The sequence below is a fragment of the Myxine glutinosa genome, unplaced genomic scaffold (assembly GCF_964187855.1).
Source record: "Myxine glutinosa unplaced genomic scaffold, kmMyxGlut1.1 SCAFFOLD_2778, whole genome shotgun sequence".
In the NCBI taxonomy this organism is placed as follows: Eukaryota; Metazoa; Chordata; class Myxini; order Myxiniformes; family Myxinidae; genus Myxine; species Myxine glutinosa.
This window is the reverse complement of record NW_027618872.1, coordinates 1-58989: the sequence shown is the minus strand read 5'-3', so window position 1 is coordinate 58989 and position 58989 is coordinate 1. Positions and strand designations below refer to the sequence as shown.

Below are 58989 nucleotides of genomic sequence, written 5' to 3'. Positions count from 1 at the left end.
ATAGATGACAAACAAAACCCAACAAATCACAGATATCACAGATGACCCTCTTGTATTTGATTTCTCTTCATCAGTAATGAAAAGGCATTATCCATTACAATGAGAAAGAAAATTGTCCAATAAAAAAAACGAAAAACGATGCTTACCTAAAATGAGGGGGAGTGAACATAAAAGTGCTATTGTTTACAATGGTAACAAAGAAATAAAAGCCAGACCATCTGTATTCTTAGCCTCATATTCATATTTTATCTCAACTCCAATTTCTGAGAGTATTTAGCAATAATAACAAATTTGACTTCACTGTTCCAATACTTATGGAGGGCACTGTTATTCAAAGAAAGATGTACGGATAGTTTCACGTGATCATTTTTTTGTGATCATCCGTAGCCTTGTTTTCATACTTCTGGAGTAACTTCACTACATCCTTTTGCATTAAAAAAATGTTTGTCTTACTCGTTTCATTACTTTTTTATTATTTTTTATAAATAGAAAAATATATATATATTATATATTATATCATATATATATATATATATATATAAATATATATATATATATTATATATATATATATATAGTATAAGTATAGTACAGTGAACCCTCGTTTATCGCGGGGGTTACGTTCAGAACCCCCGCGATAAACGAAAATCCGCGAACGTAGCGACCATATTTTGTTTTTCTTTTATATATATATATGATTTTAAAGCATTTATGAACTCCCACACTCTTAATTAACTCTGTTCCCATACTCTTATAAACACTTCCTATACTCTTAAACACTTTTTACATCTCTTAAACATACGTAATTTTAACAACATATAAAATTCTAATGGGTACTCACCATTGAAGATACTGTAGCTACCCATGGGTTCCCCAAGCAAGACCAGCATCAGAATCTCCTTGCTCCAGCCGGTGACGGTCACGGCGGGGATTCCCGGCGCGAGAGTGGCTGTCACGTGACCGCTAAAGCGTGCCGCGCTTTGCGGGTATAATCAGCTACACCTGTTGATCACGTGACCACCGATTCACCGAAGCACGCCACGCTTGAGGCGTGGCTTTCGGTTTCTGGTTGTGCTTTATAATGCAGCCCGATAAATGGGCTTTTCGCAGTGTTCCCGAGTTGGTTTTGAGAATAAATATCTTCTCGGACGAGTTTGTGTCTTGCCCGTCATTTCGTCCGTATCAAGCAAGAGCCGCCGGCTCTTCAATACTACAACTTGCGTGATGAAGATGATGATGAATTAGCTGTGCAAGTACTGATGACGATGAAGGTGATGACGATGATGAATGTACTGGCGTTTTCCATACGCACGACTCTTTGTCTACCCTTCTACTGTACACTATGTACAGTATTTTATTTCTTGTAATATGTTTTAAATACTGTATTTTTTCTTATTTCTTTACGTTTTTTAATTTTTTAGGCTAGAAAATGCTTATTTTACCACAAAAATATTTAAAATAATAGTATATAAAAATACATTTATACCGCAAAATCCCGCGATATAGCGAAAAATCCGCGATATAATTTTACATATACTAGCGAGAAAAAACCGCGATGTACCGAATCCGCGAAAAGTGAACCGCGATATAGCGAGGGATGGACTGTATGATATATATAATATATATATTATATGTATATGTATATATATATATATATATATTCTACAACTGATTTACAAATGTTGTAGTACAAACTCTATAGACGTGCTCACATTGTAATGATCCTCTAATACTTTATTGATGATCTAAAATTATAAATAGTACATACAAATGTGTCTCGTGGCCCACCCCAATCAGGCTTATTGACAGTTGTAGCCCCGCCCACCCATTTGTTCTCTTACTATTCCTTTACACAGTAATGCAGTTTAGGGCAATTTTCAGGAAACCCTTTCAAGCTTTTAAAATTACGACAGTAAAGGATGCTGCACCAAGTAAAATTCTGTCGCAGGTCCCCGAGTCATTGGCATTGAGAGCGGCAGCTCGGCAATACGCTGTCTGAAGATGATGATTATTATAATGATGAAGAAGAAGAAGATTATACTTTTTGACCGATTTTGGTTTTTTGCTTTTGACATGATCTGGAGTACTGAAAAGTGATGCCTGCCTCAGCAATCAGCTGAACAGACCAGGTAGGCTCTCATATGTAGCCCTCAGTGACTTTTTGGAGAAGATACTCCAACTTTTGTTTTGTATGTAGCGGATGGGACCGACATTTTTTTCCCGTGCCATCCCTACCTAGAGAGTACTAGTGCACTGTCTGATATAGATTTGAGATACTGACATAAATTTGACATGAATACATGCATTAGACTTGTAAGTTTTAGTTTATTGTGAATATTGATTTTTGTTTTCTTTCTGTTTCAGGAGAAACTCCATTTTCTGATATAATGACAAGTTCTAAAAAGAAAGCAAAAATTGTAAGATTTATACATGAAGGTGGTTCAATCAATCAAGTCAAAAGGCGTTTTCAGCATGAAATTAACAAACCAGCGCCTGAAAGACGCTCCATACGAAGATGGGTGTATCAGTTTGAGGCTACAGGATCTGCCCTGAAGGGGAAATCTGCTGGGAGGCCAAGAAAGTCAAATGAAAGGGCGAATGCTGTTATGAAAGCGAATGCTGTTTTTACCAACAGAACTAAAAAGTAAATTAGAAGAGCATCACTTGAGTTAAACATTTAGAAAAGCTCTGTTCATGATATCCTTCATTAAGAATTGAGGTTTAAATGTAATAAAATGCAAACAGTTGATAAACTTTTTGAAGAAGATTATAAAACAAGAGTAAATGTTTGTCAGTAATTAATTGAATGGATAGAATCAGACAAACATTTTTTTTTTGAAATCAAACCTCATTTGTATTGACGACACTACATTTTACATATCAGGCAAAGTTAATCGTCACAATTGTAGGATATGGGGAGAATACAATCCACATGAATTGTATGAGCACGAAAGGGATTCACCTAAAGTACGAGTATATGTCTGGTGTGCCACGTCACGTTCTCACATCTATGGACCCTATTTCTTTGATGGACGCAGAGACTGTCACCAGCATTTCGTACCTCAACATGCTACGAGAGTTCTTTATTCCGCAACTTCAAGAAAATCCCGACTTGTTACAAAGAGCTATTTTTCAACAGGATAGATCACCATCTCACTTTGCTCGAATTGTTGTACACCGCTCCTTTCCTATGCCATCTCCAGGCATTGCAAATCGTCATTGCCGGGCACCAAAGGGGGCTCGGCAGTGACGCACGCTGAAAGAGAGTACTCAGTTTTCACTCTGGTTTATTGTTGTACACCGCTCCTTTCCTATGCCATCTCCAGGCATTGCAAATCGTCATTGCTGGGCACCGAAGGGGGCTCAGCAGTGACGCACGCTGAAAGAGAGTACTCAGTTTTCACTCTGGTTTCTTGTTTGTTGTACACCGCTCCTTTCCTATGCCATCTCCAGGCATTGCAAATCGTCATTGCTGGGCACCGAAGGGGGCTCGGCAGTGACGCACGCTGAAAGAGAGTACTCAGTTTTCACTCTGGTTTCTTGTTTGTTTGTTTTCTTGGTTGTTTGTTTGTTTGTTTTCTTTCTTGGTTGTCCGGACGATATCTCAGCCATCCTTTGAGCTAGGAAGCTGAAATTTCGGCACAGTAGTGAGCAAGTCCTTTGTCAAATACGGTATTTTTTGTTTTTTGAATAATCAATTAATTGAGGAGTTATTTAATTATTAGCGTTTAATTAAGTACTTATTTAATTAATTAAATTTCATTTCTCTTCTGACCATTATTAACTCAGGCACCTTTTGAGTTAGGAAGCTGATATTTGGACATGCCAATGACCAGGTGATTTGGCTGCAAAGGATATTTTTGATTTATTAATTAATCAATTAATCGATTAATTATTTAATTATTCGATTAATGACAAAAAAATTTTTTTTTTTTAAGTTACAGATTCTGATGAAATAGTGGTAGTTTATGTGTTCTCTGACCAAATTGATTAATAATTTAATTTTTTTATGATTATTATTTATTTATTTTCATTATTAATCATTTATTTATTTTCTTTCTCATTTGGCCAATATCTCAGGCACCTTTTGAGCTGGGAAGCTAATATTTGGACATGAGTGACCAAGTGATGTGGCTATCAAGGATATTTTTGATTTATTGATTAATCATTTCATCTATTAAGTATTTATTGATTAATCGATTAATTATTTATTGAGTAATCAATTAATTATTTAATTTTTTATAAATGACTTATTTAATTAAATTTCTAAAAGATACATCTTCGGATGAAGCACTACTGGTTTAGTTATGCGATTAGCCAATTGATTATGAAAATATTTTGTGATAATCTTTTATTGATTTTAATTATACAATTAATCAATCAATTAGTGTACACCTCTCCCTCCCAATGCAGCCTCAATGAGCTGCACTGCGGTATTGCCGGGCGCCGGAGGCGCCCCGGCAATGCCGCGCTGCAGCATATTTAATTATTTGGCATGGGGCGGTGTACTTTGAATGTATGTGTACTTGTTTGTTTGTTTGTTTTCTTTCTTGGTTGTCCGGGCGATATCTCAGCCATCCTTTGAGCTAGGAAGCTGAAATTTCGGCACAGTAGTGAGCAAGTCCTTTGTCAAATACGGTATTTTTTGTTTTTTGAATAATCAATTAATTGAGGAGTTATTTAATTATTAGCGTTTAATTAAGTACTTATTTAATTAATTAAATTTCATTTCTCTTCTGACCATTATTAACTCAGGCACCTTTTGAGTTAGGAAGCTGATATTTGGACATGCCAATGACCAGGTGATTTGGCTGCAAAGGATATTTTTGATTTATTAATTAATCAATTAATCGATAAATTATTTAATTATTCGATTAATGACAAAAAAAATTTTTTTTTTAAAGTTACAGATTCTGATGAAATAGTGGTAGTTTATGTGTTCTCTGACCAAATTGATTAATAATTTAATTTTTTTATGATTATTATTTATTTATTTTCATTATTAATCATTTATTTATTTTCTTTCTCATTTGGCCAATATCTCAGGCACCTTTTGAGCTGGGAAGCTAATATTTGGACATGAGTGACCAAGTGATGTGGCTATCAAGGATATTTTTGATTTATTGATTAATCATTTCATCTATTAAGTATTTATTGATTAATCGATTAATTATTTATTGAGTAATCAATGAATTATTTAATTTTTTATAAATGACTTATTTAATTAAATTTCTAAAAGATACATCTTCAGGTGAAGCACTAGTGGTTTAGTTATGCGATTAGCCAATTGATTATGAAAATATTTTGTGATAATCTTTTATTGATTTTAATTATACAATTAATCAATCAATTAGTGTACACCTCTCCCTCCCAATGCAGCCTCAATGAGCTGCACTGCGGTATTGCCGGGCGCCAGAGGCGCCCCGGCAATGCCGCGCTGCAGCATATTTAATTATTTGGCATGGGGCGGTGTACTTTGAATGTATGTGTACTTGTTTGTTTTCTTGTTTGTTTTCTTTCTTGTTTCCTTGGTTGTCCGGACGATATCTCAGCCATCCTTTGAGCTAGGAAGCTGAAATTTCGGCACAATCGTGAGCAAGTCCTTTGTCAAAAACGGTATTTTTTTTTTTTGATTAATCAATAAATTGAGGAGTTATTTAATTATTAGCGATTAATTAAGTACTTATTTAATTAATCAAATTTCCTTTCTCTTCTGACCATTAACTCAGGCACCTTTTGAGTTAGGAAGCTGACATTTGGACATGCCAATGACCAGGTGATTTGGCTGCAAAGGATATTTTTGATTTATTAATTAATCAATTAATCGATTAATTATTTAATTATTCGATTAATGACAAAGAAATTTTTTTTTTTAAAGTTACAGATTCTGATGAAATAGTGGTAGTTTATGTGTTCTCTGACCAAATTGATTAATAATTTAATTTTTTTATGATTATTATTTATTTATTTTCATTATTAATCATTTATTTATTTTCTTTCTCATTTGGCCAATATCTCAGGCACCTTTTGAGCTGGGAAGCTAATATTTGGACATGAGTGACCAAGTGATGTGGCTATCAAGGATATTGTACACCGCTCCTTTCCTATGCCATCTCCAGGCATTGCAAATCGTCATTGCCGGGCACCAAAGGGGGCTCGGCAGTGACGCACGCTGAAAGAGAGTACTCAGTTTTCACTCTGGTTTCTTGTTTTCTTTCTTGTTTGTTGTACACCGCTCCTTTCCTATGCCATCTCCAGGCATTGCAAATCGTCATTGCCGGGCACCAAAGGGGGCTCGGCAGTGACGCACGCTGAAAGAGAGTACTCAGTTTTCACTCTGGTTTCTTGTTTTCTTTCTTGGTTGTCCGGACGATATCTCAGCCATCCTTTGAGCTAGGAAGCTGAAATTTCGGCACAGTAGTGAGCAAGTCCTTTGTCAAATACGGTATTTTTTGTTTTTTGAATAATCAATTAATTGAGGAGTTATTTAATTATTAGCGTTTAATTAAGTACTTATTTAATTAATTAAATTTCATTTATCTTCTGACCATTATTAACTCAGGCACCTTTTGAGTTAGGAAGCTGATATTGGGACATGCCAATGACCAGGTGATTTGGCTGCAAAGGATATTTTTGATTTATTAATTAATCAATTAATCGATTAATTATTTAATTATTCGATTAATGACAAAAAAAATTTTTTTTTTTAAGTTACAGATTCTGATGAAATAGTGGTAGTTTATGTGTTCTCTGACCAAATTGATTAATAATTTAATTTTTTTATGATTATTATTTATTTATTTTCATTATTAATCATTTATTTATTTTCTTTCTCATTTGGCCAATATCTCAGGCACCTTTTGAGCTGGGAAGCTAATATTTGGACATGAGTGACCAAGTGATGTGGCTATCAAGGATATTTTTGATTTATTGATTAATCATTTCATCTATTAAGTATTTATTGATTAATCGATTAATTATTTATTGAGTAATCAATTAATTATTTAATTTTTTATAAATGACTTATTTAATTAAATTTCTAAAAGATACATCTTCGGATGAAGCACTACTGGTTTAGTTATGCGATTAGCCAATTGATTATGAAAATATTTTGTGATAATCTTTTATTGATTTTAATTATACAATTAATCAATCAATTAGTGTACACCTCTCCCTCCCAATGCAGCCTCAATGAGCTGCACTGCGGTATTGCCGGGCGCCGGAGGCGCCCCGGCAATGCCGCGCTGCAGCATATTTAATTATTTGGCATGGGGCGGTGTACTTTGAATGTATGTGTACTTGTTTTCTTTCTTTCTTGTTTGTTTGTTTGTTTGTTTTCTTTCTTGGTTGTCCGGACGATATCTCAGCCATCCTTTGAGCTAGGAAGCTGAAATTTCGGCACAGTAGTGAGCAAGTCCTTTGTCAAATACGGTATTTTTTGTTTTTTGAATAATCAATTAATTGAGGAGTTATTTAATTATTAGCGTTTAATTAAGTACTTATTTAATTAATTAAATTTCATTTATCTTCTGACCATTATTAACTCAGGCACCTTTTGAGTTAGGAAGCTGATATTTGGACATGCCAATGACCAGGTGATTTGGCTGCAAAGGATATTTTTGATTTATTAATTAATCAATTAATCGATTAATTATTTAATTATTCGATTAATGACAAAAAAAATTTTTTTTTTTAAGTTACAGATTCTGATGAAATAGTGGTAGTTTATGTGTTCTCTGACCAAATTGATTAATAATTTAATTTTTTTATGATTATTATTTATTTATTTTCATTATTAATCATTTATTTATTTTCTTTCTCATTTGGCCAATATCTCAGGCACCTTTTGAGCTGGGAAGCTAATATTTGGACATGAGTGACCAAGTGATGTGGCTATCAAGGATATTTTTGATTTATTGATTAATCATTTCATCTATTAAGTATTTATTGATTAATCGATTAATTATTTATTGAGTAATCAATTAATTATTTAATTTTTTATAAATGACTTATTTAATTAAATTTCTAAAAGATACATCTTCGGATGAAGCACTACTGGTTTAGTTATGCGATTAGCCAATTGATTATGAAAATATTTTGTGATAATCTTTTATTGATTTTAATTATACAATTAATCAATCAATTAGTGTACACCTCTCCCTCCCAATGCAGCCTCAATGAGCTGCACTGCGGTATTGCCGGGCGCCGGAGGCGCCCCGGCAATGCCGCGCTGCAGCATATTTAATTATTTGGCATGGGGCGGTGTACTTTGAATGTATGTGTACTTGTTTGTTTGTTTGTTTTCTTTCTTGGTTGTCCGGGCGATATCTCAGCCATCCTTTGAGCTAGGAAGCTGAAATTTCGGCACAGTAGTGAGCAAGTCCTTTGTCAAATACGGTATTTTTTGTTTTTTGAATAATCAATTAATTGAGGAGTTATTTAATTATTAGCGTTTAATTAAGTACTTATTTAATTAATTAAATTTCATTTCTCTTCTGACCATTATTAACTCAGGCACCTTTTGAGTTAGGAAGCTGATATTTGGACATGCCAATGACCAGGTGATTTGGCTGCAAAGGATATTTTTGATTTATTAATTAATCAATTAATCGATAAATTATTTAATTATTCGATTAATGACAAAAAATTTTTTTTTTTTAAAGTTACAGATTCTGATGAAATAGTGGTAGTTTATGTGTTCTCTGACCAAATTGATTAATAATTTAATTTTTTTATGATTATTATTTATTTATTTTCATTATTAATCATTTATTTATTTTCTTTCTCATTTGGCCAATATCTCAGGCACCTTTTGAGCTGGGAAGCTAATATTTGGACATGAGTGACCAAGTGATGTGGCTATCAAGGATATTTTTGATTTATTGATTAATCATTTCATCTATTAAGTATTTATTGATTAATCGATTAATTATTTATTGAGTAATCAATGAATTATTTAATTTTTTATAAATGACTTATTTAATTAAATTTCTAAAAGATACATCTTCAGGTGAAGCACTAGTGGTTTAGTTATGCGATTAGCCAATTGATTATGAAAATATTTTGTGATAATCTTTTATTGATTTTAATTATACAATTAATCAATCAATTAGTGTACACCTCTCCCTCCCAATGCAGCCTCAATGAGCTGCACTGCGGTATTGCCGGGCGCCAGAGGCGCCCCGGCAATGCCGCGCTGCAGCATATTTAATTATTTGGCATGGGGCGGTGTACTTTGAATGTATGTGTACTTGTTTGTTTTCTTGTTTGTTTTCTTTCTTGTTTCCTTGGTTGTCCGGACGATATCTCAGCCATCCTTTGAGCTAGGAAGCTGAAATTTCGGCACAATCGTGAGCAAGTCCTTTGTCAAAAACGGTATTTTTTTTTTTTGATTAATCAATAAATTGAGGAGTTATTTAATTATTAGCGATTAATTAAGTACTTATTTAATTAATCAAATTTCCTTTCTCTTCTGACCATTAACTCAGGCACCTTTTGAGTTAGGAAGCTGACATTTGGACATGCCAATGACCAGGTGATTTGGCTGCAAAGGATATTTTTGATTTATTAATTAATCAATTAATCGATTAATTATTTAATTATTCGATTAATGACAAAAAAATTTTTTTTTTTTAAGTTACAGATTCTGATGAAATAGTGGTAGTTTATGTGTTCTCTGACCAAATTGATTAATAATTTAATTTTTTTATGATTATTATTTATTTATTTTCATTATTAATCATTTATTTATTTTCTTTCTCATTTGGCCAATATCTCAGGCACCTTTTGAGCTGGGAAGCTAATATTTGGACATGAGTGACCAAGTGATGTGGCTATCAAGGATATTGTACACCGCTCCTTTCCTATGCCATCTCCAGGCATTGCAAATCGTCATTGCCGGGCACCAAAGGGGGCTCGGCAGTGACGCACGCTGAAAGAGAGTACTCAGTTTTCACTCTGGTTTCTTGTTTTCTTTCTTGTTTGTTGTACACCGCTCCTTTCCTATGCCATCTCCAGGCATTGCAAATCGTCATTGCCGGGCACCAAAGGGGGCTCGGCAGTGACGCACGCTGAAAGAGAGTACTCAGTTTTCACTCTGGTTTCTTGTTTTCTTTCTTGGTTGTCCGGACGATATCTCAGCCATCCTTTGAGCTAGGAAGCTGAAATTTCGGCACAGTAGTGAGCAAGTCCTTTGTCAAATACGGTATTTTTTGTTTTTTGAATAATCAATTAATTGAGGAGTTATTTAATTATTAGCGTTTAATTAAGTACTTATTTAATTAATTAAATTTCATTTATCTTCTGACCATTATTAACTCAGGCACCTTTTGAGTTAGGAAGCTGATATTGGGACATGCCAATGACCAGGTGATTTGGCTGCAAAGGATATTTTTGATTTATTAATTAATCAATTAATCGATTAATTATTTAATTATTCGATTAATGACAAAAAAATTTTTTTTTTTTAAGTTACAGATTCTGATGAAATAGTGGTAGTTTATGTGTTCTCTGACCAAATTGATTAATAATTTAATTTTTTTATGATTATTATTTATTTATTTTCATTATTAATCATTTATTTATTTTCTTTCTCATTTGGCCAATATCTCAGGCACCTTTTGAGCTGGGAAGCTAATATTTGGACATGAGTGACCAAGTGATGTGGCTATCAAGGATATTTTTGATTTATTGATTAATCATTTCATCTATTAAGTATTTATTGATTAATCGATTAATTATTTATTGAGTAATCAATTAATTATTTAATTTTTTATAAATGACTTATTTAATTAAATTTCTAAAAGATACATCTTCGGATGAAGCACTACTGGTTTAGTTATGCGATTAGCCAATTGATTATGAAAATATTTTGTGATAATCTTTTATTGATTTTAATTATACAATTAATCAATCAATTAGTGTACACCTCTCCCTCCCAATGCAGCCTCAATGAGCTGCACTGCGGTATTGCCGGGCGCCGGAGGCGCCCCGGCAATGCCGCGCTGCAGCATATTTAATTATTTGGCATGGGGCGGTGTACTTTGAATGTATGTGTACTTGTTTTCTTTCTTTCTTGTTTGTTGTACACCGCTCCTTTCCTATGCCACCTCCAGGCATTGCAAATCGTCATTGCCGGGCACCGAAGGGGGCTCGGCAGTGACGCACGCTGAAAGAGAGTACTCAGTTTTCACTCTGGTTTCTTGTTTGTTTTCTTGGTTGTCCGGACGATATCTCAGCCATCCTTTGAGCTAGGAAGCTGAAATTTCGGCACAGTAGTGAGCAAGTCCTTTGTCAAATACGGTATTTTTTGTTTTTTGAATAATCAATTAATTGAGGAGTTATTTAATTATTAGCGTTTAATTAAGTACTTATTTAATTAATTAAATTTCATTTCTCTTCTGACCATTATTAACTCAGGCACCTTTTGAGTTAGGAAGCTGATATTTGGACATGCCAATGACCAGGTGATTTGGCTGCAAAGGATATTTTTGATTTATTAATTAATCAATTAATCGATTAATTATTTAATTATTCGATTAATGACAAAAAAATTTTTTTTTTTAAAGTTACAGATTCTGATGAAATAGTGGTAGTTTATGTGTTCTCTGACCAAATTGATTAATAATTTAATTTTTTTATGATTATTATTTATTTATTTTCATTATTAATCATTTATTTATTTTCTTTCTCATTTGGCCAATATCTCAGGCACCTTTTGAGCTGGGAAGCTAATATTTGGACATGAGTGACCAAGTGATGTGGCTATCAAGGATATTTTTGATTTATTGATTAATCATTTCATCTATTAAGTATTTATTGATTAATCGATTAATTATTTATTGAGTAATCAATTAATTATTTAATTTTTTATAAATGACTTATTTAATTAAATTTCTAAAAGATACATCTTCGGATGAAGCACTAGTGCTTTAGGTATGCTATTAGCCAATTGATTAAGAAAATATTTTGTGATAATCTTTTATTGATTTTAATTATACAATTAATCAATCAATTAGTGTACACCTCTCCCTCCCAATGCAGCCTCAATGAGCTGCACTGCGGTATTGACGGGCGCCGGAGGCGCCCCGGCAATGCCGCTCTGTAGGATATTTAATTATTTGGCATGGGGGCGGTGTACTTTGAATGTATGTGTACTTGTTGTACACCGCTCCTTTCCTATGCCATCTCCAGGCATTGCAAATCGTCATTGCCGGGCACCAAAGGGGGCTCGGCAGTGACGCACGCTGAAAGAGAGTACTCAGTTTTCACTCTGGTTGTTTGTTTGTTTGTTTTCTTTCTTGGTTGTCCGGGCGATATCTCAGCCATCCTTTGAGCTAGGAAGCTGAAATTTCGGCACAGTAGTGAGCAAGTCCTTTGTCAAATACGGTATTTTTTGTTTTTTGAATAATCAATTAATTGAGGAGTTATTTAATTATTAGCGTTTAATTAAGTACTTATTTAATTAATTAAATTTCATTTCTCTTCTGACCATTATTAACTCAGGCACCTTTTGAGTTAGGAAGCTGATATTTGGACATGCCAATGACCAGGTGATTTGGCTGCAAAGGATATTTTTGATTTATTAATTAATCAATTAATCGATTAATTATTTAATTATTCGATTAATGACAAAAAAAATTTTTTTTTTAAAGTTACAGATTCTGATGAAATAGTGGTAGTTTATGTGTTCTCTGACCAAATTGATTAATAATTTAATTTTTTTATGATTATTATTTATTTATTTTCATTATTAATCATTTATTTATTTTCTTTCTCATTTGGCCAATATCTCAGGCACCTTTTGAGCTGGGAAGCTAATATTTGGACATGAGTGACCAAGTGATGTGGCTATCAAGGATATTTTTGATTTATTGATTAATCATTTCATCTATTAAGTATTTATTGATTAATCGATTAATTATTTATTGAGTAATCAATTAATTATTTAATTTTTTATAAATGACTTATTTAATTAAATTTCTAAAAGATACATCTTCGGATGAAGCACTAGTGCTTTAGGTATGCTATTAGCCAATTGATTAAGAAAATATTTTGTGATAATCTTTTATTGATTTTAATTATACAATTAATCAATCAATTAGTGTACACCTCTCCCTCCCAATGCAGCCTCAATGAGCTGCAATGCGGTATTGCCGGGCGCCGGAGGCGCCCCGGCAATGCCGCGCTGCAGCATATTTAATTATTTGGCATGGGGCGGTGTACTTTGAATGTATGTGTACTTGTTGTACACCGCTCCTTTCCTATGCCATCTCCAGGCATTGCAAATCGTCATTGCCGGGCACCAAAGGGGGCTCGGCAGTGACGCACGCTGAAAGAGAGTACTCAGTTTTCACTCTGGTTGTTTTCTTACTTTCTTGGTTGTCCGGGCGATATCTCAGCCATCCTTTGAGCTAGGAAGCTGAAATTTCGGCACAGTAGTGAGCAAGTCCTTTGTCAAATACGGTATTTTTTGTTTTTTGAATAATCAATTAATTGAGGAGTTATTTAATTATTAGCGTTTAATTAAGTACTTATTTAATTAATTAAATTTCATTTCTCTTCTGACCATTATTAACTCAAGCACCTTTTGAGTTAGGAAGCTGATATTTGGACATGCCAATGACCAGGTGATTTGGCTGCAAAGGATATTTTTGATTTATTAATTAATCAATTAATCGATTAATTATTTAATTATTCGATTAATGACAAAAAAAATTTTTTTTTTAAAGTTACAGATTCTGATGAAATAGTGGTAGTTTATGTGTTCTCTGACCAAATTGATTAATAATTTAATTTTTTTATGATTATTATTTATTTATTTTCATTATTAATCATTTATTTATTTTCTTTCTCATTTGGCCAATATCTCAGGCACCTTTTGAGCTGGGAAGCTAATATTTGGACATGAGTGACCAAGTGATGTGGCTATCAAGGATATTTTTGATTTATTGATTAATCATTTCATCTATTAAGTATTTATTGATTAATCGATTAATTATTTATTGAGTAATCAATTAATTATTTAATTTTTTATAAATGACTTATTTAATTAAATTTCTAAAAGATACATCTTCGGATGAAGCACTACTGGTTTAGTTATGCGATTAGCCAATTGATTATGAAAATATTTTGTGATAATCTTTTATTGATTTTAATTATACAATTAATCAATCAATTAGTGTACACCTCTCCCTCCCAATGCAGCCTCAATGAGCTGCACTGCGGTATTGCCGGGCGCCGGAGGCGCCCCGGCAATGCCGCGCTGCAGCATATTTAATTATTTGGCATGGGGCGGTGTACTTTGAATGTATGTGTACTTGTTTGTTTTCTTGTTTGTTTGTTTGTTTGTTTTCTTTCTTGGTTGTCCGGACGATATCTCAGCCATCCTTTGAGCTAGGAAGCTGAAATTTCGGCACAGTAGTGAGCAAGTCCTTTGTCAAATACGGTATTTTTTGTTTTTTGAATAATCAATTAATTGAGGAGTTATTTAATTATTAGCGTTTAATTAAGTACTTATTTAATTAATTAAATTTCATTTATCTTCTGACCATTATTAACTCAGGCACCTTTTGAGTTAGGAAGCTGATATTTGGACATGCCAATGACCAGGTGATTTGGCTGCAAAGGATATTTTTGATTTATTAATTAATCAATTAATCGATTAATTATTTAATTATTCGATTAATGACAAAAAAAATTTTTTTTTTTAAGTTACAGATTCTGATGAAATAGTGGTAGTTTATGTGTTCTCTGACCAAATTGATTAATAATTTAATTTTTTTATGATTATTATTTATTTATTTTCATTATTAATCATTTATTTATTTTCTTTCTCATTTGGCCAATATCTCAGGCACCTTTTGAGCTGGGAAGCTAATATTTGGACATGAGTGACCAAGTGATGTGGCTATCAAGGATATTTTTGATTTATTGATTAATCATTTCATCTATTAAGTATTTATTGATTAATCGATTAATTATTTATTGAGTAATCAATTAATTATTTAATTTTTTATAAATGACTTATTTAATTAAATTTCTAAAAGATACATCTTCGGATGAAGCACTACTGGTTTAGTTATGCGATTAGCCAATTGATTATGAAAATATTTTGTGATAATCTTTTATTGATTTTAATTATACAATTAATCAATCAATTAGTGTACACCTCTCCCTCCCAATGCAGCCTCAATGAGCTGCACTGCGGTATTGCCGGGCGCCGGAGGCGCCCCGGCAATGCCGCGCTGCAGCATATTTAATTATTTGGCATGGGGCGGTGTACTTTGAATGTATGTGTACTTGTTTGTTTGTTTGTTTTCTTTCTTGGTTGTCCGGGCGATATCTCAGCCATCCTTTGAGCTAGGAAGCTGAAATTTCGGCACAGTAGTGAGCAAGTCCTTTGTCAAATACGGTATTTTTTGTTTTTTGAATAATCAATTAATTGAGGAGTTATTTAATTATTAGCGTTTAATTAAGTACTTATTTAATTAATTAAATTTCATTTCTCTTCTGACCATTATTAACTCAGGCACCTTTTGAGTTAGGAAGCTGATATTTGGACATGCCAATGACCAGGTGATTTGGCTGCAAAGGATATTTTTGATTTATTAATTAATCAATTAATCGATAAATTATTTAATTATTCGATTAATGACAAAAAAATTTTTTTTTTTAAAGTTACAGATTCTGATGAAATAGTGGTAGTTTATGTGTTCTCTGACCAAATTGATTAATAATTTAATTTTTTTATGATTATTATTTATTTATTTTCATTATTAATCATTTATTTATTTTCTTTCTCATTTGGCCAATATCTCAGGCACCTTTTGAGCTGGGAAGCTAATATTTGGACATGAGTGACCAAGTGATGTGGCTATCAAGGATATTTTTGATTTATTGATTAATCATTTCATCTATTAAGTATTTATTGATTAATCGATTAATTATTTATTGAGTAATCAATGAATTATTTAATTTTTTATAAATGACTTATTTAATTAAATTTCTAAAAGATACATCTTCAGGTGAAGCACTAGTGGTTTAGTTATGCGATTAGCCAATTGATTATGAAAATATTTTGTGATAATCTTTTATTGATTTTAATTATACAATTAATCAATCAATTAGTGTACACCTCTCCCTCCCAATGCAGCCTCAATGAGCTGCACTGCGGTATTGCCGGGCGCCAGAGGCGCCCCGGCAATGCCGCGCTGCAGCATATTTAATTATTTGGCATGGGGCGGTGTACTTTGAATGTATGTGTACTTTTTTTTTTTTTTTGTTTGTTTTCTTTCTTGTTTCCTTGGTTGTCCGGACGATATCTCAGCCATCCTTTGAGCTAGGAAGCTGAAATTTCGGCACAATCGTGAGCAAGTCCTTTGTCAAAAACGGTATTTTTTTTTTTTGATTAATCAATAAATTGAGGAGTTATTTAATTATTAGCGATTAATTAAGTACTTATTTAATTAATCAAATTTCCTTTCTCTTCTGACCATTAACTCAGGCACCTTTTGAGTTAGGAAGCTGACATTTGGACATGCCAATGACCAGGTGATTTGGCTGCAAAGGATATTTTTGATTTATTAATTAATCAATTAATCGATTAATTATTTAATTATTCGATTAATGACAAAGAAATTTTTTTTTTTAAAGTTACAGATTCTGATGAAATAGTGGTAGTTTATGTGTTCTCTGACCAAATTGATTAATAATTTAATTTTTTTATGATTATTATTTATTTATTTTCATTATTAATCATTTATTTATTTTCTTTCTCATTTGGCCAATATCTCAGGCACCTTTTGAGCTGGGAAGCTAATATTTGGACATGAGTGACCAAGTGATGTGGCTATCAAGGATATTGTACACCGCTCCTTTCCTATGCCATCTCCAGGCATTGCAAATCGTCATTGCCGGGCACCAAAGGGGGCTCGGCAGTGACGCACGCTGAAAGAGAGTACTCAGTTTTCACTCTGGTTTCTTGTTTTCTTTCTTGTTTGTTGTACACCGCTCCTTTCCTATGCCATCTCCAGGCATTGCAAATCGTCATTGCCGGGCACCAAAGGGGGCTCGGCAGTGACGCACGCTGAAAGAGAGTACTCAGTTTTCACTCTGGTTTCTTGTTTTCTTTCTTGGTTGTCCGGACGATATCTCAGCCATCCTTTGAGCTAGGAAGCTGAAATTTCGGCACAGTAGTGAGCAAGTCCTTTGTCAAATACGGTATTTTTTGTTTTTTGAATAATCAATTAATTGAGGAGTTATTTAATTATTAGCGTTTAATTAAGTACTTATTTAATTAATTAAATTTCATTTATCTTCTGACCATTATTAACTCAGGCACCTTTTGAGTTAGGAAGCTGATATTGGGACATGCCAATGACCAGGTGATTTGGCTGCAAAGGATATTTTTGATTTATTAATTAATCAATTAATCGATTAATTATTTAATTATTCGATTAATGACAAAAAAAATTTTTTTTTTTAAGTTACAGATTCTGATGAAATAGTGGTAGTTTATGTGTTCTCTGACCAAATTGATTAATAATTTAATTTTTTTATGATTATTATTTATTTATTTTCATTATTAATCATTTATTTATTTTCTTTCTCATTTGGCCAATATCTCAGGCACCTTTTGAGCTGGGAAGCTAATATTTGGACATGAGTGACCAAGTGATGTGGCTATCAAGGATATTTTTGATTTATTGATTAATCATTTCATCTATTAAGTATTTATTGATTAATCGATTAATTATTTATTGAGTAATCAATTAATTATTTAATTTTTTATAAATGACTTATTTAATTAAATTTCTAAAAGATACATCTTCGGATGAAGCACTACTGGTTTAGTTATGCGATTAGCCAATTGATTATGAAAATATTTTGTGATAATCTTTTATTGATTTTAATTATACAATTAATCAATCAATTAGTGTACACCTCTCCCTCCCAATGCAGCCTCAATGAGCTGCACTGCGGTATTGCCGGGCGCCGGAGGCGCCCCGGCAATGCCGCGCTGCAGCATATTTAATTATTTGGCATGGGGCGGTGTACTTTGAATGTATGTGTACTTGTTTTCTTTCTTTCTTGTTTGTTTGTTTGTTTGTTTTCTTTCTTGGTTGTCCGGACGATATCTCAGCCATCCTTTGAGCTAGGAAGCTGAAATTTCGGCACAGTAGTGAGCAAGTCCTTTGTCAAATACGGTATTTTTTGTTTTTTGAATAATCAATTAATTGAGGAGTTATTTAATTATTAGCGTTTAATTAAGTACTTATTTAATTAATTAAATTTCATTTATCTTCTGACCATTATTAACTCAGGCACCTTTTGAGTTAGGAAGCTGATATTTGGACATGCCAATGACCAGGTGATTTGGCTGCAAAGGATATTTTTGATTTATTAATTAATCAATTAATCGATTAATTATTTAATTATTCGATTAATGACAAAAAATTTTTTTTTTTTTAAGTTACAGATTCTGATGAAATAGTGGTAGTTTATGTGTTCTCTGACCAAATTGATTAATAATTTAATTTTTTTATGATTATTATTTATTTATTTTCATTATTAATCATTTATTTATTTTCTTTCTCATTTGGCCAATATCTCAGGCACCTTTTGAGCTGGGAAGCTAATATTTGGACATGAGTGACCAAGTGATGTGGCTATCAAGGATATTTTTGATTTATTGATTAATCATTTCATCTATTAAGTATTTATTGATTAATCGATTAATTATTTATTGAGTAATCAATTAATTATTTAATTTTTTATAAATGACTTATTTAATTAAATTTCTAAAAGATACATCTTCGGATGAAGCACTACTGGTTTAGTTATGCGATTAGCCAATTGATTATGAAAATATTTTGTGATAATCTTTTATTGATTTTAATTATACAATTAATCAATCAATTAGTGTACACCTCTCCCTCCCAATGCAGCCTCAATGAGCTGCACTGCGGTATTGCCGGGCGCCGGAGGCGCCCCGGCAATGCCGCGCTGCAGCATATTTAATTATTTGGCATGGGGCGGTGTACTTTGAATGTATGTGTACTTGTTTGTTTGTTTGTTTTCTTTCTTGGTTGTCCGGGCGATATCTCAGCCATCCTTTGAGCTAGGAAGCTGAAATTTCGGCACAGTAGTGAGCAAGTCCTTTGTCAAATACGGTATTTTTTGTTTTTTGAATAATCAATTAATTGAGGAGTTATTTAATTATTAGCGTTTAATTAAGTACTTATTTAATTAATTAAATTTCATTTCTCTTCTGACCATTATTAACTCAGGCACCTTTTGAGTTAGGAAGCTGATATTTGGACATGCCAATGACCAGGTGATTTGGCTGCAAAGGATATTTTTGATTTATTAATTAATCAATTAATCGATAAATTATTTAATTATTCGATTAATGACAAAAAAATTTTTTTTTTTAAAGTTACAGATTCTGATGAAATAGTGGTAGTTTATGTGTTCTCTGACCAAATTGATTAATAATTTAATTTTTTTATGATTATTATTTATTTATTTTCATTATTAATCATTTATTTATTTTCTTTCTCATTTGGCCAATATCTCAGGCACCTTTTGAGCTGGGAAGCTAATATTTGGACATGAGTGACCAAGTGATGTGGCTATCAAGGATATTTTTGATTTATTGATTAATCATTTCATCTATTAAGTATTTATTGATTAATCGATTAATTATTTATTGAGTAATCAATGAATTATTTAATTTTTTATAAATGACTTATTTAATTAAATTTCTAAAAGATACATCTTCAGGTGAAGCACTAGTGGTTTAGTTATGCGATTAGCCAATTGATTATGAAAATATTTTGTGATAATCTTTTATTGATTTTAATTATACAATTAATCAATCAATTAGTGTACACCTCTCCCTCCCAATGCAGCCTCAATGAGCTGCACTGCGGTATTGCCGGGCGCCAGAGGCGCCCCGGCAATGCCGCGCTGCAGCATATTTAATTATTTGGCATGGGGCGGTGTACTTTGAATGTATGTGTACTTGTTTGTTTTCTTGTTTGTTTTCTTTCTTGTTTCCTTGGTTGTCCGGACGATATCTCAGCCATCCTTTGAGCTAGGAAGCTGAAATTTCGGCACAATCGTGAGCAAGTCCTTTGTCAAAAACGGTATTTTTTTTTTTTGATTAATCAATAAATTGAGGAGTTATTTAATTATTAGCGATTAATTAAGTACTTATTTAATTAATCAAATTTCCTTTCTCTTCTGACCATTAACTCAGGCACCTTTTGAGTTAGGAAGCTGACATTTGGACATGCCAATGACCAGGTGATTTGGCTGCAAAGGATATTTTTGATTTATTAATTAATCAATTAATCGATTAATTATTTAATTATTCGATTAATGACAAAGAAATTTTTTTTTTTAAAGTTACAGATTCTGATGAAATAGTGGTAGTTTATGTGTTCTCTGACCAAATTGATTAATAATTTAATTTTTTTATGATTATTATTTATTTATTTTCATTATTAATCATTTATTTATTTTCTTTCTCATTTGGCCAATATCTCAGGCACCTTTTGAGCTGGGAAGCTAATATTTGGACATGAGTGACCAAGTGATGTGGCTATCAAGGATATTGTACACCGCTCCTTTCCTATGCCATCTCCAGGCATTGCAAATCGTCATTGCCGGGCACCAAAGGGGGCTCGGCAGTGACGCACGCTGAAAGAGAGTACTCAGTTTTCACTCTGGTTTCTTGTTTTCTTTCTTGTTTGTTGTACACCGCTCCTTTCCTATGCCATCTCCAGGCATTGCAAATCGTCATTGCCGGGCACCAAAGGGGGCTCGGCAGTGACGCACGCTGAAAGAGAGTACTCAGTTTTCACTCTGGTTTCTTGTTTTCTTTCTTGGTTGTCCGGACGATATCTCAGCCATCCTTTGAGCTAGGAAGCTGAAATTTCGGCACAGTAGTGAGCAAGTCCTTTGTCAAATACGGTATTTTTTGTTTTTTGAATAATCAATTAATTGAGGAGTTATTTAATTATTAGCGTTTAATTAAGTACTTATTTAATTAATTAAATTTCATTTATCTTCTGACCATTATTAACTCAGGCACCTTTTGAGTTAGGAAGCTGATATTGGGACATGCCAATGACCAGGTGATTTGGCTGCAAAGGATATTTTTGATTTATTAATTAATCAATTAATCGATTAATTATTTAATTATTCGATTAATGACAAAAAAATTTTTTTTTTTTAAGTTACAGATTCTGATGAAATAGTGGTAGTTTATGTGTTCTCTGACCAAATTGATTAATAATTTAATTTTTTTATGATTATTATTTATTTATTTTCATTATTAATCATTTATTTATTTTCTTTCTCATTTGGCCAATATCTCAGGCACCTTTTGAGCTGGGAAGCTAATATTTGGACATGAGTGACCAAGTGATGTGGCTATCAAGGATATTTTTGATTTATTGATTAATCATTTCATCTATTAAGTATTTATTGATTAATCGATTAATTATTTATTGAGTAATCAATTAATTATTTAATTTTTTATAAATGACTTATTTAATTAAATTTCTAAAAGATACATCTTCGGATGAAGCACTACTGGTTTAGTTATGCGATTAGCCAATTGATTATGAAAATATTTTGTGATAATCTTTTATTGATTTTAATTATACAATTAATCAATCAATTAGTGTACACCTCTCCCTCCCAATGCAGCCTCAATGAGCTGCACTGCGGTATTGCCGGGCGCCGGAGGCGCCCCGGCAATGCCGCGCTGCAGCATATTTAATTATTTGGCATGGGGCGGTGTACTTTGAATGTATGTGTACTTGTTTTCTTTCTTTCTTGTTTGTTGTACACCGCTCCTTTCCTATGCCACCTCCAGGCATTGCAAATCGTCATTGCCGGGCACCGAAGGGGGCTCGGCAGTGACGCACGCTGAAAGAGAGTACTCAGTTTTCACTCTGGTTTCTTGTTTGTTTTCTTGGTTGTCCGGACGATATCTCAGCCATCCTTTGAGCTAGGAAGCTGAAATTTCGGCACAGTAGTGAGCAAGTCCTTTGTCAAATACGGTATTTTTTGTTTTTTGAATAATCAATTAATTGAGGAGTTATTTAATTATTAGCGTTTAATTAAGTACTTATTTAATTAATTAAATTTCATTTCTCTTCTGACCATTATTAACTCAGGCACCTTTTGAGTTAGGAAGCTGATATTTGGACATGCCAATGACCAGGTGATTTGGCTGCAAAGGATATTTTTGATTTATTAATTAATCAATTAATCGATTAATTATTTAATTATTCGATTAATGACAAAAAATTTTTTTTTTTTAAAGTTACAGATTCTGATGAAATAGTGGTAGTTTATGTGTTCTCTGACCAAATTGATTAATAATTTAATTTTTTTATGATTATTATTTATTTATTTTCATTATTAATCATTTATTTATTTTCTTTCTCATTTGGCCAATATCTCAGGCACCTTTTGAGCTGGGAAGCTAATATTTGGACATGAGTGACCAAGTGATGTGGCTATCAAGGATATTTTTGATTTATTGATTAATCATTTCATCTATTAAGTATTTATTGATTAATCGATTAATTATTTATTGAGTAATCAATTAATTATTTAATTTTTTATAAATGACTTATTTAATTAAATTTCTAAAAGATACATCTTCGGATGAAGCACTAGTGCTTTAGGTATGCTATTAGCCAATTGATTAAGAAAATATTTTGTGATAATCTTTTATTGATTTTAATTATACAATTAATCAATCAATTAGTGTACACCTCTCCCTCCCAATGCAGCCTCAATGAGCTGCACTGCGGTATTGACGGGCGCCGGAGGCGCCCCGGCAATGCCGCTCTGTAGGATATTTAATTATTTGGCATGGGGGCGGTGTACTTTGAATGTATGTGTACTTGTTGTACACCGCTCCTTTCCTATGCCATCTCCAGGCATTGCAAATCGTCATTGCCGGGCACCAAAGGGGGCTCGGCAGTGACGCACGCTGAAAGAGAGTACTCAGTTTTCACTCTGGTTGTTTGTTTGTTTGTTTTCTTTCTTGGTTGTCCGGGCGATATCTCAGCCATCCTTTGAGCTAGGAAGCTGAAATTTCGGCACAGTAGTGAGCAAGTCCTTTGTCAAATACGGTATTTTTTGTTTTTTGAATAATCAATTAATTGAGGAGTTATTTAATTATTAGCGTTTAATTAAGTACTTATTTAATTAATTAAATTTCATTTCTCTTCTGACCATTATTAACTCAGGCACCTTTTGAGTTAGGAAGCTGATATTTGGACATGCCAATGACCAGGTGATTTGGCTGCAAAGGATATTTTTGATTTATTAATTAATCAATTAATCGATTAATTATTTAATTATTCGATTAATGACAAAAAAAATTTTTTTTTTAAAGTTACAGATTCTGATGAAATAGTGGTAGTTTATGTGTTCTCTGACCAAATTGATTAATAATTTAATTTTTTTATGATTATTATTTATTTATTTTCATTATTAATCATTTATTTATTTTCTTTCTCATTTGGCCAATATCTCAGGCACCTTTTGAGCTGGGAAGCTAATATTTGGACATGAGTGACCAAGTGATGTGGCTATCAAGGATATTTTTGATTTATTGATTAATCATTTCATCTATTAAGTATTTATTGATTAATCGATTAATTATTTATTGAGTAATCAATTAATTATTTAATTTTTTATAAATGACTTATTTAATTAAATTTCTAAAAGATACATCTTCGGATGAAGCACTAGTGCTTTAGGTATGCTATTAGCCAATTGATTAAGAAAATATTTTGTGATAATCTTTTATTGATTTTAATTATACAATTAATCAATCAATTAGTGTACACCTCTCCCTCCCAATGCAGCCTCAATGAGCTGCACTGCGGTATTGCCGGGCGCCGGAGGCGCCCCGGCAATGCCGCGCTGCAGCATATTTAATTATTTGGCATGGGGCGGTGTACTTTGAATGTATGTGTACTTGTTTTCTTTCTTGTTTGTTTGTCCGGACGATATCTCAGCCATCCTTTGAGCTAGGAAGCTGAAATTTCGGCACAATAGTGAGCAAGTCCTTTGTCAAAAACGGTATTTTTTGTTTTTTGATTAATCAATTAATTGAGGAGTTATTTAATTATTAGCGATTAATTAAGTACTTATTTAATTAATCAAATTTCCTTTCTCTTCTGACCATTAACTCAGGCACCTTTTGAGTTAGGAAGCTGATATTTGGACATGCCAATGACCAGGTGATTTGGCTGCAAAGGATATTTTTGATTTATTAATTAATCAATTAATCGATTAATTATTTAATTATTCGATTAATGACAAAAAAATTTTTTTTTTTTAAGTTACAGATTCTGATGAAATAGTGGTAGTTTATGTGTTCTCTGACCAAATTGATTAATAATTTAATTTTTTTATGATTATTATTTATTTATTTTCATTATTAATCATTTATTTATTTTCTTTCTCATTTGGCCAATATCTCAGGCACCTTTTGAGCTGGGAAGCTAATATTTGGACATGAGTGACCAAGTGATGTGGCTATCAAGGATATTTTTGATTTATTGATTAATCATTTCATCTATTAATTATTTATTGATTAATCGATTAATTATTTATTGAGTAATCAATTAATTATTTAATTTTTTATAAATGACTTATTTAATTAAATTTCTAAAAGATACATCTTCGGATGAAGCACTGGTGGTTTAGTTATGCGATTAGCCAATTGATTATGAAAATATTTTGTGATAATCTTTTATTGATTTTAATTATACAATTAATCAATCAATTAGTGTACACCTCTCCCTCCCAATGCAGCCTCAATGAGCTGCACTGCGGTATTGCCGGGCGCCAGAGGCGGCCCGGCAATGCCGCGCTGCAGCATATTTAATTATTTGGCATGGGGCGGTGTACTTTGAATGTATTTGTACTCGTTTGTTTTCTTTCTTGTTTGTTTGTTTTCTTTCTTGTTTGTTTGTCCGGGCGATATCTCAGCCATCCTTTGAGCTAGGAAGTTGAAATTTCGGCACAATTGTGAGCAAGTCCTTTGTCAAAAACGGTATTTTTTTTTTTGATTAATCAATAAATTGAGGAGTTATTTAATTATTAGCGATTAATTAAGTACTTATTTAATTAATCAAATTTCCTTTCTCTTCTGACCATTAACTCAGGCACCTTTTGAGTTAGGAAGCTGACATTTGGACATGCCAATGACCAGGTGATTTGGCTGCAAAGGATATTTTTGATTCATTAATTAATCAATTAATCGATTAATTATTTAATTATTCGATTAATGACAAAAAAAATTTTTTTTTTTAAGTTACAGATTCTGATGAAATAGTGGTAGTTTATGTGTTCTCTGACCAAATTGATTAATAATTTAATTTTTTTATGATTATTATTTATTTATTTTCATTATTAATCATTTATTTATTTTCTTTCTCATTTGGCCAATATCTCAGGCACCTTTTGAGCTGGGAAGCTAATATTTGGACATGAGTGACCAAGTGATGTGGCTATCAAGGATATTTTTGATTTATTGATTAATCATTTCATCTATTAATTATTTATTGATTAATCGATTAATTATTTATTGAGTAATCAATTAATTATTTAATTTTTTATAAATGACTTATTTAATTAAATTTCTAAAAGATACATCTTCGGATGAAGCACTAGTGGTTTAGTTATGCGATTAGCCAATTGATTATGAAAATATTTTGTGATAATCTTTTATTGATTTTAATTATACAATTAATCAATCAATTAGTGTACACCTCTCCCTCCCAATGCAGCCTCAATGAGCTGCACTGCGGTATTGCCGGGCGCCGGAGGCGCCCCGGCAATGCCGCGCTGCAGCATATTTAATTATTTGGCATGGGGCGGTGTACTTTGAATGTATGTGTACTTGTCAGTTTTTAAATCAAACTTTGCCAGACCATTGGATTGGTCAAGGAGGAGCTATGAAATGGCCGGATTGTTCACCTGATTTAACACCTTTAGATTTTTTTTTTTTTTTTAAATCTCTGGTGTTTTTTTTAAAAGTAAAGTCTACACGAGCAAACCAAGGGACCTTGAAAAACCTAACCATCGTATTGTTGATGCTGTGTCATCCATCCCTACAGCTGCATTGGAAAATGTTTTTTCAGAATTTGAACGCCGAATTAGATCGATTATAGTGAATGATGGGTGATATGTAGAAGTTTATTAATAATTCGAGAATATCCAAACAATACCATAACAAAAATAAACGTAGAAGTCTACTGCATGCATTCATATCAAATTTATGTCTAGTATTTCGAATAAGAATAAAACTATTCAACGTTACTTTTGGTACATCTATTTTCGAACACCCTGTATGTATACATCGCTTCATGTGTCACATCGTGCTTTGCACTTGCCTTGGGAGAGCCATCACGATGAATCCCCACATCACCCGTCGACACCCCTTTCACGCTGCCATCATCATTGTACAGCACCTGCACCAGTCAGAGTTTGAAACACATTCACAAAAAGCCCAAGAAGAGGCAAAGTACGAGTATAATGATGGCAGTTTGCCATAATGAGGGGCCATCAACATTACATCTGCAATAATGGTGGAATTTTGACCTCCTCTTATGTCCCACATTTATCCTTCTTTTCTCTCCTCCCAATTATTTTGATTATTCCTTCCTCTAAAAATTATCTGCCCTCCCTAACACATCCTTTTCCTTCCTTCAATTTAAATCTTCTGCTTTCCCTCTTTTTTTCATACAATTATGTATACAGGTTCTATTCATCAAACCTCACAAAATCAGGTTCTATTAATCCTCTTGTCCTAACATTGGCCATTTAATAAAACCCAAGAAGATGCAAAGTATAATCCACTTAAATGTGCATAATTGCAGAGCCGATTTAACATGAAAAGTTAAAAGTTATGGAAAATGGATTGAAATAAGGAAATTCCCTTCAGATGTGCCAATCTTTCCCTTCCCACCATAATTACCTCTGCCACCGAAGGTGGGCGGAGGTTATATTTTCACCCCTGTCTGTGAACAGGATATCTCAAAATATTGTGGATGGATTCGGACGAAATTTGGTGGAGAGGTTGGGTGTGTGACAAGGATGAAATGATTCGATTTTGGTGAAGATCCGGATCCAGATCCAGCCTATTAGTGGGATACAAAACGTAAACTGTTCAACCTGGTTTTTTAATGATTCTTCACCATTGAGAGATAGGGTCAAAAACGATATATAGCAGGATGTCTCAGAAAGTTACTGACGGATTTGGATGAAACTTGGTGGTTGAGTTGGGTAGGTGACAAGAATAAGCAAATTAGATATTGGTTCAGGTCTTGATACCACTCAGGGAAAGAACTACATCTCTATAGAATATAAAATAGGGGCAATACCCCTGGGCACTCACCTGGTAGAATAAAGCAGTATACTACATCGACTAAAGGTACTTTAAACCAATTTAAACCAAAATGGAAGCTGTCTGAGGCTCGGTGGCAATCCTCAAGAGAGCCTTCAAAACAAAACTTTGAGAATAATAAAACTTCACAAACTGGTCCATGAATCATGATCCTTCAATGAAAGAGGTGGATACTTCGATACCTGGGAGGACTCTGTTACATATTCTGAAACCTGCATATGGAGATAACAACCAACTACGCATGCATGCACACGTGCGCACATGCACGCACACCAGGAGAAGAGTACCAGGGTCTGCTCTTTATCAGCCCATAAACCACCACTCTCTTTCATTTAGTTCCTCCATGAGCTGAGATTTCTGCATTGAAATAATGTACGTAACAAGAAGAAAAAGGGAGTGAGACCTCGCTCGCTGCATAGCCAGGGTAGATTTCTACTCCAATATCTTCGGCTTGCTCTCCAAGCCAGCGTACGAAGTTCCCAAGGCGCACAATGTAATTACCATGGTTGTTCATTGGCAGGCCTGCTCAGGGTAGGTGTGACAAAAAAAATAATTCATTAGTATTTTGAGACATTTGTGTCACATCATTTAATTATGATCAAAATGTTCACCAATGGAAATACAAATTTAACAATAATTAAATTATACAACAGAACCAACATTTCAAGTACTTGTGTCAAATATCGAGTCATCAATGGTGCAATACTGACATTCCGTGAGCTTGTCAAAAACTCAAGGGTAGGGTCTTACCAGGAAGTATGGGAACAGGGATGCGATATTTCTTGGTGAGGATTGCAAACTTATCCTGAGTGATGGGCGTATGTAACGGGGCCTGTGGAATTGCCAAGCACACAATGGTTATATTCAGCAGATTATTCTCATCGATTCTTCTGTTGTCAAATACAGTACATGTTTTTCAATGTCCTTTTCTAAAAGCTTGGGACTCAACCCGACTTTCATTAAACTTTATATTTTCAATTTGAAAGCAAATGTTACATTTTATTTAAAAAATTCACATTCTTCAAAAGCCACGTTGTTCAGTATGCAAAATAGCCACAGTCTTGGCCATAAGGGGAGTGACCAAAGCAACACTATCTTGGACTATCGGGTGTCCAAGAGCCTCTGCGGTGGCTGCACACCCCAATGCAAGTCGGGCGTCAAATCCTCCCCATTCTTCCCGGATTCGTCAAGGCAGTGAGGTCACAGTCAAAGTGCCGCTTGGTCCCCATGGACCGGCCCTTTCCCTCTTGTCTCTTCTATCTCTATCTCTATCATGGCCCTGACTTCATGAAAGCGGGGGTGCACCATCCTAGATGTGGAGGATTTCTGGGTCGCTTCTGTGAGATCAATCGGCTGTCTCCGTGCCACGGGCTTGGTTGAAAGAACTGCCTGGGGCTACACAACACCACCAACAACAACAACAACACTGTCTTGGCCACTCACCTTACCTTCTTTGTCTTAAATTGTTTTCATAAAATAAATGCCTTTCTTTCAAATAAATCTCTCTCATGAGACTCTCTCATGCGCAGATTTATCCCATCTCGTCTTCAGTTGTCATACCCTTCCTCCCATCCATGGTACACGGAATCTTGTGGTGAGGCTGTTGCCCAGAAACAACTTGCCTTCGTCTCCTGGAAAGCAAATCCAACGGAAGGAAATCTCATTTCCTTTCACAAAGCCCAAAACAAGTGTGTGTCCACCCTCAGGAGAGCCAGGAAACAATATCTCTCCATTCTCAAGACCGAACTCTCTTATCTGTCTCCCTCTTCCAAATCCTGGTGGCGTCTGGTCAAATCTGTTTCTGGTGTTTGTTCCCCCTCCATCCCCTCCCTTACCTCAAATGGCTACACAGCTGACTCTGCACGTGAAAAAGCTGAATGCCTCAACTCTGTGTTTGCCTCTAAATCTTGTGTCCCAAACCCATCCCTCTCTGTACCCACCGTACCCAGTCGTACGCAGCTGCTCCTGGACTCCGTGTCCTTTCCTCCTGACAAGGTGGAAAAGTTTCTGTCAACCCTCGACTTTGATTCTGCAACTGGACCTGATGGCATCAGCCCACGGGTCCTAAAATCCTGTTCTTCTGCTCTTTCACTCCCTCTCTCTGTTCTCTTCACCCTCTCTTTTGCTCAAGGTCAACGGCCATCTGCTTGGAAATCAGCCAACATCACCGCTTTGCACAAAAAAGGTGCAAAAACAGATCCTAGCAACTACAGACCAATCAGCCTTCTCCCAATTATCAGCAAAGTCATGGAATCCATCATTGCTTTGGATACTAAATCTTTCCTCTCCTCCAATGGCTTGATCTCTGATCATCAATTTGGTTTCAGACCAGGTCACTCTACTCTGGACATGCTGCTTCTGCTGTCTCAACAATGGATGGAGGTCCTCAATGCCAAACAGGAAATTAGAGCCGTCTCCCTCGACATATCACGTGCCTTCGATACGGTCTGGCACCCCGCTCTGCTCACCAAACTCTCCTCCTTTGGTATCCATGGAAATCTCCACGCATGGCTGGCGGACTTCCTCTCTAGTCGTAGTCAACGTGTGGCCCTGAATGGGTTTCTCTCATCTCCTCTTCCTGTTCAGGCTGGAGTTCCCCAAGGCAGTGTTCTGGGCCCTGTGCTTTTTGTGGTCTTCATCAATGATCTCTCTGACTCTCTTGAAAATCCTCTCTATCTCTTTGCTGATGACTCCACTCTCTGCGGCTCCATTCCTCATCCCTCAGATCGGCAGTCTGCAGCCTCCTCACTCTCTGCAGACCTGGACAAAATCACAGACTGGGCAAACAAGTGGAACATGTCTTTCAATCCTGACAAATCTCACACTCTTCGAAGTCTCTACGAAAAGACCGACTGGACAACCCTCCCATCTACTTTCTGAATATTCCTCTCCAAGAAGTTCTGTCACTCAAGCTTTTGGGTCTCACTAACTGCCATGATCTTTCCTGGGAAAACCACATTTCCAAGCTGGCTTCCAAAGCCAGTCGCCGACTGGGCATCCTCCGTCGTGCGAAGTCCTTCCTTGGCACACCTGAGCTCCTCACCACATACAAGGCTTTCATCCGCAGCTCAATGGAGTACTGCTCTCCCCTCTGGGCTGGTGCTCCTGCCTCACACCTAGCTCGTCTTCACACTGTTGAAACCAAAGCATTCAGAATCATTGGAATCTCCCGCGATGACGCTATCTCCGAGGGCGTTTCACTTACTCACTGCAGGCAGGTTGGTGGTCTTTCCGTCTTCTGCCGACTCCTCTCCGGCCTTGCTCCCCCAGCTCTCTCTGGGCTCTGTCCCCCAAATATTCCTACAGGTCGCACAAGATCTGCCTGCTACCCTCTTATGGTTAAACTGCCAAAATCAACACTCTCTGCTCACCTTCACTCCTTCATTCCTCTTTTCTCCCACCTCTGGAACAAACTCCCTCACTCTCTTCAATCCCACTCCTCCCTCCAGGTCTTTAAAACGGCTGTTCACCATCATCTCTTATCTTCCCCAATCCAAAACCTTGATCTTTTCTACCCCCGCTAATTTCACCCCAAATCCACTTTTTGAGGTGCCGACTTCTTTCCTGAAAGTCCTTGGTGTCCTTGCGTTTTATACCTATCCTGCCCCCCCCCCCCCCCAGGCCCTCTCCCTCCCACACATCTCCCGATGTCGCTGCTCTCAAATGTTGTGTTTGTGCGCTTCCTCCCCTTCTCTCCCCATCTTGTCGACCGCTCCCCTTTTTATATACTTTGTTTGCTTGTTTGATTTGTTTGTTTGATAAATGTTAGCTCTTTCACGAGCCTCGACTCTGTATACAAAAAAAAAATAAAATAAAAAAGACCACCCCACAAAAGGCTTAATTTGGAGGTCAGAGATTTCAAATAAAAAAAGTTATAAAAATTGAGATATATTCAAGGCTCGAGATTAACGTTGCTCAGTCAACCAAAATTTGGCATCAGGCAACCTCATTATCGTGCCTTGAACATCCATATTGACAACATTGAATATGTATGTACAAAACAATTTTTGATGTGCAGAATGTTCTTCTGGATCAATAATTGACTAATAAAGGTTGTGTGGCTGAATCTATGTCAGAAATATTCACTCGTCGATTGGGCGTGGCACTGACCAATTGGATGTGACCGTTTTTCCAGCATCTTTATTCGTTTTTATAGTTATTGTGTCGATTTGCGTCAGAAAACAACGGCCCATTTGGGAGGTTCGGCAAATCACACGTTTCCTCACCTCATGTTTCCTCACCTCGCATAGTGGTGATTACAATGCTGTGATTACGGTGCGGCCGGTGGAGTCTTTATCACGCACTTTCCACACCTCTCACATTGGTGATTACACTATTGTGATAACGATGCTGCGTCTACCACATGCTTTCCTCACGTCATGTTACCTCATCTCTCACAGCGGTGATTACAATATTGTGATAACGATGCTGCGTCGATCACACACTTTCCTCACGTCATGTTACCTCATCTCTCACAGCGGTGATTACACTATTGTGATAACGATGCTACGTCGATCACACACTTTCCTCACGTCATGTTACCTCATCCCTCACATTGGTGATTACAATATTGTGATAACGATGCTGCGTCGATCACACACTTTCCTCACGTCATGTTACCTCATCTCTCACAGCGGTGATTACAATATTGTGATAACGATGCTGCGTCGATCACACACTTTCCTCACCTCATGTTACCTCATCCCTCACAGCGGTGATTACAATATTGTGATAACGATGCTACGTCGATCACACACTTTCTTCACCTCATGTTACCTCATCTCTCACAGCGGTGATTACAATATTGTGATAACGATGCTGCGTCGATCACACACTTTCCTCACGTCATGTTACCTCATCCCTCACAGCGGTGATTACTATATTGTGATTACCGTGCTGCATCTTTATCACACGCTTTCCTCACGTCATGTTACCTCATCTCTCACAGCGGTGATTACAATATTGTGATAACGGTGCTGCGTCTATCATACACTTTCCTCACGTCATGTTACCTCATCCCTCACAGCGGTGATTACAATATTGTGATTACCGTGCTGCATCTTTATCACACGCTTTCCTCACCTTGTGACTCTTCCTGATGATTACTGTATTGTGATTGCGGTGCTATCCCTGACAATTTTACGTTTCTTTGGTTCTCTGGACACTAAACGGCCATCCATGTGTAGTGGGTCGACATGGGTAATCCCGACCAGAGGGCGTGCCCGCTAGTAAATGTTAACAGTGATATCATTGTTACTCGCGATCTTTTGTGTGAGCGCTTGCAAAGGTGTTAAGGTAATCGGAAAGGTGGTATGTGTGTGTGTGTGTCTGTGTGCAAGACACACAAGTCCATTATTATATACCTCCCTTTACTAAGGTTACCATGAAAACGCCCTGAGCAAACTCATATCTTGCTGGATGCTCACGTGGTCGCTTGCAAAACCAAAACACGCTATGATTGTCGAGTTGAATAGTGGTTGTGCTAATGAATGAAAAACATTTTTTTCCCTGGGCAACCAAAATTCTGAAATGGTTGCCCAGCAGGGCAAGCCCCCTAAAAGGTTAGTGTTGACCACTGGTATATTTAATCATTGCCATGTATACTGCACTTGGATATATAACAAAAAATAACCACCTTTAGAGGCCATTTTTCCCCGCAAAGCGGGCGTTGGCCTTTTTTGGGAACCGTGGTTGTTGTTGTTTTTTGGTCCCCTTTTTGAAGCAATGTTTTACGGCCGGATGCCCTTCCTGACGCCAACCCTTTTTGCCGCCTTTTAACGACAAACAGGGAATTACCAGTGAACTGGTACTCAATTAGCCGACCTCGGAAGGATGACAGGCTGAGTCAACCCCCCTGGCGTTAATTCAGCGATCGACCAGGATTCGAACCCAGGATCCTAGGATCCTAAGCTGGTACCCTAGCCGCTAGCCCAACACCAGGGACTTATACACCAACACGCCCCATGGTCTCCCCACATTTTTGTGCGCTCTCCCCACATTTTTGTATGTGGTCACCCATTCTGTCCCCAACTCCTCCCACACCTCACGCCCACAGTTAGGATACTTGGATGCAGGTTTGTATTATTTATGGAGGCATAACAATATGCCTGTCAGCCTGTCATCCTTCCGAGGTCGGCAAATTGAGTACCAGCTTGCTGGGATGAATGATCCTGGTGTGTACCCCGGTTTAGAATAGGTACACCGTATCCCTGCGCATCGTAAGAGCGTGACCAAGGGTTGGCGTCAGGAAGGGCATCCGGCCATAAAAACATTGCCTCAAACAGGGAACCATGATTGTCATGGGGCCAGCAAGGCTAACCCCCGCTCTAGCGGGGAAAATGGCCTTAAAACGATCATTCATTCATTCATTCAACAATACTGCTGATGGATTGCACTACATCGATTAGGACAGAAAAGTAGGATTTGGCAAGAATACCAGCATAAAAACGCCTACCCTTAAAAAAAGGTACCATGGCATCTTCAACATCAACAAGCAAGTGCTAGCAGTTAGGATAGCTGGCTTAATGGCTCATCTGAAGGATGGCGTAGCAATTTGTGTAAAGACCTACCTGCAATGCATGAGGATGACAGCTTTATACTTGGACCAGTAATCATAAGTCGAGGCTTAGAAAGCAAGTGACAAACAAAAATAATGATAAACCACAAAGCCTATTGCATTTGCAAAGCTAGAAGAGTCTCCAGGTTCCAAACCAGAACTTGTTCTTCCAAAATGCTCACCCCTCTTTCCTTCCAGTCAGGGAAAAGTTCATTGAGGGCCAAGGGTTCTATGCAGGCACCGGAGAGAATGTGGGCTCCAAGATGGGAAGCCTTCTCCACCAGACAAACACGCAGTTCCTGACTACCTTGTTTTGCAAGCTGTTTGAGACGGATCGCGGTCGTCAGTCCTGCCGGACCTCCCCCGACCACCAAAACGTCCACGTTGTCCGAAAAGCGTTCCATATTCACACCTTGAAGAGTTTGAAATCGTGACGACAAAAGCACGTTTTATAAAGCATTGCATTCATTTTTGATTGAGAAGTTTCAAAACTGAATGAGTTACGTTAACTTCCAAAGTAGTGAACAAAACAAAGAAATGCATCAGAGATCTCACCCTCCCATCGGGGGTCCTTTTCACGTGGATAGATGGAGTAGTGTGTTGTGATTCTTGGCACAGGTGGGTTGCTTGTACTGCACAATCTGCCGGCTGTAGTGCTCGGTAAAAATACCTCACAGAGTCTCACTGCAGTCACCAGAGGTACACCGAAAAAAACTGTTAAATGAAATGGACAGCACTTTTACAGCACTATCAATCACAGGTGTGGCACCAAATTTTGAGGTACCAGAGTCCTGCAAAAATGTCGGCCATGATGTAATCGCCAGATCGACCGTCACATAAACTTTTAACATGAGACTAACCATCTGAGTCCCCAAAATGAGTGGTAAACGAAATATGCACATTTTACCACGATAAACAATAGTTTAACAATTAACGCTCGCACACACTTAATCTCACAATTCAAAATCCCCTTTAAAGAAAACGTCAGAACTGGACCGGAACGCAGGAACAGGAAAACGCGGGAATAAACTAATAAAGAAGCCTAAATTGGGACGACCCCACACACAGATATCAGAAACGAGAGACAGGAATATGAATTAAAGGAAAAGAACACGTTGTGTAAAATGTAATGGGGATTGGCCTTATCTGTCCCTCGTCTTGTCTTGGTATCATCCACCATGCGGCTCCAAGCTCCGTTCGAGCTCGCGCGCCACCAGGCCTTGCTCCAAATTCCAAAGCACCCACGAGGTCCCACAGCAGGAAAAGCACCGCGCGTCCAACGCAGGCTAGCGGCTCCAAGCGAGGTCGATCTTCACACACGATCGGCCTGCCACGTCCCAGTCAGCTCTCCCGAAGCAAACGTGCAAGACGCAAGCGAACTCCACTCGGGCTATGACTCAACTTAACTCGGGCTGCGCAAAACGAAGCGCCGGATGTCCAAAAAGGCTAGCTGTGCAAAACGAAGAAGAGAAGAGAAGAGCGAATTATGTCCAAGCACCAAGAGAGCAAATGGCGTTCGGGGCTCCCTTAAATAACCTTGCCGGTGACGTCAGCCTTGGCGCGCTACCAACCAGCGACTTCCACCGAACCTTCCAGCTTCGCACCTCTCGCATTAGCTGGAGGTTCGAGCCGAGCGTGCCGACCAATCACAGGACCGTAGCGTGGCGATAGCTCGTAGCATGTAGCGTGGTGATAGCTCGTAGCGTGTAGCGTGGTGATAGCACATGGCACCCGATGTGGTTAGGCCTGTCGGAGGTGTAATTGGCGGCGGCCATGCGGCGGTGTCCTAGCCTGGTTTCCTTTTGCCTGTTCGTCTTCCAATGTCATGTTAGGGAAGGGAGTTATTTAGTGTTGCAATAAAGATCCTACCTAAGTGTCTAAGTGGTGTGCATTGCCATACAGGACAAAGGTTTGGCTGACCGGGTAAGACATACAGGGCTTTATTCTTTAATCCCTACTCTACTTATCACTCGAACATCCTGGTATGCTCACAGATATACTCTTAACCGACAAAACGCCTACACATGAAACTTATTACAGGGCAGATTCCTTACCGCGACAGACGAAGCACGTTACCTACACAGATCTATCTGGCTCTACATATTACTACCCCCGCCGACATAACAATACTTTTTGTAAATACAAGATAATTCGCTAAATCTGGATATATAATGGTTGGAAAGTTTGTCTCACTTCCGGACCTTGCTGTATTCGGCAATTCATCCAGATATGTGTTGCCTATACACCTGTGTTGTTATATCACTCCTTATACAAAGTGTCCAACATATTGACATAAAGCTTCAGGACAAGCTTTGGCCCCAATTATTTGACGGTGAAATTACACAAAGCACAATAACAACTAATCGTGAATGCAGGTGTTTTTTTGTTTTTGTTTTTTGTTTTACAAAGTAGCCATAAGGCAATACCATCTGGAACAGTGCTTGTCTATCCGTATGGTGCATGTATGCATGTCCACACAAACGTACACCAATCAGAGCTGAGGGTCTGGTCACATGACAGGACAGCGTTTAGTAACCATTACAATTGCAGATTTTACAAAAAGGAAATATAATAACCTTCCATGGAATGTGTTTGGGTCTCAGCAGGTAAGATAGGTCAGAGGTTTCAGAAATTCCTCAATATAATTATGATTTTGAAATGTGATCAACACGGATCTTGATCCCAAATCCGGAAGTGAACAGATGACGACAGTTCACGAGTTTGACAACATCGAAATACAATCGTGATTTAACATTATATTTTGATATATTAATAATATAGTATTAATTTGTGATTGAATGATGATGTTTGGAATGAAAATATAGAGATATTGAGTTTAAAGCAGAATGAGGAAATGACGTAAGAGTTTCCATCCGTGACATTCGCGGATTCCGCATTTGCAGTTTCGCCATTCACTGGATATAGCAACACAGACTAGGTAAGTTTTTTTTGTCCAAGTCCTATACGAACCTGCTGTCAATACATGACACTCGATTGAAGGTGCCACAGGAATGCGGCATTTATTGAATTTTTTTTTAATACTGAAATTAATTGCTAACTGGTATCCCCACCCATGTCATACTATCTTCTTCAACTAAAGTATAAAACAAGCCTGGCTACGCCGTTGTTAGATATTATCGGTCTTGCTTTTCAACTGTTGTGCAGATACGCTCTGCCTCGGATGGATTGAGGTGCCGGAGCGGTGGTGCCCCGGTGCTCTCCGGCAGGACTACGCCAATGCTACCAATACAAGTGGTAACTGCTGTATTGAAATTGATAACCACAATCAGTTGTCATTTGCAATCAAACTAACAAACAGCCTGATGCATGGGCAGCTTGGACGGCCTTTTTGAAGGACTAACATAAAGAGTACCTCACCTTTGTGCACAGATGCAGGGTGGTCCACAAAATTCAAACATACAGGAGCAGTTTAACCTGACTTAGTCAAAGGAAGTAGTAGTCCAACAGGATGGTGCAGAAGTGGCACACTTACCTTTGAACCGTCTAGTCTGGGTTTGATTTCCGACCAGACTTACAAACTGTCGTATTGACGTTTCGCAGACATGGCGGTACGTCACAAAATGCACCGTCTCTCACATGGACGTTAAGATGAGCGTCTCATCTGCAAGCATTTGTTGGTGGACATTATAGATCCTATTGTGTCCTTTGTGAAGAGTAGGTGAGTTATTGTCAGGATCCTGAAAAAAGAAAGAAAGACAAATTCCTGCCATTTTCCGTCGAACATCGGATCTGACCAGCCGCTTCGTGAAAGACTAGGAGAAAATAAATAAATAAAAACTTTCACCAACCTACCGCACAAGAGGGTGGGAACGATTGCGACAGTTAAAGTAGTAGTAAAGGTCATCCTCACCAGTGTTCACTCTAAGCCCCCCCTCTTCTTCTTCCTCTTCATCACCCCCCTTTTCCCCAGGAGCCTTCAAAAAGCTTTAATAATGACGTCATCGTCCCCAAATAAACATCATTGTAAGTTGACGTATGCAGCTCGACACTTTCGTACAAAACTACCGAAGGATAATACATAATGTATATGAACAACCATAACCCACAAGGATGTCGGGATTCGAACCTAACAATTCAACGCGAAAGTACAAGTTGAGAATCACATTCGACGAGTTTAAAGTGAACGTTTATTGTGTAATAAAACCTTACGAACGTAAATAGTGCTTTACAAGGCATTGTGCGGAACAGTTATAAAACAAACACTCCACTACACGTGCCAGTAAATACCTTATTCTGGTATTTACTGACTAACTTACCCGGAATACCCGCCGTGGAGCTTTTGAAGAGTCGCGACGCCATCACGATGTCTCGAATAAATCCTTTATTCCGCCTTGTTTACCACAGAATATATCGAATGATTTCCTACGAGACGCTTCACTGACTTTCAGGCCGTACTGGTATCACCTTTAAAACAAATATATCACATAAACATAAAAACAACAACAACAACATGTGTATGCAAGATCGAAATTATTTTCCTCTGTAGCTTTTTCTTCCTTGTTATAACGGATTTACAAATCGATTAACGATATTTGTAGCACAAATAAAATGCCAATTTCGGTGAGGAACTCCACGAGCGCGCCTTCCAGACGCCCACCCGCCCGGCATGCGTGCGCTGCCAGAGTGCCAGTCCAAGCTAATAGTAACAAAGCACCTCAAACTCCAAACTGATCCAATTGTGAGTTTTCATTATGTTTGACATTGTTGCACAGATTTTGTTTGGTTGTTTTTCCCCTCCATTTTTGTCAACCTTCAAAGGAGTATTCCTTTTTTTTGTTTTTAATTTAACTTGTAGGCCTCTGTATAGCCATAGGCGTAGGCCTTATTCAGTTATTGTTATTATCATCATACTTACGTGATTGCGGAGATTCGTGATTTTATTTTGGTTAAATATTTGATAACTATTTTTAACTTACCTGCAATATCGTTTAGGTGAAGTATCAGCATCGCCAGGTGTCCATCTGTCAGCAACACACACGATTTAGATGAAACTTGACTGCAAACTTCATCACCCGTGATGCTAAATCTAATACTAATAGTCCTATTTTCACCAAATTTCGTAGATCTTCTGAGGATCAAGGCCTCCTAATGCCTAACAAATCCCATGAAAAATTACATATTAATAGTAAGGTGGCTTAATGAAATATTTTGGAATTACCGTTTCCTGGTGGACAAACGTGCCAAATGTTCTATGAATGTTCCTCACGTCATATTGATTAATTTCAGACAGGTAGCCACCCAGAAATAGGACAATGAGACCTCAATAGGGGATACTTAAATTCAACATAGGATATTACCTGCAGATATGACGTCATATGTCCTCAGTCGGTGTTTTTACAACAACAGCTATTGAAAAAAAAAAATCAACACCAGTCAAAAATGCATCTAATTAAACTGATATAGACGTCACCGTTACATTTATTCACTTTAAATAAAAAGACAGCATGTAATGCTTCATACATGATGGCTGTAAATAGGGGACATTGGCAGACAATATCTCTGTTACCTCCGCCACCGAAGGTGGATGAAGGTTATGTTTTCACCCCTGTCTGTTTGTCTGTCTGTCTGTCTGTGAACTAGATATTTCAAAACGTTGTGGACGGATTCGGACAAAATTTGGCAGAGAGGTAGCATATGACAAGGACGAAATGATTCGATTTGGTGAAGATCCGGATTCGGATCCGGCTACTAGAATTTTAAAAGTGATTCTTCACCAATACCATTGGGAGATATGGCCAAAAACGATACATGGCAGGATATCTTTAAAAAGTTGTGGACGGATTTGGCCGAAACTTGATGGAGATGTTGCGTATGTGACAAGGACGAAATGATTCGATTTGGTGAAGATCCGGATTCGGATCCGGCTACTAGAATTTTAAAAGTGATTCTTCACCAATACCATTGGGAGATATGGCCAAAAACGATACATGGCAGGATATCTTTAAAAAGTTGTGGACGGATTTGGACGAGACTTGATGGAGATGTTGCGTATGTGACGAGGACGAAATGATTCGATTTGGTGAAGATCCGGATTCGGATCCGGCTACTAGAATTTTTTAAGTGATTCTTCACCATTGGGAGATAGGGCCAAAAACGATACATGGCAGGATATCTCAAAAAAGTTGTGGACGGATTTGGCCGAAACTTGATGGAGATGTTGCGTATGTGACAAGGACGAATCGATTCGATTTTGGTGAAGATCCGGATCCGGATACTAGAATTTTAATGTAATTCTTGTCCATCAAGTGAGAGGACTAAAACCGATACATAGCAGGATATCTCAAAAAAGTTATAGACCGATTTGGCCGAAACTTGGTGGACCGGTTGTGTGTGTGACAAGGACGAATTGATTCGATTTTGGTGAAGATCTGATTATGGATGCGGATACAAGAATTATTTAATATTGAGAGATCGGGTGAAAAGCGATAAATAACATGATATTTCAAAAACGTGTGGAAGAGTTATTACTAAACTTTGGGGATGAGTTGGTTAGGTGACGAGAACAAGCCGATTAGATTTTGGTTCAGGTCGGAATACTGATTCGGCCCATCAGTGGATACAAAACATAAACTGTTCATCCTAGCGGGGGTACGTGCCCTACCGAGCGCTGTTCTCGTAGTCTTAATGTTTTGGACACTTTTAATCATACTTCCTCTTCAATATTTCAATTATCTTGGGCAAATTTTGGACCTTCAGTAATAACTATGATTTATAATATCTATGAATTAAATAAAGATTGCAAATTAATTTACCAGCAAATTCACTTTCACATGGAAACTGGCACTGGCACTCCATTATTTTATTTCTAATTCGCCCACTATATTTTTATGTACATGTGAGGTGTACAAAATAATGCTCTGCGACAATGCCTTGTGTTAGTGGAAGCACAAAGTTTCATAGGTGGTGTATTATCTAAGTGTCAGCGGTTTGCATACCTACCAGAAGTATATATATATATATATCCACAAGTTATTCCATCCAAGGAATAATTTCCTTTTCGTCCATTTCAGGCACCAAGAAAACTTAATTCAATTCGAAATTAATGTATCTCCGACAAACACAACTGGAGTGTCTATATACTAGCAGCAGTGCCAACTTGCAATTAGAAGCCATTTTATATCCATGGAGACCGACGCCCCGGACCTGTGATTCTTTTTGTTGCTGTTAATGATCTTGTAAAAGCTTAAAATTTGTGCTCATTTGAATAACTTTGTATTCTTGTGACATTTGATTAACCTTTACTTGCTTGCTGATGTAATCATGATACAAAATGATTGTTCTCTTCTTTGGAAAGGTGACGAGAATGGCTGAACTCATGTCCGTCTCAATTGAAAGGAATGGAAGGTTGGAAGAAATCAATGATGAGGAAGAAATTGAAGACGAATTATCTTTTCAACTTGACAAGGTACATTTTGAACAGCACGTTGTACAATTCCACCGCCGCGTCTGAGGTTTGTAGGGTCTCCGCTCCGGGATTGTGTCTAAACCCCAACTGGAGTATGGTAGACTGGTCGGTATTCTCTTAATTGTAAACCCACGGGCGTTTCTTTGAGAAAGTCGGAAACATATCATCTTCTACGTGTTTTTGTATGCTGAATCCAAAAAACAATGTTGCCAAGCGGAATTTTTAAGTTAACATGCCCAAAATGACAAAATTCAAAATGGCCACCAATTCACACTAAAAAGCTTATATTTCAGCTACTAAACAATGTAGAAAGTTGAATTTGGTGGCTATACCCACATTTTTGGGGACAGGAAAGTTGATTAAGCCAAAATAAATTCTTATTATGGCCACCATGGTCAAACAGGTATGATTTCTAATATATCAGAACTTGTAAGCCATCAAAAGATTAATTCTTGTAGTAATCTATCCACTTTTATTCTGCCAAAAATCTTGCCATGATGATAACTTTTCACATTTCATTCAATAGTTGTGTAGTTATTTTACTATACATATGCAATTCAAGACGTTTATGCAAGTCTTCAGATTTAAGTTTGGTTTATGCATGTGAGGTCTTGGTTAACATCAGCACAGGTAACATGGTCCAGTACAAGGAAGTTTTGCTTGCACCGGAGATTTCTGCAGCCAGTTTTGCATTGGCAATGAATAATTTCCAAACAAGCTTGGGGAATTGGCTCCAAAAACATAAGGATGGGTACAAGATCATTCTGTTCAATTTGCCATCCCATATTTTCTGGATTGGGCAGTCTCTCTGTATGGCAATATTTGCCTGTCGCCACACCATCACCTGAAAGTGCACTCTTTGCATATATGGAAACTGAAGGCATCACTTGTTGGTGGCAACTTTTCTAGACTGTCAGTGCGAGCAAAGAGCATATGGCGGGCCTCATCAAGTGAATCTACTGCAACCTTGTAAATCTTGCACATGAAACACTCTGCTTGTTTCATAGCATCACTTGTCAGTTCATCCAATCCAACATTCAAAAGAAGGTCAAAGTGATGCTTAAAGATTTCTCATGCTGTTTTTTTGGAATGGCCATATACAAATGAAGTAGTGTCTGTGCCGGTCAAAGCATGGAATTGAAGAATGCCTTTCTCTGATCCTTTAGGCAGCTTCTCAAACACTTCACGCAGGGGTATGTATTTTGGTTTTCTCGCTGTCCCAGCCATCAACCACACTTTGCACATGCAGGAAATTTCATGTAGATGAGCCAGCAGAATAATAAGGACATCAACATCCCTTGAAACAAGAACAATGTTGTCCATAGCCATCTCTTTGCTCATGTGAATGGCATGCAAAATGAGTCTAGTATCCCCCCTTGTTCATGGTTGGCTGTGAGATTGGTCAAATTGAGACCTTGATTTAAGCTTATGACCTCTTCCTCATCAGAGAAACCACTAGCAACAACAATTGTTTTCTCGTGATCTTGAGTTTGAAGCATCAGTTCATCTGATATGAACTTGGCATGGTCAGCTTTATTTTCAGGAAGAGCAAGAAAACTTTCCCAATTGTTTGGAAGGGGAACATTGCGATCTTCGATGACTCGACGAACAGCATGAGTACTTCTGTTACGTCTTGATCGTGTGGATGCCTTGATTGATATTTTCCGGTATCTGCCAAATACTACATCGATTCTTTTGTATGCACTTCCTTTTTGCAACACATTTCACAAATGCATCTGCCACATGACCAAATGTTTTGGCCTTGTCTGGCTTTCCAAGTGCTACATGCTTGGCCATCAATTATAATTAATCAATCCTGATTCTCCTTCAAGTGTGATTGATGGTGGGCAAGTAACATGCTGTGTCAAGACATCGGCCAATATTGACATTGTACCAGTTCTGAGGGATTTGTTCATTTCACAAAGTGATACTGGTACTGGCATGAGTTCATGTCGTAATATTACTTCCATGTTGACTTCCCGACCACCTTGGTAAGCAACAAGGAGTCGGTGCAGGATACTTCAATCTACTTTCAGAATGGTCTGCTTGGCAGTGTTCTTGTCTTGCATCTTTATTTCATACAGGGTTGCAAATGTCGATGCATTATTCTTGTGAATAGGATCTCGAAATTTATACTGGACAACACCTTGCTCTTGATCATGAGGCATGAGTCTGCCTTTGACAAAGGCATTTAGTTGTGTTTGGCCATGGTGATATGCAGTTAGAAGAGATATTTCAATGTCACCAGTGGCTATATCCTCCGTTACAATGTTCTGTAGGGTTGAGTGCTGCTCAGATGAGAACACCTTTGCTTGATCAAGCAAGACAAACAAAGCATTTTCATGTTCGTTGTCATAACACTACTACTACAACTTTCTTGTCCCCAAAAATGTGGGCATAGCCACCAAAATCAACTTTCTACATTGTTTAGTAGCTGATATATAAGCTTTTTGGTGTGAATTGGCGGCCATTTTGAATTTTGTCATTTTGGGCATGTTGACTTCAAAATTCAGCTTGGCAACATTCTTTTTTGGATTCGGCATACAGAAACACATAGAAGGTGATATGTTGCCGACTTTCGCAAAGAAACGCCCTTGGATTCATTGGCAACTTTTGGAAATATCCGACCAGTCTATGATGCAAAGTACACCAAACAGGCCTACGGGAATAGCTGGCCTTGCAGGAAGTTTCTCGTTGCTGTTGTAACACCACCTTGTGTCGAACCACATCAAATGCACTTGCTTTGAGCCCTTGGACGATGGAGACCATGTTTGTAGGCTAATTTAAATATGGGATAATAGACCATTGTAGTTGTCTATTATCCTGGTGTTGGGCTAGCGGCTAGGGTGCCGGCTTAGGATCCTGGGTTCGAATCCCGGTCGATCGCTGAATTAACGCCAGGGGGGTTGACTCAGCCTGTCATCCTTCCGAGGTCGGCAAATTGAGTATCAGTTCACTGGTAATTCCCTGTTTGTCGTTAAAGGCGGCAAAAAGGGTTGGCGTCAGGAAGGGCATCCGGCCGTAAAACATTGCTTCAAAAAGGGGACCAAAAAACAACAACAACCACGGTTCCCGAAAAAGGCCAACCCCCGCTTTGCGGGGAAAAATGGCCTCTAAAGGTGTTTTTTTTTTTAGACCATTGTAGTTGTGACTGCCATATTCTAGCAAGCTCCATATTTTACAGTAGGGGGCTGTCCAAATTTATTACGTAAATTATTTTTGCACATCTGGTCCCATTGTCCCCTGCTGATGCTCCATAACTCTGAACCAGGGACCCCTCCCTACCAGCCCCCAATAATTACACAGCTTCATGAGTGTCAAATGCTTTCCTTGAATGTCAGATGCTTTCCTTTTCCCTCACAATTGGTATTATATCGTATATTTGGCTTGTTGCCAACTATGCTTTTATAGAGCTACAGCCATCATCTGAACAAGTCTGCATATATTTTAGAAGTGCTGATAAGGTTAAGTCGTCCCTTCAAATTATTCTTCCATGTTGCTGGCGTAAAGTCCAGTTTGAGTGAACTCCTTTAAACTGCTTTGTGATTATCCTCCACGGTAGGCGGCGGAGCATCTCGCCAAGCTGTTGCAAGTGACGGAGGGAGTGGCCGAAGAAGTCTGTGTATTGGAGAAAACCTGCAGCCAGAGCACACGCTTCCTTACTGCATGGCACACCCTTCTCACAAAAGGACGTCAGACCTTCAGCACCGGCACTCCGGGGGAACAAGGCTAGACTGGAGAGAGAATAAATAAATTAATCAAGCCTCAGCTCTTTTTGGCTTAAACCATATTCACCTCTTGTGTAAATTCTCTTGTTGGTATTCTGTTTGTCACCGTTTAACAGTTCGTATATAATATGAGTGTGGTGTATCATGTAAAACAATAAAATATTTTGGTCATATAAATGTTAAAAGTTGACCATAAAATCTCTAAGCAGGTTCCAAGGACTTCATCATTTTTTTGCAAATAGATTTCATAATAATGCATTAATCCTTAATTATATTGCAGCAGTGCATTGTGGGAGTCATAATTCTGTGGTTGAGCGTGTTCTTAAGCCAAAGTAGTGTCGAATTTGTTGTGAAATTACCTTTATATAGCAAAACAGCTGAAAAAGAAAAAAAAATTAAGCTGACCCTGCATTGTAGTCATCTGTTTATTACATATGCTCATTTTGTCGTCTCCCTTCTTCCTGGATATCATCTCTTTTCCTTTCTCTACTCATTAACAAATAAAACCAAAAAAACTTTTAACCTCACATCATCGTCTTCCCATACACATGTGCAATGTAATAGATACATGGTTCCTAACCTGTAATTTGGAAGGTGTATTCACAGACCGGCTGGCTAGTGAGCTCGTCCCCCGCGAAACGGCAATCACTTCTGTGTTTGTCTGTCCGGGCTGTAACTTTTTTTTTTTTTACCATTTGAGTTTCCTCATCAAATTTTCAACAAAGCTTTATTATGAGAATATGGAGAAGACAAATTAATAATTTGGTCAAGAGGTCAGTCACATAAAATCATCAATTTCCATCGAATTGACCGTAAATTTGAAGAATTTGCATATTGAGTCATTGAATTGGTTCACCAATCAAAAGCAAGAAGCCAATTGTTTTTTTAGATCAAAAGGTTGAATAAAATCGTCAATTTTCATCCACATGACTTGATATTTGAGCATGGTTTGCATATTGGGTCAATGAGACCTATTGCTTTTGAGGTCAAAAAGTTGAGGTCGCCTGAAATCGTCACAATTTTTTGTATTTTTGGCCGTTTTCATCAAGTTGTTCAGTATGACGTGGTCAGCTTTACATTTTCAAATCGTTTTTAGTTTAAGCTTTGTCATGTATGTTTGATAATCTACTACCCCAATGGGTTGATAAGATTTTAAACCTGCAAACCTTTTGGATCAAAATGTATCGACTACACAATCGAGTCACTGCAGGTAGGCCGAGCCAATCGACGACAAAAATATCGAATTGCCACAACGCATCTGGTGACGGTGCATTTTTATGCAAATGAAAAGAAGAAATAAACAGCAAATTCATTTATACACTTTAATACTATTTAAAGACTTCCATAAACTTTGAATTTACAAAGTTGAAATAGTCAACGTCACACTTCCATAGTTTTCAAAAAGCTAATATTCCAAAACTGTTAGAAAAGGTATATGATACAGCCTTTAAAAAAAACACTTAAATACTCGGATATAAAATGCTATAAACTATAACACAAAAGGCGATACTAAAGCGACAAAGGGTTTGCACATATGTACAGCAACACGCACGAAGGCAAAAAATAATAAACGGCTTCATGATACAAAAATGTACAAGAACCAAGCTTGGTAGACAACTGTTGCAATTTCACGTGTACACGGTTTCGACGAGAGCTGGTTTAGTTTTTATAATGGATTTAGTGGCATCACCACCATTAGGACGTGTATAACCAGTCCAACTAAAGCATGGAAAGACGCGAACCTCGAGCACGAGCGAAATCCTCATCGTTTCTCCTGCGTTTAGGGAAATGAATTTAAGCATTTTTTTGGATGTTCGTTCAAACCTACAGTATACGCATGTATCCACTCATATACCTTAAACAAGTGGGGTTGGTTTTTATATTAGTTTCCCAAAATGCAATGCTTTCACTGCACCTTTTAAATAATTTTCAACCGAAGACGTTCCCTCAGAGATCAATAGATTTATGAAGAAAAAAAAGAAAAGCTTTGGAATTGAACTGATCAAACTGAGGAACAGGCAGAAAAGACCTTTAGTTTGAGTACAGTGGTTAAAAGTAGTGTTTTTGAGAGGTTCTGAAAATAGGATGAGAACTAGGTAGGGGCCATCATCATACGACGACTTATATGGGGAGGGAATGACTTTTTTTTTAAAAGAAAGGGGTACAGATGAAGTGGGGGGGGCGGGGGGGGAAGGGGTGGAGGGCAGAGGGGGAGGTTGTCAAAAAGAACACCCTTTCACATACACAATAAGTATGGCTGCTATCGATCCCAGGGATAGAAAATGCTCTGCTCCTAGAAAAATCATTCGTGAAAAATGAGAGGGTCATAAAGTGTCAGAGAAACTCAAATGAGCTTTAAACCCATAGATTTGAACACTTCCGACACATTGCGACAAGTCAAGCGTCTTTGTAAAGGAACGAGAACGATGCTACTACGTCTGCGATGCTGACGGTTCTCGATCAATTCACTTGCCGATCAATCCAGGCCTAAACGAGGAGCGTTCCGGGCTATAGAAGTGTGATGGGGCATTTGTCTGTAAAGCTTTTGAGCAATTTTATGGATACCCAAGATGTTATTGGACACAATTTGAAACAAGACGGAACCGTGCGTACAATTCTCACTTTTCGTTTTTTCTTCCTCCCTAAGTGCCGAAGTTTCTTTGGCACTCATTAGGCACTCATTAAGAACCAGGGCAATCTCCGATCAACATGTGAAGACGCAAGGTTTTGATACATTGTATGCAGCGACTTGTGGTCTTTTGCAAATAATGTGCATGAAACACCGCCTGGATAGGATGTAACCAAAGCTGTTGTTTGGCCAGGTATCAAACTACATCAAATGCAACCACACACAAAGCAGGTCAGCCAGCTGATGTAAATGGACCGTGAGTTGACAGCAGCAGCACAACTTGAGGATGGTTAAAGCCACCACTTTCGTTGACCGCGTGTCACGAGACCTGCTCCCGAATGCAACAAGATTCCCAATAGGCACTTCAAACTGGAAAGACCATCTAAACTACAAAATGGGGTTATCGCCAGCAATGCCAGTAGGCCATTCCATATCGATTTTATCAAATATCTTGCAATGTTTTTTTCCACTGACCTCTTCCGATTATCTTGATATTTGGTGTGGAAAATCCACAGAGAAAAGAAGGCATGCTCATTTTCAGGTTCCCATGGCAAAACGGTTCCTGAGATACCACCTTGCTCCACGTTAGCGGATTTCGAACCGCATTGCCTTCGAACCGAAAAAAAATAGCACGGCTGACTTTCCTGGCAGATACAACATCTTTGTAAAATGGCAAGAAAATGATAAGAGGTAACCAAATTTCACTCGAATTTACATGTAATTACTGTCGTGACTTTCTAGAAGTATTCAAATTGTAAGAGTGCCAAAAGCCTGCTCTGGAACCACACAATGTCCAAACTTTCATCGTCCAATCCGAGTTGAAACGATCGCCGACAGTTCAAATGTAAATGGGTTACCTCTTCTGTCCTGCAGGCCACCCGATCCTTGATGAGCCAAAGTTATCATCAAGCTAACAGTGCCAAAACCAAAATGGTATGGATCAGTTGTTTGGTGGGTTGCGATGCCAAATCCAACTCTCATCCCGTCATTTAATTTTCCAACTACCTGGCACAGCCCCTCTCTTTCCGAGCCCTCTCCAGAAGTGCGCGGTCCATTGTGCGCTCGTTGTGCCCCCGACAATGTGGACAGTACCATTTTCCTTTTGGCTTATGGCTAAGGCCCACACAACCAAAGTGGAACCACTCGATGGCACAGGCAACATTGTCACAGCCGATCATGTCACCGTAGGATACTTGATTGCATAGACAGTACGTGGGTTCATCAGGATCGACCATCGATAGGTCCAAGCCTGGAGGTGGAGAAGCACCCGCTGGCATGGCCATTCCCAAGTCACCACTGCCTTTGCCTCCAGCTCTGCCAGCCCGCTTCTTCTTCTTCTTCCCAGATGTTGTGCCGCTTGATACTACAATTGAGCCAGAGGTTAAGAGAGGAAAACAAGAACATGTAAACCAAAGCATAATATGCTGGATCCCATTTTTATGCAGGCATGCACCTTGCACAGTCATTTTTCCATACAAGGATAGTTAAATTTAAAAAAAGATAATGTGCTAAAGGACATGGAACAAATCACATATTTATGCATTCACCTGCTCAAATATCAACAGCCAGTAAACAGCCACTTCACATATTCTATTTGTATGTACACACGCACGCACACACACACACACATCTCGTTTTTTCATTTCTGTTCCTTACAATTCTATCACACACACACACACACACACACACACACACACACACACACACACACACACACACACACACACACACACACACACACACACACACACTTAATTAATTGTACAGTATCGGTTGTTCCTAAACTTAAATAATTTAAAGGATTGCTGTAAATGATGTTAATTTTACAACATCCCATATTCAACTTTATGTAAATTGTAAACCTCAAACATAGTTTCCCCACCTAAAGCAAGAACCTTAACCCGTAAGCAACTGACTAGTTTCCCGACTGCATGGATCCTCAGCTGGGAACCGTTCTTCCTCGAGGTTTTGATCCTTTCAGCCCAGGACCTCTCCTAACGGCAGATCCACAACCTCGATCATGGATCCACATCAATTGATGGTAAATCAGTGGATCCACAACCTCAGTTGCGTCCAGGCAGTCGGTCAACCCATCAATGCAACCTCACTTATCCCAACTTTACTTGCAATAGGATTTAATGTGTTATCATATATTCATAACTTTCCTTACACATTCTATAATATGATAATGTCATTAAATCATTCACATCTTACCCTTCAACACATCAATCGACCAAACAGCATGACCACACCACCTACCTCTCGATCAAGCTCTATTTCGAATGGTCAAACTGTCATTTATAACGGTTTTTGGCATGCTGCCGTATCCTAGCAACCACCGATTCCTAGCAACATTAATTTGTAGTACATTTAATTATTATATTGTACTGTATTTACATAAAGATCTCATAAACCACCTTTAGAGGCCATTTTTCCCCGCTAGCGGGGGTTGGCCTTTTTCGGGAACCGTGGTTGTTGTTGTTTTTTGGTCCCCTTTTTGAAGCAATGTTTTACGGCCGGATGCCCTTCCTGACGCCAACCCTTTTTGCCGCCTTTAGCGACAAACAGGGAATTACCAGTGAACTGGTACTCAATTAGCCGATTTCGGAAGGATGATAGGCTGAGTCAACCCCACTGGCGTTAATTCAGCGATCGACCGGGATTCGAACCCAGGATCCTGGGATCCTAAGCCAGCACCCTAGCCGCTAGCCCAACACCAGGGTTCATGATCTCATGAATAAAGATCTCATGAATAACATTATATTGTACTGTACTTGGATTATATTGTACTGTAATATAATATTATATTGTACACTTAGAATGTTCAAACTTGTCATATATAACGGTTTTTGGCATGCTGCCGTATCCTAGCAACCACTGATTCTTAGCAACATTGATTTGTAGTATATTTAATTAATATATTGTACTGTATTTACATAAAGATCTCATGAATAATATTTTTACTAGTCGTATTGTATTTCACTAATTCGATTTGGTATCGTTTTGTGATTTTAAAGAAAACTTGTTTTAATCTATCAACTGCAGCTCCCTGTGCTAGCATACGTCTGACTAGTTGTTGTAATTTATTGATCAGTTCAGAGTTGTGTGTGGTTGCTCTCACAGTCCTAATTATTTCACCTGCAACCGTACCATAAAATAGCTTTTTGGGAATGTTGCTGTCAAAGAAAGGCATTCGGACAATGTGGAATGGAAATGCATCTCGTTTATCAAATAATTTGGTGTGAAATTTATTATTATGGATGTCAATTTGTAATTCTAAAAAGGAAACTGAAGTGGAAGTTTGGTTTTCCTTTTTAATTCAAGTTCTTTTGGATATATATCATCATGAAGCTGCTCAAATATAAATCCATCATTAATTGCCAACAAATCATCAATGAACCTGAAGATGTTTCCGCATCTTCGTGCAGTTGTTAATTTATTCCTGCACATGTTTTGGACCCAATCAAACTCGTACATGTGCAGAAACAAATTTGCAAAGAAAGAGGCCGGATCAGAACCCATGGGTATGCCCACTGTCTGCTGGAGTATCTTGTTGCCAAATGTAAAGAAACTGTTGTTTAGCAGAAATCGAACACTTTCTTTGAGTTTACTTTTTGAAAAACTACATGAATATTGATTATCCTTTACAGACCAGTGTGCTCTGTTTTGATATACATTAATGTATACTTTATTACCTCCTGCAAATGCTTTATCTATTGCTCTGTCCAATGCGGTTACCAGCTTGTCATGTTAATGTTTGTGTACAATGTGGAAAAATCAAAGGTTGAAAGACATTTTGCTTTACCCTTGTTATTAATGTTGTGGACACTGTCGATTACCGGTTTGGAATTGTCAATGATCCAGAATTTCTTAATACCAGAATAAAACTTCACTTTTTCATGGTAGTTTTTTAAGCATTTATAGATTAGTTTCATTTCCGCTGTAATACTGCCCGACAAAGGTTTCAAACTACATTCTCTACTTGCGATGATGAACCTCATCTTACAAGGGTGTTTGTGCATTTTTGGGATCCAGTAAATGAATGGTAATTTATGGTGTTTATCCGGAACTAGCAGTCTTCTCACCGTTGAGTGATTTGTATGGTGTTGTATCAAGTCTGTTTTGTTCTCGTTACTTATTTTGTAGGTCTTTGAAATTCCCGTGTCTAAGCCCAATTCTTCCAAAAGTGTTTGAATGTAGAATGTTTTACATACAAATGCAATATTATTATTTGCTTTGTCAATTGGAACAATAACATATTGTGTTTGAAGCTGCCTTAAGCAATCACGTGTCTCTGGATTGTTTAAAATTGCCTTCGGATTATTGATTCGAACTTTTCTTTTCAAATCAACAACTCTCCTTTTCACATGTTTCTCTACCTCCTCCAACCATAAAGCCATTCGTGTGTTTGGTACTTTATGTTTATCAATTTGTTCTTTCATCCATTCGCTCAGTCCCATCATTGTAAGTTCCATTGCTTTATTCCAGTTTATTCTTTTATTTTCTCTATAATTTGGTCCCTTTGTAAGTAACACGTCGTGCAAAGTCCTTCCTTGGCACACCTGAGCTCCTCACCACATACAAGGCTTTCATCCGCAGCTCAATGGAATACTGCTCTCCCCTCTGGACTGGTGCTCCTGCCTCACACCTAGCTCGTCTTCACGCTGTTGAAACCAAAGCATTCAGAATCATTGGAATCTCCCGCGATGAAGCTAACTCCAAGGGCCTCTCACTCACTCACCGCAGGCAGGTTGGTGGTCTTTCCATCTTCTACCGACTCCTCTCTGGCCTTGCCCCCCCAGCTCTCTCTGGGCTCTGTCCCGCAAATATTCCTACAGGTCGCACAAGATCTGCCTGCAACCCTCTTATGGTCAAACTGCCAAAATCAAGACTCTCTGCTCACCTTTACTCCTTCATTCCTCTCTTCTCCCGCCTCTGGAACAAACTCCCTCACTCTCTTCAATCCCACTCCACCCTCCAGGTCTTTAAAACTGCTGTTCACCACCATCTCTTATCTTCCCCCATCCAAAACCTTGATCTTTTCTACCCCCGCTAATTTCACCCCAATTCCACTTTTTTGAAATACCAACTTCTGTCCTGGAAGTCCTTGGTGTCCTTGTGTTTTATACTTCTCCCTCCACCCCCCCCCCTTCCCACGCCTCCTCCCCCCAAGCCCTCTCCCTTCCACACATCTCCCTGCTCTCAAATGTTGTGTTTGTGTGCTTCCCCTTCTCTCCCCATCTTGTTTTCCACTCCCTCTTTTTGTGTGTTTTGTTTGTCTGGTTGATTTGTTTGTGAAGTAAATGTTAGCTCTTTCACGAGCCTCGATTCAGTATACAAAAACACACACACACACACACACACACACACACACACACACACACACACACACACACACACACACACACACACACACACACACACACACACACACACACACACAATTCTCAGGTTCAGAGTATTCGCGGGTGATAATTCGTGGTGAGTACGTTTCTCTATTCGCGGAAAAGTGTCACAAATTCGAGGGTTTTTTTTCTATTCGCGGCCATGTTCCGCCAAATCACGGTTTTTCAGGGGTGCAAAAATAAATAAATTATGAGCCGCTAGCTTGGTAAATTTATAAAACACATCTTTCACCAGCCATGCATAAAGCAGCTGGACATACGTACATACGCAAAAAAAACATCTACGGCATGCATGAATAATACACTGATTTTCATCGACATTTGCCTCGCCATTTCCATGACTTTCATCGACCATCACAGATTATCGTCGACATTCTCGGGATTTGCCTCACCATTCACGGATTTTGCCTCGTCATTAGCGGTTTGGTCCTCTGCATTCACGGATGTTCGCGACTCGGGAAGATACCCCCCCCCCCCCCCCCCCGCTATGGAAAGAATGCCCTGCTATTCATGGTTTCACAATTCACGGGATTTTCCAGAACCCTCATGGCGCTTTACATTATCATGCGAACGCGCACACACCGCACACACATACACAAACATACACACACACAGACACACCTTCATCTTGCCCTATTCCTCTCCCTCCCCATTCAAAACCCACAGATGTGTACTCCCCCTCCTCCTCCCCTCCCTCCCACGCACATGTACACAGACATACTCTCGATCTCTGTCCCACCTCAAACCAAAGGGAAAACAGGACTTAGACTTTAAAAGACTTGTGAAACAGATAGGTTTTGAGGGAGGTTTTAAAGGCAGGAAGAGAGTCAACATGTCGAACAGAGGAAGGCAAGTCATTCCAGAGCAGAGGTGCAGCAAAGGAAAAGGATTTCTCGCCAAACGACTTGGTGCTGGTGCGTGGCGGCTCTAAGGTCATAGAGTCGTCGCTTGAACGAAGCCGTCGCCGAGGTTCATAGAGAGTGAGCAAATCGGAGAGATAGTGAGGTCCCGTTCCACACAATGATTTATAACATAGTGTGAAAATTTTGTATTGCACACGAGCAGAGACAGGCAGCCAGTGTAAAGATTCAAGAAGCGGAGTAACATGGTCAGACTTCTTCGCCTTACAGACAAGACGAGCGGCAGAGTTTTGACGAGCGGCTATATACTCAAGAAATTTGGATTTGAGATCATAATATGAATACGAGGCAAGAGTACCATAAGTATTGGAACACTAACTTAAAGTAGTAAGATAGTTCGTATTTGGTTGCATATCCCTTGCATGCAATAACTGTATTGAGCCTGTGACCCACTGACATCACCAAACTCTTGGTATCTTCCTTTGAGATGCTTTACCAAACCTTTACTGCAGCCATTTTCAGTTGTTGTTTGTATCAGGGGGTCTCTGACTTTAGCCTCCTCTTCAGCAAGTTAAATGAATGCTCCATTGGATTTTAATCTGGAGATTGACTTGGCCAGTCTAAAACCTTCTACTTTTTTACCTAATGAACTACTCCGTTGTGTAGGCAGTGTGTTTTGGGTCATTGTCTTGCTGCATTGTGAAGTGCTGCTCAATGTGTTTGGAGGCATTTTCTTGTAGAAAGGCAGACAAAATATTTCTGTACACTTCAAAAAATTATTCTGCTGCTGCCATCATTAGTTACATCATCAATAATATGAGTGAGCCAGTTCCAGAGGCAGCAATGCTAAGAACACCAGTGGTTTCTTTCTTTTTCAATATATTCCAAATTGTTGCATTTGCTATGCCAAATTTTTGTGCTATGGTTCCAATTGAATTATTTGTTTATTTCAGCTTCAAAACTGTTTGCTTTTCTTTCATAGACAGTTCTCTAGTCTTCATGTTCGTTTATGCGGACTGACTCCAAAGGCGAGTTATCGCCACCACCCTGAACCAATTACAAATTTCCACCTAAATCTCCTTTCGTCAAATGTCAGACCCGATCACCTGATTGGTCAGAGACTTTGACCAAAAGGATTATGATCTAACCCCACATGAAGTTGGGAATAATTGGAGCCAATGAAGAAGTCGCACGGAGACTCAGACAAAATCTTATGAAGTTTGGGAAATAAAGGAATTTTGTTTTTTACTATATAACAAAAAAAAGTTGATTTAAATCTATAAAATGGTTCAAAAGTTCCGTGAGAGAACATACACGCATTTGGGCCATGCGTCAACCAACCAACGCTGTGACAATCAGTATACGACTCCACCAGTTTTGAACACTTCCTGCAGAATCGCATTTACTTTGCTGTGGTAACTACTTTGGCCTTGTTTTCACGTGTTTTTGCAAGCATTTTTGACCCATAATGTCTGAAAACAAAGTCCTTGGAGTGATAGTGCTAATAATGTGGCCAAACGGGTAAGGAAAAGCATCAGCATGGATGGAAAATGCAGGTGATAAGGTGTGTGAACATCAGGTTGATATTGGTTGGAGCTTGGGTTTGAGTCCATCAACCATTAGAACCATTCTCAGTCCACCCTGAGTGCCTTCTTCAAGAAGCCTACAGTTTCTAAGGAGGATGAGCCCCAGCCTGGCCTACCCTCCCAGGAGTGTCTCCGACCGTATGCGAGCTCTTACACAAGCTCCAGCTGCATGCACTGGAGAGCACGTAACATTGTATTTTCTTACGTTTGACGACAAGTGGAGTCTTTTCAATCAAGTAACTAATTAAACAGCTCACAAGTATTGCTCCCAAAGAGTGTTCACCTGTGCCACGAGCCTTCTTGCTTTTGCTGGGAGGGCCGCTGCTCTCGTCGTCTCCGAGCCGATCGAGGCAGTCACCATTTGCCATAGTCCTTCCATTTTCCAGGCCGGCTCCATCGTCACTCCGGATGGCTCCGCGGCGCGAACGTTTCCCAATGCGTTCGCTCGATGGGCTTTCGGCGCCACGAGCCCCTGTCCCTCCAGTGCAGGCTATAGATCCAGAACTAGAAATGCTGCCACCCTCGCACGAACGCGCCTGTGCCTGAGAGCAAAGGGCAGAAAAACATTCAAAATCAAACCCGCCCCCAAAAGCTGCAAAATATCATAGCTGTGAGGTTGTGGGTATTTTTCTGTTTATTGTATATTGCAATGAGTATCGAAGCTGTGGCGAAGTAATGATGTATATATTGCATTTCTTGCAGAAAATCAGTTCATACAAGAAGAATTAACGGTGTGATGTGGAAAATAAAATTAAAATATAAAACACAAAAGTCATACGTCCAGCTTGCGGCTGCGAGTCTCGGCTAGCTCCGCCAACCCCGTGGTGAGCCTCAGCTTTTCGTCAGCCAGTTCCTGGGCTCGAGCAAGCACCGTACGGAGATGAGGCAAAGCCTTTCCCCTGCTCCCAAATGTCCCACCAACTTTTGAGCCAGAGCCTCTTGGTGGTAAAAATACTTTTCCTCCTGTAGTTTCTAAACTCTCAGGGTAACCTGTGGGAATTGTAGCCCCACTGGTTCGAACCCCAGCGTGGGAAGTAGTCGGCGTTGTTGCAGGACGCATTTCCATTTGATTCGCCGAGAGTCCAGAAGCATCACCTTCCTTCTCATGATCCCACCGTGACACGGCCTCCTCCAAATCATGGAGAGCCCCTTGAAGAACAAACAGCAGATATTATGTTCAGCAAGAAACTGAAACAATCATTTCAACATATTAAGTACAAACAATGATAGCTCAAAATTAAACCCCAAATCTATCAAATAATTAAGTGCAATGGCTGGGAATATTCATGGCTCGTTGTCGTGAGAAAAAAAAAGTGGATCTCCTTTATCTTCTAGATTATGAATGTCAAACTTGCTACAGAAGGCATGTGAGGTGGCAGCAAAACAGAAGGAATATTTTGACCTGATTTACCACTGGCCATAGATCACTAGGTTGGTGGTCTTTCCGTCTTCTACCGACTCCTCTCCGGCCTTGCCCCCCCACCCCGCCCCCCAGCTCTCTCTGGGCAGTGTCCCCCAAATATTCCTACAGGTCGCACAAGATCTGCCTGCAACCCTCTTATGGTTAAACTGCCAAAATCAAGACTCTCTGCTCACATTCACTCTTTCATTCCTCTTTTCTCCCACCTCTGGAACAAACTCCCTCACTCTCTTCAATCCCACTCCACCCTCCAGGTCTTTAAAACAGCTGTTCACCACCATCTCTTATCTTCCCCCATCCAAAACCTTGATCTTTTCTACCCCCGCTAATTTCACCCCAAATACACTTTTTTGAAATACCAACTTCTTTCCTGGAAGTCCTTGGTGTCCTTGTGTTTTATACTTCTCCCACCCCCTTCCCACGCCTCCTCCCCCCAAGCCCTCTCCCTCCCACACATCTCCCGATGTCCCTGCTCTCAAATGTTGTGTTTGTGTGCTTCTCCTTCTCTCCCCATCTTGTCGACCGCTCCCTCTTTTTATATATTTTGTTTGTCTGTTTGATTTGTTTGTGTGATAAATGTTAGCTCTTTCACGAGCCTCGATTCTGCATACAAAAAACAAACAAACAAAAAAAACTGAAAAGTAATTAGATCCAAAAACACCTCAATTCCATCCTCTATACCCGACCACTCCATCTCTCCCCATCTTGCTCTTCTTCCACCTCTCTCCCCTTCCCTCTCCTTCCATACCCTCCTCTCCTTGCAAACTATCCCTGCCTCTAATGCAGCACCACCCCTACCACCTCTCTCCTTCATTCCCCCTCACTCTTCTCTCTTCCACCTCACTCACAGTTGCTCCCTCAACCTCACTCTCTGCGCCCCCCCTCCCCTCCAAACCTAACACTCTATTCCTACTCCTCTCAACCTCCCTCTCTGTACTCCCCCACCCTCTCCTCTCTCTGTGTGCCTTCCCCATCTCTCACTCTCTTTTTTCCTCTGCCTCTCCCCAACCCTCACACTCTCTCTCTCCCCTATTCCTCTTCCTCACCACCACCACCACTCCCCCCCCCCCCCCCCCACACACAGCTGTGCCTCTCTTTTTTTTTTTCTCTCTCTCTCTCTCTCTCTCTCTCTCTCTCTCTCTTTCTCTCTCTCTCTCTCTTTCTGCCTCCCCACACACACTCTTTCTCTGCCTCCTCCCCCCATTCTCTCTGTTCCCCCCGCTCTCTCTCTCTCTTTCTCTCTACCTTCCCGACTCTCTCTGCCTTCCCACACTCTCTCACTCTGTGATAATCACCAACACTCTCTCGCTATCTCAATGCTCCTCACTACCACTCTCTCTGTGTGCCTCTCTCTCTCTCTCTCTCTCTCCGATCCTCACCCCGATCACTTCTCACTGTGCCTCACCCCCACTCCCTCCCCTGTGCCTCACTACCACTCTCTCTGCATATTACCCCACCCAGTCTCACCTCTCTTCCCCCCCCCCCCCCTTCTCTGTACCTCACTTCCCCTTTCCTCCATCTCCGTGCCCTCCCCAACACTGTCACACTCTCGCTGGCCCTACCCTCCGACTCTCCTTCTCTGCACCTCCTCCCCCTGCACTCTCTCTGCACCCTACCCTGCACTCTCTCTGTGCCCTCCCCCTGCACTCTCTCTGGCCCTCCCTTCCCTCTCCCACACCACTCTCCATATTTCGCTGCCCCTCACCCCCACCCCTTCTCTCTGTGCCTTCCCTGCTCTCTCTGCCCCTCCCCCACTCTGTTTCTCTAACCCTACTCTCTCTCTCTCTCTCTCTGCAACTCCCCCCATAGTCTCCACACTGTGCCTCTCCTCACCTCTCTCTCTGCCTCCCCTCCCCCCCCCCCCATTCTTTCTCTCTGCACCTCACCCACTCTCTCTCTCTGCGCCCCTACACATGATCTCTCTCT

The 58989-nt window shown here is 38.5% G+C and overlaps 3 protein-coding genes across 4 annotated transcripts; 1 reads left to right on the top strand and 2 right to left on the bottom strand.

Moving 5' to 3' along the window:
• Window positions 1-26321: 26321 nt before the first annotated feature.
• LOC144888234 (electron transfer flavoprotein-ubiquinone oxidoreductase, mitochondrial-like) lies at window positions 26322-38430 on the bottom strand. Of its 2 annotated transcripts, none has more exons than XM_078769489.1 (6): window positions 38287-38430; window positions 34565-34693; window positions 34192-34421; window positions 28204-28285; window positions 27857-27975; window positions 26322-26518 (listed from the first exon to the last, which is right to left on the bottom strand). In XM_078769489.1, the coding sequence occupies exons 1-6, from the start codon at window positions 38327-38329 to the stop codon at window positions 26354-26356; spliced, it is 768 nt and encodes a 255-aa protein (XP_078625615.1). In that variant the 5' UTR covers window positions 38330-38430; the 3' UTR covers window positions 26322-26353. The 2 variants fall into 2 exon arrangements, with proteins under 2 accessions (XP_078625615.1, XP_078625616.1); XM_078769490.1 differs by having other exon boundaries at window positions 26326-26518; window positions 38296-38430.
• Window positions 38431-38616: 186 nt separating this feature from the next.
• Window positions 38617-46088, top strand: LOC137424737 (uncharacterized). The gene is made up of 3 exons (XM_068112495.2): window positions 38617-38708; window positions 41325-41435; window positions 44998-46088. Exons 1-3 carry the CDS (start codon window positions 38637-38639, stop codon window positions 45166-45168), a joined length of 354 nt encoding a protein of 117 aa, XP_067968596.2. The 5' UTR covers window positions 38617-38636; the 3' UTR covers window positions 45169-46088.
• A 383-nt stretch (window positions 46089-46471) lies between these two features.
• Window positions 46472-56842, bottom strand: LOC137424744 (inhibitor of growth protein 1). Its single transcript, XM_078769488.1, has 3 exons — window positions 56422-56842; window positions 55927-56185; window positions 46472-49155 (listed from the first exon to the last, which is right to left on the bottom strand). The coding sequence occupies exons 1-3, from the start codon at window positions 56707-56709 to the stop codon at window positions 48794-48796; spliced, it is 909 nt and encodes a 302-aa protein (XP_078625614.1). The 5' UTR covers window positions 56710-56842; the 3' UTR covers window positions 46472-48793.
• Window positions 56843-58989: the final 2147 nt, after the last annotated feature.

Excerpts from the sequence above, each read along its gene's own strand:
- LOC144888234 (XM_078769489.1), bottom strand. The coding sequence starts at position 38,329 with ATGGCGTCGCGACTCTTCAAAAGCTCCACGGCGGGTATTCCGG. Across the intron at positions 28,286-34,191 it reads CTGACTGGAAGGAAAGAGGG|GCCCCGTTACATACGCCCAT; the intron begins GTGAGCATTTTG and ends GCAATTCCACAG. Across the intron at positions 27,976-28,203 it reads CCCTGTTCCCATACTTCCTG|GCCTGCCAATGAACAACCAT; the intron begins GTAAGACCCTAC and ends TACCCTGAGCAG.
- LOC137424737 (XM_068112495.2), top strand. The coding sequence starts at position 38,637 with ATGCGTGCGCTGCCAGAGTGCCAGTCCAAGCTAATAGTAACAAAGCAC. Across the intron at positions 38,709-41,324 it reads AACTCCAAACTGATCCAATT|GTGACGAGAATGGCTGAACT; the intron begins GTGAGTTTTCAT and ends TTCTTTGGAAAG. Across the intron at positions 41,436-44,997 it reads TATCTTTTCAACTTGACAAG|GCGGCGGAGCATCTCGCCAA; the intron begins GTACATTTTGAA and ends CCTCCACGGTAG.
- LOC137424744 (XM_078769488.1), bottom strand. The coding sequence starts at position 56,709 with ATGGAAATGCGTCCTGCAACAACGCCGACTACTTCCCACGCTGGGGTT. Across the intron at positions 56,186-56,421 it reads CTCGCAGCCGCAAGCTGGAC|GCACAGGCGCGTTCGTGCGA; the intron begins GTATGACTTTTG and ends CTTTGCTCTCAG. Across the intron at positions 49,156-55,926 it reads CAAGAAGGCTCGTGGCACAG|TATCAAGCGGCACAACATCT; the intron begins GTGAACACTCTT and ends GCTCAATTGTAG.